Source organism: Triticum urartu, chromosome 1A, assembly GCF_056163025.1.
Source record: "Triticum urartu cultivar PI428250 chromosome 1A, HENAU_Tu73, whole genome shotgun sequence".
NCBI lineage: Eukaryota > Viridiplantae > Streptophyta > Magnoliopsida > Poales > Poaceae > Triticum > Triticum urartu.
Genome location: NC_141873.1, coordinates 475,190,301 through 475,262,389, shown reverse-complemented (window position 1 = coordinate 475,262,389; position 72,089 = coordinate 475,190,301).

Sequence of the window (72,089 nt, the reverse complement as noted above, 5' to 3'; positions counted from 1 at the left end):
ATTTCGAACTCTCATGGCAACTTTACTTGGGCTACAAGCAAAGCTGACTTGTCCGGCTCTGGACAAGATTTGCTCTCATTGTCTTCACTCGAAGACATAGGTTTTTGATTTAGGCATCACTCAAGTCATTCTGACTTGTTCTCCTGGACCCCACTTAACAGTACGGTGGTTCCTATGACTCAACAAAAATAAAAAGAACTACAAAAGATCTAAGTCTTCGAGTTCCATAGTCTTCATAACGTGTCTTCTGTTGTCATAGTTTTCAATGTGAATATCTTCATATACCACCTTTGTCTTCAATGTCTTCATACATTTTTAGGGGTCATCTCTGGTAGTAAAACCGAATCAATGAGGGACTTCTACCTGTGTTTTCCTGCCATTCTCACAAACACATTAGTCCCTCAACTAGGTTTGTCGTCAATACTCCAAAACCAACTAGGGGTGGCACTAGATGCACTTACAATCTCCCCCTTTTTGGTGATTGATGACAAACTAGTTGAAGTTTTCAACGGGGAATATAAAGTGTGAAGTATGTAAAGGAATTGTCTTCATAAGTTGCAAGAGCTCCCCCTGAAGATGTGCATATAAGTTAATTTGCTTTTGGAATGCAAATGCACATGGCAGGTTGTACTTGTGGAGATCAGCTTCAGCTTATGATGACAATCCACTATGCATGTGAAAGTATATGAAGATAATGACATGCATAATGGAAAATGGACGTCTGCAGAATGAGATGAGTGCGGAATTTATCGTCGCACGTGCGGAATTTTATCTTCGCAAACAGAGTGGTAAACAAGTAGCAGACGACCATCGAGTTTTAGTGTTTACAACTCAAAAGAACCAAATGAAGCAAAACAAGAGTTGCAAACACGAAGCAAAACAAGGCACCCGCCCATATTGACCCGCTTGAAGACTATAAACATCATATGCTTCTCCCCCTTTTGTCAGGAATGACCAAAAAGGTTTGAAGACAAAGAGTTTTCTACGCGTTTCCAGGCGCAGCAGGGTCGGTGGAGTTGTTTGGCGGTGCAGAGCTTTGAGGTGCTGAAGCGGGTGGTGGTGAAGTAGCATCATCATCGTCATCAATGATCCTCGCAGTGAGGGTGGCAGCAGATGAGGAATACTCAGAGTCTTCAAGTGACGGTGTATTGCGCATCACAGCCCTCCTAGGAGGTGTGGTGTCAAATTTGAAGCGCTCTGTGAAGCCATCCTCTTCAAGTTCAGCTTCAGTGCAGATCATTGAGAGGCCTTTCCAAGTGCGGCGACAGGTTTCGTGTGCGACGAATGCATTCTTGGTTGCCAGATTTCTGATGCGATTGACGTCTTTCATGATGCTTCTCATCTGCCTCTTGAGCCAGGCGTGATGCCTATCTTGCTTTTGGTGAAGAGCCACAAGAAGCTCTCGGTCATTGAGTGCACGAGCGCGCTTCTTGGGTCTTGGAGCGTTTGTGCTATCTGTGGCTTCAGTTGATGCTGGTGCACGTGTAGTGCCAGCCATCGGATAGACTCTGGATATGGCTTCAACACCTTCAACATTCTGCGTGAAGCTCTGGTGTTCGGCATTCTGAAGACTTATTGGTTGCTTGGCAGGCTCAGGGTATATTGCTTCAGCAGAGGTGTCCACATCTGGCAAGAAGATCCGATGGTTGCGGGCTGAGGGCTGATATGAAGTTGCAGAGTGAATCTTGATCAGCCTCATAACCCAAGGAGCATAAAACTTCAAACCAAAGAGATCTGAGCCGGATGCTGCAAGTTGGCGTATAAAGAGATCCTGTGCGTTGAAGCATTTGCCATGCAGAATACAGAAGATGAGAGTCTTCATTGCACCTTCAACCTTGGCATATGGAGAGTTCCCCTTAATGGGCCATAGAGTCCGCCTGACGATGTGATATATGGTTTTGGGCAGGTACTCTAAGTCTTCAACGAAGAACTCAGTTGGATAGGGTGCATCATGAGGCAATGGCTTCATCATTGAGAGCATCTGACTCATATTTGGCTCAGGACGCTGAAATATGCTCTCAATTGCTTCAGCATGGGGTTGGCAGCCTTCTTCAAAGAATTCGCCAGGAGTGGGAAGGCCGGTAAGCTCAATGATATCGAAAGCATTGGCTTCATGATGGACATTGCCGGTCATCCACTCCAGGATCCAAGTCTTCGGATCTCTGTTGTAGCCTTTGATATGCAGGGTGGCATAGAACTGGAGCAGAAGCTCTTCATTCCAGTGCTCTTCATCGGTGATAAACGGCAGCAGACCCACTTGCTTGAAGCAATCCAGTGCGTCTTCCAGGCTAGGCAGGCCAGCAACAGCTTCAACCTCAAGGCGCTTGTGAGGAAAGATGCGGCCTTGGTTGTACAGGATGCATGAATAATAGCTGCGCTGTTGATAGCTCCAGAACCTATCTGATACAATCCGTTCCCTTGAATAAGGGTTCTTGGAGCTGTTGAAAAACGTGTTGTCTGCCCTGAAGCTGTTGATGTTGAAGGAGCCAGGAGCTGATGCAGGACCTGGGAACCTTGGCAGTCGTGGGATCGGCTTCTGGACCTGGGGCCTGTACGCAACATGATAATTGAATTGGGGACCGGCAGCAGACTCAGGCACAGAAGATTCAGGAGCAGTAGCTTCAGTGTCTTCGGAAGCTGTTGTTGGAGAGGGCTCCACATTTGCTTCGGCGTTGTTTGTGGCAGCCTCAACATTTGCAGCCTCCACACATGTAGTGGGAGGGACGAACTCAGGCACGTTCTCCTGGAGAACTGCTTCTTGTTGGTGCGGGGGAGTTGGAGCTTGTGGTATTTCTGCATGCTCTTCGGCTGATGCAGCCGGAATGTCGTCAGCCTGAGCCCTTGGCCCTTTGCGAAGCCTACGGAATATAGGCGACGCCGGTGGAGTTGCAGTGGGCTGGGGCTCATTATCTTCCTCCTGTGGGCGATCTGCCCACGATGCATCTTGTGTGATTGGCGTCAATGGACGACCAATGCTGATCAGTTCGCTTGTCTCAAGCAGAGGAAGGGCTGCATCACCTTGGACATTGTCTTGGAGACCAATGTCTTCAGCAGCGTTGGGGTCGGCTGCTGGAATGTCTTCAGCGTGCGGAGTCTCTGTGAAAGCAGGCTCATGCACTGTTATCTGACGATCTGCGTCAGGATAGCGGACGGAGAGGGGTTCAACTATCAAGGGCTCTGTGGGAGCAGCCCGAGATTTCTTGGTCTTGCGCTTTTTGATGGTGGGGTCAGAAGGAGAGGCTTCAGAGTGTTTCCTCTTCCTAGCTTCAGCCTCTGCAGTCCATGTCTTCTTGAGCTCTGCGGCGGTTGATCGACTCTTTGGCTTCGAGCCAGTCGTTGCAGTGGGGAAGACACTCGGAGCAGTTTCTGACTTTGGCGCCTCTGGTTCAGGCACAGCAGGCTTCTTTTTCTTCTTCGCGGCCACCCTGGGGTCAATGCCGGGACGCCCAAGTGCCTTGCGCTTCTCGGCCTCATTGTAGGCCTGCACGCAGCGATCAGCCAGAGTCTTCATGCGCTCTCGCGAGCCTTGAGCTTCGGCACGCGTCTTCAGAAAGTTCTCTTTCAGCTCGTGCATCATGATCTTGAAGTTTTTCACTTCTTGCACGCTGAGCTTGGCCACGTGCTTCTTGAACCGAGCCTTTTCAAAATCAATTTTCTGCTTCAGTTCAACAATGCGCTGGGCTATTGCAAGTTCTGAAGCAATTGCGCCTTGAAAGGCAACGCTGAGGCCTATGGGCAGCTACAGATCGTTGAAGCTGATGTCCGGTGAGGCAAACCATTCATCAATGAAGTTGTGGATGATGGCGACATCAAACAGAGGTAGATTGTTGAAGATTTCAGCCTCCTCCTTGCTCTTGATGAGCTGCTCAAGAGCGTCATCTCCAAGATCTTCATCACTTGATAGATCAATGGTTTCGCAGCGCAGAATGGCAGCAGCTGTGAGCTCTTTGCCTGTGTGTGGCTGAGGCTTCTTGGCTTCTTGGGGCTTGGAGACTCGTGATAAGTCTTCAAACTGCACACTGGCTTCAGGAGGTGCAGTTGCCAATGGCTTCGCTCTTGAGATTTTGGGCGAAGCGGCTGGTTTTGAAGCTTTTGGCTTCTTTGTCTGCTTTGGCTTCGGCGCAGTAGGGGCGTCATCAGACTCAGTATCTGCTGGAGGGTCATTCACGGCCCCTTGGACTAGGATGCGGGTGATGAGGCCTGCAAGATTGGCATACGGCCCGATGATATTGGGATCGGCGTCGCGTGTGCCATCTGCCCTTGGTTCAGAGGGACCAGGGTTGAAGTCTAATCCCAGCTTCTTCTTGTTTTGCTTTGCAGAGTTCTGAGCAAATTGGAAGTTGCGCTTGAACAGATTGTCATCGCGACACCAGAGAAGTGATGACGGATGTGCTTCAGCTGGCTGTGGTCCTCTCACCATGCATGGATAGAAGCCTTGAGCAATGGCTTCGTCTCTGGACCTGGGTACGAGATTTTTGTATAGTACGTCTCCCCACGGTCTCTTGATGGCGCACTTTTCGGCATACTCCTGAGTGACGAAGCGGTATTGAAACCATTGCTCTGCCCAATATCTTCGAATCCATTGGATTCGTGTCTTGCACTGACCATAGCTTTCTTCAGGATCAGTTTTGTACATCTCTGCCAACTCATCAGGCAGATCTTTGGACGTTCCACCACGTCTCTGTCTGCCTCCCTTCCTTGCTGCTGTTTCTGAAGCCATGAATCTTAACTTGGAAGGCTTCAAGATGTTCAAAGGCTTCCTTTTGCTTGACCAACAAGAACTGGCTTCAGGAGAGTTGATGTGATACTGCAAGTACTCTGCAAATGAATGCAGACTATGAGAACCAAAGGATTCTCCCACGGACATGTACCTGTGACAGCATTAAGGTGCGAGGGAAGGGGAAGAGGTCATATGCATTCTCAGAAGATTTTGAAGATAAATCGGTTTAGAAGACATTGACCTCATCGTGCGAAGACATTCACTCATAGATAAGAAGTTGGTTCCAGATTTGTACGAACCCACAGATCAGTACAAGTGAGGAATCTAACTACTTCGTAATGCACAAGTGAATATTCTAGGCAGGTTATGAGATGCAGACTGAGAGAGATGTAACTTGTGAGAGCAGAAACTTCTTATGGCAGAAAGTGACTGAACTATAGGATCAGGAGAGGCTGTAAAAAGAGGTTTTATTTACCACACTTGGAATTGCTAGACGAAGTGGGAGTTGAGGCCGAGCAGTTCGATCCTCCGTGCCCTAACTTGGCGACAGAAGACACCTACGGCGATGGCGGAGAGACCGATGTCCGCTGTCGGCATGAAAACGGCGTCGGAGAGGTTGCGGCAGTGAAGCGCTTCGTCGCCGGCGTCGTCGAGAGCTAGCGGTGGCGCTAGGGTTCGTGCGAGGGTGGAAGAAGAGATAATGACCACAGTGAATCGTGTATTTATAGGGATAGAGGCGGCACTGCGCTATTACTCAGGTGCCCCTGGCGATTCGCATCTGAACAGCACGTGGCCATCATGCGGTATTTTGGGGGCAGTTCCACATCCCACGCACGCCTTGATTGTCGGGTATCGTTCCTACTTCTCCGGAGTTCTTGTGGATGAATGAGCATTGAAAACGGTTTTAAAGCTTGTCTCTGTGTCTTCTGCTGACAAGGATGTAGAGAAGACATTTGACAGTTTCAATAGAATGCATACGACTTGGAGAGATAGAGTTTGAGGTAGAAAGCATGGAGAGGTTAGGGTCCGATCACATTCACTTAGTTCAAAAGATTCAAACAAGAAGACATAGCTATAAGTGAATGCTGTAGAGGACAGAACACCAGTACATATATATATCTATATAATCAACGCAGTGAAGATAATCATGAAGACATATTGAGATTGAAGCCAAACCAAATGTGAAGACATTGCGAGGTAACGCCATGAGTGAAACACTTCAAAATGGAACGTTTGGTGGTGGCATTACCCACCGTATAGGAAGTATTAGACCCAGACACGACGCACAATTATCGTGGCGCTCCGAAGTCAAATTCCACATTAATGTATTCACACTTAGAATGTATGTCTTCATTGATTGAAGATATACGTTACTTCGTGTGTTGCACATCTAAATCATCAATATGCATAAGTGTTAGGATGTGTGCCTGATCACAGGACATTTGAGGATTCCAAGATATTTAGCTCACACCGTAACTTGCAAAACCTTTTCTCATCCAAGGGCTTGGTGAAGATATCTGCCAATTGCTCTTCAGTGTTGACGTGTATGATATCAATGTCTTCCTTCACAACATGATCTCTGAGAAAGTGATGGCGAATTTCAATGTGCTTAGTCTTCGAGTGCTGAACTGGGTTGTTGGCAATCTTGATGGCGCTTTCGTTGTTGCAGTAAAGTGGCACTTGCTTCAGATGAATGCCATAATCCTTGAGTGTTTGCTTCATCCACAGAAGCTGAGCGCAGCAAGATCCAGCAGCAATGTATTCAGATTCAGCAGTGGAGAGAGATACACAATTCTGCTTCTTTGAAGACCAACATACAAGTGATCGTCCCAGAAAGTGACATGTGCCTGATGTAGACTTGCGATCAACTTTGTCACCAGCATAATCAGCATCCGAAAATCCAACCAAATCAAACTCTGAGCCCTTTGGATACCATAATCCTAGAGTTGGGGTGTGAGCCAAATATCGAAGAATTCGCTTCACAGCTAAGTGATGCGACTCCTTTGGTGCCGCTTGAAATCGGGCACACATGCAAACACTAAGCATGATATCTGGCCTAGATGCACATAAATAAAGCAAAGACCCAATCATGGAGCGGTATACCTTTTGATCGAACTCTTTACCATTGTCGTCAGGACCTAGATGATGTTTGGCTGGCATTGGTGTTGTGAAGCCTTTGCAGTCTTGCATACCGAACTTCTTCAGGCAATCTTTGAGATACTTCTCTTGAGATATGAAGATGCCATTGCGCTGTTGTCGGATTTGAAGACCAAGAAAGAACTTGAGCTCCCCCATCATGGACATCTGATATTGCTCTTGCATCATATATCCAAACTCTTCACTGTACTTCTGATTGGTGCAGCCGAAGATAATGTCATCCACATATATTTGGCACACAAACAGTTCACCATTGTATGTCTTCGTGAAAAGAGTGGGATCCAGGGAACCAGGTATGAAGCCTTTGCTCTTCAGAAAGTACTTGAGTGTATCATACCAGGCCCTAGGAGCTTGTTTGAGGCCATACAGTGCCTTGTTGAGCTTGTATACCATATCAGGATGTTTTGGATTTTCAAAGCCAGGTGGTTGTGCAACATACACTTCTTCTTCAATCTTGCCATTGAGAAAGGCACTTTTCACATCCATTTGATATAGAAGTATGTTATGATGATTTGCATAGGCCAGCAGTATGCGTATGGCTTCAAGCCTAGCCACATGAGCAAATGTTTCATCGAAGTCAATGCCCTCTACTTGAGTATATCCTTGAGCAACGAGACGAGCTTTGTTTCTGACAACTTGACCATGCTCATCTTGCTTGTTGCGGTATATCCATTTGGTGCCTATTATGTTGTGCTTCCGTGGATCGGGACGCTTAACCAGTTCCCATACATTATTCAGCTCAAACTGTTGAAGCTCTTCTTGCATAGCTTGAATCCATTCAGGTTCCATGAAGGCTTCTTCAACTTTCTTGGGTTCTGATATTGAGACGAATGCAAAATGCCCACAGAAGTTTGCTAGCTGAGTTGCCCTTGAACGAGTGAGTGGACCAGGTGCATTGATGCTGTCAAGTATTCTGTCAATCTGCACTTCATTTGCAACACGAGGATGTATAGGGCGAAGACTTTGCTCTTGCTGATCTGCGTTGTTGTTTGGAGGAATGTCTTCATGCTGAGCATTGTCTTCATGTTGATCAGGTGCTGAGATGATGAGTTCTTCTTCAGGATGAGCTTCAGAGGGCATAATCTCTCCAGTTCCCATAAGCTTGATTGACTCACTAGCTGGGACTTCATCTAGCACATTTGGCAGTTGCTCTCTTTGTGAACCATTTGTTTCATCAAACCGCACATCCACTGTTTCGACCACTTTGTAATGGAAGAGATTGAAGACTCTGTAGGAGTGTGAATCCTTTCCATATCCAAGCATAAAGCCCTCATGTGCTTTTGGTGCAAACTTTGAGGTGTGATGTGGGTCCTTGATCCAGCACTTTGCGCCAAATACTCTGAAGTAACTGACATTTGGCTTCTTGCCAGTTAGGAGTTCATAAGATGTCTTGTTCAGAAGCTTGTGAAGATAAACACGATTGATTGTATGGCATGCAGTATCAATGGCTTCAGTCCAGAATTTTCTTGGAGTCTTGTATTCATCTAGCATTGTTCTGGCCATTTCAATGAGTGTTCTGTTCTTGCGTTCGACGACGCCATTCTGCTGTGGCGTGTATGGAGCTGAGAATTCATGTGTGATGCCCAAGGTATCAAGATATGTATCAAGGCCGGTGTTCTTGAATTCAATGCCATTGTCACTTCTAATGTGTTTTATGTTGGCGCCAAAATTGTTCATAGCTCAATTGGCGAAGCGTCTGAAGACATCCTGCACTTCAGTCTTGTAAAGGATTATGTGTACCCAAGTATATCTAGAGTAATCATCAACAATGACGAAGCCATAGAGGCAAGAAGTAGTAGTAAAAGTTGAGTAGTGAGTGGGACCGAAAAGATCCATGTGGAGCAGTTCGAAGGGTTGTGTAGTAGTCATGATTGTCTTCGAAGGATGTTTTGCCCTTGTCATCTTCCCTGCTTCACAGGCACCGCATAAATGATCTTTCTTGAACTTGACGCCCTCGATGCCTATGACATGCTTCTTCTTCGCGAGGGTGTGGAGGTTCCTCATGCCAGCATGCCCAAGCCTCCGATGCCAAAGCCAGCATTCTGAAGCTTTTGCAAGAAGGCATACCGCAAGTTGTGGTCCTGCTGAGAAATCTACCATGTACAGATCACCTTTCCGATACCCTTCAAACACTAGAGATTTGTCAGATTCCATTAGCACCAGGCAGCGATATTTTCCAAACATTACAATCATATTCAGATCGCAAAGCATTGAGACAGACATTAAGTTGAAGCCAAGGGATTCAACAAGCATGACTTTATCCATGTGTTGATCCTTTGAGATTGCAACTCTACCTAGACCCAATACCTTACTTTTACCAGTGTCAGCAAATGTGATGTGGCTCTTGTCGGATGGACGTAATGTTGAGTCCATAAGAAGGCTTCTTCTGCCAGTCATGTGATTTGTACACCCACTGTCAATAATCCATTCTGAAGATTTTGAAGTCGCTGGTGTCGTACCCTACAGTGCAGTTAGGGGGATAGGCTTCACGAAGAGAATTGTGAAGCATGAACATTTGACGAACCAGTGGGTTATGAAAACTTAGATCCAGATTAGGACTAATAGGGAGAGTAGCATGCGATTCAGGAGCAAAGTACATAATGATGCCATTCGGGCATTTTATCTTGCACCCTACAAGATTTTTAAGGTCCCCAGCAATAGCATTAGAAGATTTTGTTTTTCTGCTGGAGACCTTTCCGTGCAAAAGAGAGTCAAGCTTTCTTAACCACCCACATCTTCAAGGGTGGCTTAGAAGCAATAAGTCTAAGTGCAGCATCTGAGAACTTTGGCTTTGGAGCCCTAGCAAATAGTCTAGCAGGGGGACAATAGTAATCATAAGAATAGGCAGAATAGTTCTTATTCATATGAACATGGCGGTTTGATGAACCGTTCTCATTTTCATATGCCTGATTATGGTTTCCCTGCAAAACATTTGCGTTAGTGCGACTCTGGTGAGTCCTCTGTCTGTATGAAGCCTTTGGACCATATGAAGCCTTTGGTCTGAGGTTTGTCTTCTTCAAGTGAGGTGTCAAGAAGACATTCACAGGAAGATTTTCCAGACATGTTTTCGGAACCCAGATCTTCTTCAAAGGCGGTCCATTCCTGCAGTTAGTACCAATGTACCTGGCAAATACTTCACCATTCTGACTCTTAAACAGTTTGTAGTTTGCATCAAAGGATTCATCAATGATAATGGGGTTAGCACAAGTGAAGCCAGATAGATTGGATGGATCTGCTGAGGATTCCTTTGCAGCAACCCATGTGGTTTTGGGGTACTGCTCAGGTTTCCAGTAAGAGCCATCTGCATTAATTTTCCTCACGAACCCAACACCCTCTTTCCTAGGGTTTCGGTTCAGAATCTGCTTCTTAAGGACATCACATAGTGTCTGATGCCCTTTCAGACTTTTGTACATCCCTGTTTCAAGCAATGTCTTCAACCTAGCATTCTCATCAGCAATAGCAGTGGTATCCTCAGCAGAGGGGTTAGTTACCACGTCAACAGTTGAAGATATTGCAACAGCAGTAGCAGTGGAACATTCAGCAACAGAATTAGCATTATCACGCTCAATGCATTTAAGACATGGTGGTTCAAATCCTTCCTGAGCGGAACTGATCTGTTCGGCTCGAAGTGACTCATTTTCCTTTTGAAGATCTTCATGATCCGCTCTCAACTTCTCAAGATCTTGCTTCTTTTGAAGATAATCATAGGAAAGCTTTTCATGAGTAGTTGAGAGAGTCTCAAGACGATCTTCAAGTTCCTGATACTTAACGTGAAGATTTTTAATGTCTTCAATTAAGGATTCTGAACGAGTCATTTCAGCACCCAACAGATCATCGCTTCTGTCTAACAGTTTTTGAATATGTTCCATAGCTTTCTGTTGTTCAGTTGCAATTTTAGCAAGTGTTTTGTAGCTAGGTTTTGAATCACATTCAGAGTCATCGTCACTAGATGTTTCATAGCGAGTAGTGCGTGTGTTTACCTTGGCACCGCGTGCCATGAAGCAGTAGGTAGGAGTGGAGTCGTTCTTGTCATTTGCATCGGTGTCGGTGATGCAGTCATTGTCTTCAGTGTTGAAGATGGACTTGGCGACGTATGCTGTAGCCAGACTCGCAATGCCAGAATCAGACTCCTCCTCAGACTCCACCTCTGCCTCCTCAGATGCGGACTCCTCCTCTGAATCCATCTCCTTTCCAACAAACGCACGTGCCTTGCCAGATGAGCTCTTCTTGTGTGATGAAGACTTTGATGAAGACTTGGAAGAAGACTTTGAGTATTTCTTCTTCTTCTTGTCATCAGAATCATATTCCTTGCTCTTCTTCTTCCTTCTGTTCTCATTGTCCCACTGAGGACACTCAGAGATGAAGTGTCCAGTTTTCTTGCACTTGTGACATGTTTTCTTCTTGTAGTCATGAGCAGAAGCTTCATCATTCCTTGAGCTTGATCGTGAAGATTTTCTGAAGCCTTTCTTCTTGGTGAATTTTTGGAACTTCTTCACTAGCATTGCAAGTTCTCTTCCAATGTCTTCAGGATCATCAGAACTGCAGTCAGATTCTTCTTCAGATGAGGAGACAGCTTTTGCCTTCAAGGCGCGAGTTCGCCCATAGTTTGGACCGTAGATATCTCTTTTCTCAGAAAGCTGAAACTCGTGTGTGTTGAGCCTCTCAAGTATGTCAGACGGATCGAGTGTCTTGAAATCAGGACGTTCTTGAATCATCAGGGCCAGGATGTCAAACGAACTATCAAGTGATCTCAGCAGCGTTTTGACGATTTCATGTTTGGTGATTTCAGTGGCGCCGAGGGCTTGAAGCTCATTTGTGATGTCAGTGAGTCTATCAAATGTGTGCTGGACATTCTCATTGTCATTTCGCTTGAAGCGGTTGAAGAGATTGCGAAGGACACTGATTCGTTGATCTCTCTGGGTTGAAATGCCTTCATTGACCTTGGAGAGCCAGTCCCAGACCAGTTTGGATGTCTTCAAGGCACTCACACGGCCATACTGTCCTTTGGTCAGATGACCACAGATGATGTTCTTGGCAGTAGAGTCCAGTTGAATGAATTTCTTGACATCAGCAGCAGTGACACCTTCTCCAGCCTTGGGAACGCCGTTCTCGACGACATACCATAGGTCGACGTCAATGGCTTCAAGATGCATGCGCATCTTATTCTTCCAGTAGGGATATTCAGTTCCATCGAAGACGGGGCACGCAGCGGAGACTTTGATTATCCCTGCAGTCGACATAGCTAAAACTCCAGGTGGTTAAACCGAATCACACAGAACAAGGGAGCACCTCGCTCTGATACCAATTGAAAGTGCGTTATATCGACTAGAGGGGGGGGGTGAATAGGCGATTTTTATGAAAGTCTTCAAAACTTGGGAGTTATGAAGACAAACAGTGAAGATTGTGCCTATTACTATGCAGCGGAAGATAGATTACACTAGGCCAGCCATGGTCATGTATTCAATAGAGTGAAAGCACAGTGACAAACAGCTTCAGTGTAATAAGGATCAAGTAGGAAGAAGTTATGAAGCCAAACAGATCATGCATTCACGTTGTGAAGACAAATGATAAAGCAAACACGCAATGACTTCACAATGAGTAACAGCAAGAGAAGGAAGTGAAGATGAAACCAGTGACTCATTGAATACAATGATATGTTGGACCAGTTCCAGTTGCTGTGACAACTGTACGTCTGGTTGGAGCAGCTAGGTATTTAAACCTTAGGACACACAGTCCCGGACACCCAGTCCTGAACACACAGTTCAAGACACCAAGTCCTCACCGTAATCTCCTTGAGCTAAGGTCACTTAGTCCTCGCTCAATCACTCTGGTAAGTCTTCAAGGTAGACTCCCAAACCTTCACAGACTTCGTTCACTGGCAATCCACAATGTCTCTTGGATGCTCTGAACGCGACGCCTAACCGTCTGGAGGATTCACTGTCCTCAAGTGTAATAAGTCTTCAGATCACACAGACAAGAAGACTTAAGTGATGCCCAATTTACTCTGGCTCTGGGTGGTTAGGGCTTTTCTCCTCACCAGGAATTTTCTCTCAAAGGCTTCGAGGTGGGTTGCTCTCAAACGACAAAAGCCGTGCACTGAAATCTGAGCAGCCAACCGTTTATGGTTGTGGGGGTGGGCTATTTATAGCCAGTTGGCAACCCGACCTGATTTGTCCGAAATGACCCTGGGTCACTAAGGAACTGACACGTGTCTCAACGGTTAGATTTCGAACTCTCATGGCAACTTTACTTGGGCTACAAGCAAAGCTGACTTGTCCGGCTCTGGACAAGATTTGCTCTCATTGTCTTCACTCGAAGACATAGGTTTTTGATTTAGGCATCACTCAAGTCATTCTGACTTGTTCTCCTGGACCCCACTTAACAGTACGGTGGTTCCTACGACTCAACAAAAATAAAAAGAACTACAAAAGATCTAAGTCTTCGAGTTCCATAGTCTTCATAACGTGTCTTCTGTTGTCATAGTCTTCAATGTGAATATCTTCATATACCACCTTTGTCTTCAATGTCTTCATACATTTTTAGGGGTCATCTCTGGTAGTAAAACCGAATCAATGAGGGACTTCTACCTGTGTTTTCCTGCAATTCTCACAAACACATTAGTCCCTCAACTAGGTTTGTCGTCAATACTCCATAACCAACTAGGGGTGGCACTAGATGCACTTACAATGATGAAGAGAGCATTCTCATTGAATTGATTATCCGCGGCTTCTCGAGGAGTGAAGTTGCTTGGGTCATGCGGATAGAAACCTTCTTCAATGATTCTCCAAAGATTAGTATTCACATGATTTAAATGACGCTTAAAGTGATAAACCCAAGAATCAAAGTCCTCATTTTTCACAATCTTAGGGGGAGGACCGGCATGATTCAAATGAGTGGAAGGAATCGGTCCACCATAAACAAGTGGTGGTTCCACATGGGCAAAGATGCCGGTGCCATTTTGACCACTAGAAGAAGGAGCCTTTTCACTACCAGCTTCCCCCTTGTCGGAGTTAGCATCCGTCACCTTGTCGGTGGGATCACCCACTTTCAATGGTGCGGTGGATAGTTTAAGCCCTTCAATGAATTTAGTAAAGATGCTTTCAACCTCGGTCTCCATGGAGGTTTTCAATGTCTCCAAGGCCACATTGAATTCCTCACGAGAGATCTGGGTTCCCCCATCGCCCGTAGACGAGATCGGATTCACACTGGAGTGTTCCTCCACACCATCTACGGTATCAACCATACTCTTTGGATGGTAAAGTCCTTAGTAAAGAGACGAGGCTCTGATACCTATTGAAATAATCGATATGGTTGACTAGAGGGGGGGGGGGTGAATAGGCAACTAATAATTTTTAGCTTTTCTTTACCAAATTAAACTTTGCATCAAAGTAGGTTGTCTAGATGTGCAACTAGGTGAGCAACCTATATGATGCAACAACAATGAACACACAAGCAAGCAAGAGAAGTAACGCTAATAAGCTTGCATAAGTAAAGGTAAGAGATAACCAAGAGTGGACCCGGTGAAGACGAGGATGTGTTACCGAAGTTCCTTCCTTTTAACGGGAAGTATGTCTCCGTTACAGCGGTGTGGAGGCACAATGCTCCCTAAAAATCCACTAGGGCCACCGTATTCTCCTCACGCCCTCACACAATGTGAGATGTCGTGATTCCACTATTGGTGCCCTTGGAGGCGGCGACCGGACTTTTACAAACAAGGTTGGGCCTATCTCCAAAACTTAATCGGAGGCTCCCAACAACACCACGAAGCTTCATCACAATGAACTATGGCTCCGTGGTGACCTCAATCGTCTAGGGTGCTCAAACACCCAAGAGTAACAAGATCCGCTAGGGATTGGTGGGGGATTCAAATTTCTCTTGGTGGAAGTGTAGATCGGGGCCTCCTCAACCAATCCCGAGCAAATCAACAAGTTTGATTGGCTAGGGAGAGAGATCGGGCGAAAATGGAGCTTAGAGCATTAATGGAGCTTAGAGAAGGAAGAGATACTCAACTAAAGGAAGAAGACACCCCTTATATAGTAGAAGAACAAATCCAACCATTATCCACCAACTCAGCCTGCGCAACGCGGTACTACCGCAGGGGCATGCGGTACTACCGCAGGGCCCCGCAGTACTACCGCCCATGCAGCAGAGACCAGACCAGCCCAAAATGCACTAAGGCAGAGGGCGGCAGTACTACTGGTGTGGTACTACCACGCCCCCTTGCGGTACTACCGCAAGGCAGGGACTGTCCAGATATGGGAAGGCACGGATATAAAAAATTACATCCGTGGCTACTTCCGCTGAGTTGGAGTCGAAGCAAAAACCCGATACAGTAGTACCGTAAGCCAGCAGCGGTACTACTTCGCTAGGCGCGGATGAAAAAAATTTCATCCGCCCCTTGCTGCCGCATACTTGCGGAACTAAGCTAGATACCACGGTACTACCGTGCCCAGTGCGTGGTACTACCGTGATGGGTGTCACCCACTAGGGAGACGACGGCAACATCTGGACTCCGGTCACAGTACTACCGCTTGCTAGGAAGCGGTACTACCGTGGGCACTTGCGGTACTACCGCACCGGCGGACGGTACTACCGCAAGGGCCTGCGGTACCACCGCTCTAAGGAGCAGTACTACCGCACGCCCTAGTTCAGCAAGCACGAGCAATATTTGCATAGACAAGGAAAACATAGGATGCTCCAAAGGCTAGAAGAAAAGGAGGTACAAAGGAAGATGTGTACGTGATGAATCCACCCACCCTTTCCAACGCGGACCCCCTCTTAATAGTACGGCTTCCCTATGACTCAATACCACCAAAAATAAACGAAGAGAAACGCCGTCTTCCATAGCCTTCGAGGGGAACCAAATCATCTTGTGCCTTAGTCAATATATATCTGAAATATTCGATGCACATGATTAGTGCACAAAAGTATTATCATCAATCACCAAAAGCAACTAAGGGATAAAATGCCCTTACACCTTGACCCTCAATCCCGGTATCCTCATAACCAAGAGCATTGCAGAAAGCTCTCCACGGGACATGAAAGAACTCATCACAGCACATAAGGGAGAGGTGGCGTTCCTCATCAGAGCCAAAGTGGACTGTAGCACAGAACTGATGGACAAGCTGCACATCGAAATCACAATTCACGGTCATGAGCTTGAGCTTGACCAAATCAAACTCTTCACAGATCGCCAAAGCTTCTCCAAAGAAATCAGGGTGGTTCCTCCAATGATCGATGTCAATGGACCACATCAGGGTGAACTTGTTCTTGTGATGCTCGAACACTTCTGACACAATCCTCATCTGTAACTCATTCCGGAACTGAGGGTTGTTCCAACGGGGATTCGATGCAACGGTGTAGGGATCCTGGAAACGAAACTTTTGCCAGTTCGGCATCTTCCATTTGTGCATGGGCACAGCAACACGTTGCTTGGCAGCAGCAGACTTCTCCCGACGAGTGGCCTTGGTAGGAATCACCACCTCATGAGAGTCCTCGTTTTCATCCGAAGGTTTGCCCCTACAGGCCCTCTTCTTGGTGTTTTGAGGCTTCCCAGCAGCACGTGAACTAGAACCACCTACAGACGCACACAGAGAGCACACAGAAAGCCCAACAAAGATGAGAGGAATGTATACAAGATTAGAGGAATATGTCTCATGTAAGTGGGTAGAAGAGAAACAGTGTACATAGGTTCAGAGAAACCGGTTATTCCGGTTGGACCACTGGTAGTACTGCTCGCAAGGAGCGGTAGTATCACTGAGAGCGAATCCGCCGAGTGGAAGAACAGGAACCATCCGTTCTCGAATCTATATGCCATGTTCCTATCTCTACATACGCACGGGAAACAAAAGGAGGCTATACGGATCTCTCCCACCAACCATTTGGCCAAAAATGTGGGAATACAAGCAATGCCCTAGAGTTGGATTCAATATGAGGAACCCTAAGAAGGAGAAGAACAGGGCATTACCAGTATCCATGGAGGATATCAAAGAGGAGGCGGCCTCCACGGAGCGGATCCGATGAAGGGCCAACCAATCCGGAGGGCCTGAGGGTGCCCCAAGGCGAAGGATGAAGCAACCGGCGGCTAGGTTTAAGAGGAGGGACGAGCACGAAGGGGAAAAGAAAACCCCTTCTACCCGCTCCCCTGATATAAGCCCCAGATGTCAGCCGGTAGTACCGCTCCTAGGAGCGGTAGTACCGGTCCTGTAGCTACCTGGTGGTTGAGAGCGGTACTTCCGCTCCAGAAGCAGCGGTTGTCGGTGTCAAAACCGGCAGATCTCGGGTAGGGGGTCCCGAACTATGCGTCTAGGCCGGATGGTAACAGGAGACAGGGGACACTTTGTTTTAGCCAGGTTCGGGCCCTCTCGATGGAGGTAAAACCCTACTCCTGCTTGATTAATATTGATGATATGGATAGTACAAGAGTAGATCTACCACGAGATCGAGGAGGCTAAACCCTAGAAGCTAGCCTATGGTATGATTGTTGTGTGTGGAGTTGATTCTGTCCTATGGACTACAACCCTCCGGTTTATATAGACACCGGATAGGGTTAGGGTTACATAGAGTCGGTTACAATGGTAGGAGATCTTGAATATCCGCATCGCCAAGCTTGCCTTCCACACCAAGGAAAGTCCCATTCGGACACGGGACGAAGTCTTCAATCTTGTATCTTCATAGTCCTGGAGTCCGGCTAAAGGTATAGTCCGGCTACCCGAACACCCCCTAATCCAGGACTCCCTTAGTAGCCCCTGAACCAGGCTTCAATGACGACGAGTCCGATGCGCAAATTGTCTTCGGCATTGCAAGGCGGGTTCCTCTTCCTAGTTCTTCATAGAAGATTGTAAACACCAAGATTAGTGTCCGGCTCTGCAAAATAAATTTCCACATATGGCCATAGAGATAATAATATTAACACAAATCAAATCTGCTGACGTATTCTGCAGTGCGCCATCACACTACAGCCAAGCCCTTCGAATCGTTTTTACTTTTCCACCTCAGCATGTTTTGCGAGGCGGTTTCCTTGGCACGTCTTGTCAAAGCAGAGATCGCGTACCCTTTTTACGGGATTCTCATCAATACGGACGTGGGTAACCCAACCGCGCCATTTATCATGGCGCTCGGGAGGCAAGCGAGTTTTATTAGGCAGGTGGGAACGCATAACCGCATCCGCCTATATAAGGGGATAATGATCCACCCTTTTTACCTACGCCTTCTTCCTCCCTTGCCTACCCATCTCTCGCGCACCCGAGCTCCAGCGCCCAAGCCCGCACTTCCCACCTCAACCTTCTCCAGCAATGTCCGGAGCGGGAGGCAAATGGATGGTCTCCTCTGTTACGAAGGGTAAAATCAAGAAGCTAAGGAAGGCCGGGTATCTGTCCAAGGACATCGCGCACCGGCTTCCCGAGGAGGGGCAGCTTATCCCCACCCCAAGGCCCCATGAGAGGGTGGTATTTCTTCTCCACTTCCTCCGCGGACTGGGTTTTCCACTCCACCCGTTTGTCCGGTGGCTCATGTTCTACTACGGCTTGGATTTCCACGATATGGCTCCGAACTTCATCCTCAACATCTCGGCGTTTATCGTCGTGTGCGAGGCTTTTCTCCGCGTCCGCCCCCATTTCGGCCTCTGGCTCAAGACTTTCAATGTCAAACCCAAGGTGGTGAGCGGTAGCCAGGCGGAGTGCGGAGGCGCCATGGCGGGCAAGATGGCCAACGCCCTATGGTTCGAGGGATCTTTCGTGGAGACCCTAAAGGGATGGCAATCCGGGTGGTTCTACATCACCGAGCCATGCGATCCGGAATGGACTGCGACCCCCCGAGTTCCGATCCAGACCCCCCACGTGGCTTGTGTCCTGGAAAGAGACGGGCCTGTCGTGGGGTGACGAAAAAGAGGTGACCAGATTGCAAACATGCATCCGGTCCCTGGTGAACAAGCCAGTCCGGCTAGTTAATATAATCCAGGTTATGCTCGTCCGCCGGATCCTCCCGTGCCAACAACAGGATTTCAATCTGTGGGAGTTCGACCTGGCGCAGCATCAAACCCTCAGCAGGCTCTTCGACACAACGTACGAGGATGCCTGGAAGATGCTATTCAAGGGCGCCGAGGCTCCCGCATCCGCCTCTGAGGACCGCGGATACAGCTCGCAGCGTCACGCTAGCAAGGTATGCCATCTACACCTTTTACAGGATGTTAAGCTTTTTTCATAGTATGACTCGATGTGGGATCTAAACTCCCTTACCTTTGACAGGCTTGGCGGGCGATAGCCGAACCAATTAACTGTCCGGCTCCGTTGCCCGAAGACCCAGCCCTAACTTTACTGGTGAAGCTGCTGGCCCCGGCGCCTTATGTGGTGCCGGAGAAGAAGGCCAAGAAGAAGAAGACCACGGGGACTCGAAAGAGTGCCCGCAGCATGGTGGTGTCGGACTCGTCATCTGATGAGTCCGAGGCGCCCTCCTCCCGCGAGAACGAGGAGGAAGAAGAAAACTCTCCCTCTCCAGTGGAGGGAGGAGAGAAGAGGAAGGCCGCCCCAACGGGGGAGGCCGAGGGGTCTAGGAAAAGGAAGACCCCTCCGCCGGACTACGGCCCTGACGCCGAAGAGGGTGAAGAGGAGTGGCCGAACAGGGCCAAGCGTCCGACGAAATCGTATGTTCGGGTATCAGAGTAACTCATGATGTTCCTTTATTGCGCAGCTTTCCCTAATGTCGAATGTAATCATGCAGCCCGCCCCGGGCCGCACTCAACGAGTCGTCGAGCGGCTCCCTGGATTCATCGGACGTGAACTCTGTTCCGCCCGCTGTCTCCCCCCACACTGCGGATGACGCCGAAGTGGCGTCGCAACAAGCTCCGGGGCAGGAGGAGGTGGTCCTGGAGGAGCCACAAGGCAACCTCCCGGACCCCAGGAGTGAAGGGGACAAGACCCCCAGGGCTCCAAGTCCGGCTTTAAGCCGGACACCGTGCCGGAATCTTCAACAATTCCGGACCGCGGCAGGCGAACTCCTTCCAAGAGGAGCAAGCCTTCTAAGCCGGCAGCCTCCGTCCAACCGGAGGCGCCGGACAATCTGCTGGAGGTGCTTGAAGGTGCCTCCATCGACGAGGAGCACCGTACTATTATGAGTACGGTGATCCAGAAGGTTCAGTCCGCCAAGAGCGGGCTGAGTGAAGCTTGCGCTAGCCTCCTAACAGGCTTCGAGGTAAGTAAAAATATGTAAAAATATTACCGCATAGATAGTAGCCCCTGATGCTCTGTTTGGCGTTCGGAAAGAAAAGCCGAATAGAGGATCTATTAAATTTCGCAGGAGTCTAATAATGAAGAGTCAATATGCGTATGCAGGCTTCGCTGCTAGCCACCGCCGCACTGACTGCGAAGGTGGATGCCCTGAAATAGGGACTCGAGCGGTCCAAGCAAGAGCTGGCCTTGCCAAGCAGCAGCTCGAGGAGAAAGAAGGTAAGAAATACCTTATAAAAAGTGCCTATAGAGAGGCGTGATTGCAAAAAATGACAGGATTGAACTGCTTATTGTAGGGGACATGACTGAGGTGGTGACCCTCAAGCAGGCGCTGTCCGAGGCCAAAAAGAAAACGGCCGCGGAGCGCACCGAGCGAGAGAAACTTGGGTCCCAGGTCGGCGAGATGCAGCAAGAGCTTCAGGCTCTCATGAAAAAACATGAGAGTTTGGAGCTTGAGTCGAAGACCCAAGCGTCCGAGCTCGCGACGGCCCTTGAGACTACCAAGTCTGCCAAGGCCAAAGCCCAAAAGGCCCTCCGAGAGTTGGAGGATATGAAAAAGATAGCAGCGGGTAAGGCATTCTTTATGCAAAGCAGAAATATAAAAGTAAACTACTTGTTACTTACCCGAATCCGGAGTTCTCCAGGGGCATTCGCAGATCTTCCCCGCAGCGTATCCGATGCCGCCGCATTCTACCGAGCTGAAGAGGGCAACTCGACGGAGAAGGTGTTCTGGTCTCAGTATGCTGAGGCCAGACACCCTGTGCCCTTGAGCGACCAGCTGAAACAGCTGGTCGAACTCCACAAGGTGGCCGAACAAGCCATGAAGGGCTTCATAGTTCGGCTGTGGCCCGGAGAGGCCCTGCCTGGGAGCTATTTCGGGCTGGTGCGGCGGCTGGTGGAGGCCTGTCCAAGGCTCGAGGTCATCAAGCGCTCTGTCTGCATCGAAGGTGCCCGTAGGGCCCTTGCCCGTGTAAAGGTGCACTTGGGTAAGCTGGACGGTGAGAAGCTTGTGACGGACGGGCCGCCGCCGGGGAAGGAGCATCGCAAGCCGGAGAACTACTATAAGGATGTTCTTGTGGGTGCCCGCCTTGTGGCAGATGAGTGCACCAAGGATGTAATTTTTGAATGAATTCGCCCGTGTTTATCCTGTGCGCTGAAAACTTGTTCATATGCGCTAAGCAATGCTTATTGAATTTAAAATATTATTTTCTGTGCGGCCGTTTATCAAAAATTGAGAGATGGCCAGTCGTCGGCTTCTGCCCCCATGCCACTAGTGCTAGGGTGTTCGGTGATAAACCTGGGCGCTCTTTTTCCCATGGTTGGGTCCTTCGAGGGAGGCGCTCAGCACGACGAACCAGGCAATCGGACTATAATGCTTGAACACTCTCACTTAGCCATAGAACTTTATAGTTTTAAATTTCGGCGAAGCCCCTAGTTCGGAAGACCGAGTTCGGGGCGCTATCCACGCCTTGGCTGGGGTTATCCAGCTCCTCGCTCGAAGCGGCATAAGCCTTTAGGGACTCGAAAAACCTCTCGAACAGCGACCGGTCTCTCGCCTCATCATGACAGTCAGTTTTAGCTTTCTCCACTGAGGTGCTTAACCCAGCTCAACCGGGGCACAATCGCAGTGGTTCTCCTAGTGCTACCTTAGCCGATATAGCAGAACGTAAGGCACCAAAACATAGGAGCCGGGCAAACCCAACTATTGACCCAAATCATGATTCAGAGCCGATGCATATAGTGCTATGAGTTCGGGGTGCCGCACTTGTGAAAGTGTACGGACTTCTCACACCATATTTAAAGGGTACTGAAGCCCCTGGCATACTTGCCGTACCATCATGTACGGGTGCGACATGTCATTAATGAACATATATATGAAAAGAGTAATGCAAAAAATAGACAAAAAGCTAAGCACTATTTATGGAGAGGCTATTTATCAAAGCCGAACGATACAAATGGTGCGGTAAGCAAAAGATATTGGACTATTCAGTATGTCCTGACCAGGGGCAGGCCGCGGAATTATATATAAAGTAGGTATACCGCTCATAACAGAGACCACCTGGGAGTTCCATAATGCGGCATGGATTATCTGCCTCCCTGGATCTTGCATCGTTTGTGCAGCAATCAAATTGCCGAACAGGTCGTCCGAAGTATGGAGTCCTGAAAGTAAGAAAAAATTAAAAAAGAATCCGGCAGCCCCTGGTACGTTTTAAGCCGTATTTTGGGCGTGCCGTTATTGTGCCCCTTCCCCTGTGCCCATGGTATTTCAAGGGCGTAGTTATGTACGCGAGGTACTGGTTTCGCTAGGTCGCAAAAGCTGGGGTTGGGGCCGCATTGCTACGCTTGTTCAGAGTGTGCCAGGCGGTCCTGCTGTAGGTTACTCCGGGCGCGCTTGGCAGTGTCTGGCTTTTTAATGCCCGGACTGGAGAATTGCCTAAGAAGGCTACTTTGTACCTCCGCTGCGAGAGCCGCCGTATGCTCCTCCGTACGGAGGGAGCGTTCGGTGTTTTCGTTGACCGTGATTACTCCTCGAGGGCCTGGCATCTTGAGTTTGAGATATGCGTAGTGCGGCACCGCATTCAATTTTGCGAATGCGGTTCGTCCGAGCAGGGCGTGATAGCCACTGCGAAACGGGACTATATCGAAGATTAACTCTTCGCTTCGGAAATTATCCGGGGATCCGAAGACCACGTCAAGTGTTACTGAGCCTGTACAGTTGGCTTCTACACCTGGTATGACGCCTTTAAAGGTCGTTCTTGTGGGTTTGATCCTTGAGGGATCTATGCCCATTTTCCGCACTGTGTCCTGATAAAGCAGGTTCAGACTACTGCCGCCGTCCATGAGGACTCTTGTGAGGTGAAATCCGTCGATGATTGGGTCAAGAACCAATGCGGCGAAGCCGCCATGACGGATGCTAGTGGGATGGTCCCTTTGATCAAAAGTGATCGGGCAGGAGGACCATGGGTTGAACTTTGGGGCGACTGGCTCCATCGCGTATACGTCCCGTAGCGCACGCTTTCGCTCCCGCTTGGGAATGTGGGTTGCGTATATCATGTTCACCATCCCCACTTGTGGGGGAAAGCCCTTCTGTCCATTGTTGTTTGGCGGCTTGGGCTCCTCGTCGTCGCTGTGCAGCCCCTTGTCTCTGTTTTCGGCTCTTAACTTGCCTGCCTGCTTGAACACCCAACAATCCCTGTTAGTGTGATTGGCTGGCTTTTCGGGGGTGCCATGTATCTGGCACAAGCGATCGAGTATTCGGTCCAAACTGGACGGGCCCTGAGTATTATTTTTGAATGGCTTTTTCCGCTGACCGGATTTATAGCCTCTGAATCCGGCATTGACTGCCGTGTCTTCATTGCTGTCGCTGTTAACGCGGCGTTTTTGTTTGTTCCGACGTGTCCTGCCACTTTTGTCCTTGGTATCCGAATTACCAGGGTTCTTTGATAAGTTGTTACTGCGAGCTAGCCAGCTGTCTTCACCCGCGCAAAAGCGGGTCATGAGTGTCGTGAGGGCTGCCATGGATTTCGGCTTTTCCTGTCCCAGGTGCCGGGCAAGCCACTCGTCACGGATGTTATGCTTGAAGGCTGCTAGGGCCTCTGCGTCCGGACAGTCGACTATCTGGTTTTTCCTTGTTAGGAACCGTGTCCAGAATTGTCTGGCTGATTCTTCTGGCTGCTGAATTATGTGGCTTAAGTCGTCGGCATCCGGCGGTCGCACGTAAGTGCCCTGGAAGTTGTCGAGGAATGCGGCTTCCAGGTCCTCCCAAGAACTGATTGAGTCTCCTGGCAAGCTGTTAAGCCAATGCCGGGCCGGTCCTTTAAGTTTGAGCGGGAGGTACTTGATGGCGTGTAGATCATCGCCGCGTGCCATGTGGATGTGAAGGAGATAATCCTCAATGCATACCGCCGGGTCTGTGGTGCCATCGTATGATTCGATGTTTACGGGTTTAAAGCCCTCTGGGATTTTATGATCCATTACTTCATTCGTGAAGCATAGCGGGTGTGCGGCGCCTCTGTACTGGGCTATATCACGACGCAGCTCGGAAGAGCTATGTCTGTTGTGTTCGGCCCGGCCGGATTTGTTGTATCCGGCGTGAGGATCATTGTCACATGCCGTAGGGCGCCTGCGCGATCCGTAGATCGATCTTGTCTGTCTTGCCTTGTCCTCCAGTATGTCTCGCAGGTCGGGCGCATTTTCCCGTGCCTTAGTTGTGCGGCGTCGGGGCATGGCTTGGGTGGAGGGCTGAGAGGCCTCTCTGTCGCGGCCACGAGGTGGCCATTCTGCCATGTCATGCGCTGGTGATGTAGGTGCCTCCTCTGATCGGGGTAGTGACCTGCGCTTCGGGTAACTCTTGGAGGGGCGTTCGAGTTCATACTCTTCGGCCGCAAGGACTTCAGTCCATCTGTCAGCTAGCAAATCCTGGGCAGCTCTAAGCTGTTGCTGCTTTTTCTTGAGGCTGCTTGCCGTGGCTAAAAGCCTGCGTTTAAAACGCTCTTGTTCGGCGGGGTCTGATGGTATGACGAATTCGTCATCATCGAGGCTTGCCTCGTCTTCGGAGGGAGGCGTATAGTTATCATCCTCGACCTCTCGGTCTGCCGCTCTCTCATGAGGGATGGCTTCTCCATCTTCCTGTGCCGACTCTTGTTGGGGTGGGTGTTCTTCGGCGCTATCCGGGGTAGTATTATCTCCCGTGCCGGAATCACTGTTTTTGCTTTGGCGGGATTTAGAGCGGCACCGCTGACGCCGGCGCTTTGGCTGTTTCTTGGGGGCGTCATCCCCCATTGTTCCATCGACATCTCCGTCTTTTGGAGTATCCACCATGTATATGTCATATGACGAGGTGGCGTTCCAGCGCCCTACAGGTGCTGGTTCCTGTTCGTCTCCTATATCGTCGTCCATGCCGTCGATGTCTTCGGAGCCGAAGTCCAGTATGTCGGTTAAATCGTCGACAGTGGCTACAAAGTGGGTGGTGGGTGGGTTTTGAATTTCCTCACCGTCCGTATCCCACCCTTGCTGACCGTAGTTCGGCCAGGGCTCTCCTGATAAAGAGAGAGACTTAAGGGAATTCAGGATGTCACCAAAAGGCGAATGCTGAAAGATGTCCGCGGCGGTGAGCTCCATTACCGGCGCCCAATCGGATTCAATTGGCAGGGGTGCGGGGGGCTCGGAGTTCGGAGAGGAATCCGGCTCCTCGGAGTCTCGGGCCACGCGGAGTGCGGGGCTGGAGTTTGGCTCGATCGCCTCTGAGATAGCAGCCCCTGACACAGCGTCCAACCGCTGATCCTCGATCGGCGCAGTAGGTTCCGAATCAATGGTCGAAACCGATGCATGTGCGGCCTCCAAGGCGCTGTTCGGCGGCAGAGCTATATCATGCCCATCGAGACAGTGTGGCACGCTTGGCTGTGGCTCGAATCCGTCGAAGATCAAGTCCCCGCGGATGTCAGCCGTGTAGTTTAGGCTTCCAAACCTGACGAAGATCTGTCCGGGGAGAAAAGTCTCACCCTGGACCGCATCGTTGTTAATGATCGAAGGAGCCATCGGGCCTAAAGGCGACGACACAGAGGAACTCTCAATGAAAGCACCAATGTCGGTGTCAAAACCGGCAGATCTCGAGTAGGGGGTCCCGAACTGTGCGTCTAGGCCGGATGGTAACAGGAGACAGGGGACACTTTGTTTTACCCAGGTTCGGGCCCTCTCGATGGAGGCAAAACCCTACTCCTGCTTGATTAATATTGATGATATGGATAGTACAAGAGTAGATCTACCACGATATCAAGGAGGCTAAACCCTAGAAGCTAGCCTATGGTATGATTGTTGTGTGTGGAGTTGATTCTGTCCTATGGACTACAACCCTCCGGTTTATATAGACACCGGATAGGGTTAGGGTTACATAGAGTCGGTTACAATGGTAGGAGATCTTGAATATCCGCATCGCCAAGCTTGCCTTCCACGCCAAGGAAAGTCCCATCCGGACACGGGACGAAGTATTCAATCTTGTATCTTCATAGTCCTGGAGTCCGGCTGAAGGTATAGTCCGGCTACCCGAACACCCCCTAATCCAGGACTCCCTCAGCGGTAGTACCATGTCTAAGCACCGGTAGTACCAGTCAGAGATACTGGTACAGGTAGGAGCGGTAGAACCGCTCATGCAGGACCTGAAGTACCACTGAGACTGTACAACAGAAGGGAAGACCGGTAGAACCGGTCTGACCACCAGTTGTACTGCCAGGTTGCAACAGCCCAAGCACAAAAGGAGATCAAACTTATGTACATTTGGAAAAGATGGCTTGGGATGAGGAGGCTTAGGATGGAAAGAAGACACTGTAATATGATGAAGAAGACTCTCAAGAGTGCAAGAAGCAAACAAGAAAAACCACTCTTTAGAGAATTCAAACATCTAGGAGATAGAAAAGAGCTAGGCAAAAAGAGCCACACAACAAGGAAAAACACCTAAGCTCAAGGGCGGTGGCCGGAGCCACCTATGTTTGAGTTAAAAGGGTATGGCACCGCGAAGAATTATCCTTGGGCCCATGACCAAAAACTCGTCTTTGAATCACAAGTACCATCAACAATGGCTAATGTGAAAGAATTGATCAATTTATGCATAATGGGGGGAGAAAGAGTTCATTGAGAGAACAATACTCCCCCTATGTCCATGCCTACACCTAGAGCAAGACATCATGTTGAGTATGGTGGGGTGTGCAAAGGTTCAAGCAACATTGCTCGAACCAATGATATTTAGCTCATGCCTTAACTCGCGAAATCTTGCTTCATCCAAGGGCTTTGTGAAAATATCTGCAAGGTTATCATGTGTGTTGACGTAGTTGAGCTTGATCTCCCCTCGCCTAATGTGATCCCGGATGAAGTGATACCGAATCTCAGTATGCTTCATCTTGAAGTGTTGCACCGGGTTGAGAGAAATCTTGATGGCACTTTCATTATCACACCAAAGAGGCACTTTGTCACAAATGACACCGTAATCCTTTAAAGTTTGCCTCATCCAAAGAAGTTGTGCACAACAACTCCCGGCGGCCACATACTCCACTTTGGTGGACGAGAGAGACACACAACTTTGCTTCTTGGAAGCCCAACTTACTAAAGAGCAACCAAGAAATTGGCACCCTCCGGAAGTGGACTTCCTACCCACTTTGTCTCCCACCCAATCGGAGTCTGAATAGCCCATAAGCTTGAAGTTGGATCCTCTTGGGTACCATAAGCCAAAGTTTGGGGTATGAGCAAAATAGATGCGCTTGACCGCCACAAAGTGGCTTTCCTTAGGTGCGGCTTGAAACCGTGCACAAATTCCCACACTCAACATGATATCCGATCTAGATGCACAAAGGTAAAGCAAGGAGCCAATCATGGAGCGTTATACCTTTTGATCCACCGCTTTACCATTAGGATCTATGTCAAGTTGGCATTTGAGGGGCATTGGAGTGGAAGCCGGCTTGACATCACTTAGCTTGAATCTCTTGAGCATGTCTTGAGTATATTTGGCTTGGTTGATGAAGGTTCCTTCTCTTCTTTGCTTGATCTCGAACCCGAGAAAGAACTTCAACTCTCCCATCAAAGACTTCTTAAACTTTGAGGTCATGAGAGCGGCAGATTCCTCATTGAAAGTTTTGTTAGGGGAACCAAAGATAATATCATCAACATATAATTGGCACACAAACAACTCACCTTTGACCTTCTTAGTAAAAAGAGTGCGGTCAATTTTTCCCAACTTCAAATCCACGATCTTGCAACAACTCGGTAAGGTGGTTATACCACACGCGTGGGGCTTGTTTAAGGCCATAGAGTGCCTTATCGAGTTGATACACATGATCGGGGAAGTAGGGATCCTCGAACCCGGGGGGTTGCTTGACATACACCAACTCGTTAATAGGACCATTAATAAAAGCACTCTTTACATCCATTTGTTGCAACTTAAAATTATGATGAGAAGCATAAGCAATCAACAAACGAATGGATTCAAGGCGAGCAACGGGAGCGAAGGTTTCACCGTAGTCGATACCCTCGACTTGGGAGTAGCCTTGCGCTACCATTCTTGCCTTGTTGTGCACGATGGTCCCATGAGCATATTGCTTGTTCTTAAATATCCACTTGGTTCCAATGACATTGTGGTTCCCCGTTGGCCTTGGCACCAATCTCCACACCTTGTTGTACTCGAAGTTGTTGAGTTCTTCATGGATGGCATTGAGCCAATCCAGATCTTCGAGTGCCTCATAGACCTTCTGGGTTCAACACAAGAGACAAACGCGTGATGTTCACAATAGTTTGCCAATTGTCTACGAGTGCTTACCCCCTTTTGAATGCTTCCAAGCACATTCTTCATGAGATGGCTCTTAGTGGAGAGCTTGGATGCAATCTTGGCGGCACGATGCTCCAATTCCTCCTCGGGGGTGAGTTGAGGGGCGGTCACTTGATCATCTTGAGCGCCGTCTTGAGCTTGTTCTTGATCTTGAGGATGCTCTTGATCTTGAACTTGCTCGGAGGAGAGAACTTGACCTTGGGCATCACTTGTTGTTTCGACACCGTCTTGAGGTTGATTTTGCCATTGGTCTTGTTCATGAGGTTGAGGGCCTTCACTTTGTTCTTCGGAAGCATGTGGGCCTTGGGTTGGTGATGGCTCCACTTGAGTGGAGCATTATCCTTCTCCTTCGGCCACAAGGGGTTCCTCAATGGGTAGTATAAAACCAACTCCCATTTTTCTTATGGCTTGAGGAGGAATTTCATCACCTACATCACAAGTGCCACTTTGCTCCACTTGGGAGCCATTATTCTCATCAAACTCCATGTTACACGTCTCCTCAATAAGTCCCGTGGACTTATTGAGGACACGGTAAGCATGAGAGTTTGTAGCATAACCAATAAATATGTCCTCATAAGCTCTAGCCTCAAATTTAGACAAACAAACACCTTTCTTGAGAATGAAACACTTAAACGTGAACACCCGAAAGTACTTGAGGTTGGGCTTGTTACCGGTGAGTATCTCATATGGAGTTTTGTTCAAGCCTTTGCGGAGATAGAGTCGATTTGATGCATGTCATGCGGTGTTGATGGCTTCGGCCCAAAAGTTGTATGGAGACTTGAGCTCCGCCATCATGGTCCTTGCCGCATCCATCAACATCCGGTTCTTCCTTCCCGTAACACCATTTTGTTGAGGGGTGTATGGTGCTGAGTATTGATGCTTGATCCCCTCATCACTAAGAAACTCATCCAAGGTGCAGTTCTTGAACTCGGTGCCGTTGTCACTTCTTATCGTGAAGATCTTTGCATTGTGTTGACGTTGAGCTTCATTTGCAAATCAATGACGGTTTGTTGGGTCTCGCTCTTCTTCTTGAAGAAGTATACCCAAGTGTATCTTGAATAATCATCCACAATCACCAAGCAATACTTTATACCCCCAAGACTATCAAAGGATGGAGGCCCAAGGAGATCCAAGTGAAGGAGCTCCATAGGCCTCTTCGAGTAGATGATAGTCGTGGGAGGGTGAGCCTTTTCATGTAGCTTTCCTTCGATACAAGCACCGCAAGCACGATCTTTAGCAAAACTAACATTTGTAAGTCCACGGACATGGTCCCCCTTCAGAAGACTTTGCAAAGATCTCATATTGACATGGGCTAAACGGCGATGCCAAAGCCATCCCACATCAACTTTATCCATTAGGCATGTCGCGGTCTTAGTGGGTCGTGATGTCTACTAGACAACCTTCTTCTTGTAGACGTTATTGGGCCTCCAAGTGCAGAGGTTTGTAGAACAGTAGCAAATTTCCCTCAAGTGGATGACCTAAGGTTTATCAATCCGTGGGAGGCGTAGGATGAATATGGTCTCTCTCAAGAAACCCTGCAACCAAATAACAAAGAGTCTCTTGTGTCCCCAACACACCCAATACAATGGTAAATTATATAGGTGCACTAGTTCGGCGAAGATATGGTGATACAAGTGCAATATGGATAGTAGATAATGGTTTTTGTAATCTGAAAATATAAAAACAGCAAGGTAGCAAGTGGTAAAAGTGAGCGTAAACGGTATTGCAATGCTAGGAAACAAGGCCTAGGGTTCATACTTTCACTAGTGCAAGTTCTCTCAACAATAATAACATAATTGGATCATATAACTATCCCTCAACATGCAACAAAGAGTCACTCCAAAGTCACTAATAGCGGAGAACAAACGAAGAGATTATGGTAGGGTACGAAACCACCTCAAAGTTATCCTTTCTGATCGATCTATTCAAGAGTCCGTAGTAAAATAACACAAAGCTATTCTTTCTGTTCGATCTATCATAGAGTTCGTACTAGAATAACACCTTAAGACACAAATCAACCAAAACCCTAATGCTGCCTAGATACTCCAATGTCACCTCAAGTATCTGTGGGCATGATTATACGATATGCATCACACAATCTCAGATTCATCTATTCAACCAACACAAAGAACTTCAAAGAGTGCCCCAAAGTTTCTACCGGAGAATCAAGACGAAAACGTGTGCCAACCCCTATGCATAAGTTCTTGTAGCGACCAGACCTCAAATGGTCCAATCTCTGTGCTCAGGTGTCATCCCTGGATCAGTAATGCAGACACCACACAATACTTGAAGGATTTATAACAGAGTAGCAATCACACACTTATTACATCGAGTGTCTCCAAATGAGAACTTATTACAATAAATATGGCTTAAGGCCATCCAATAACGATAACAGCGGAAGGCTTGGAAGATAAGTGAGTCCATCAACTCCAACGGCATCACTAAGTATAGAACCACAACCTAAAAGGCACCTTACTCATCGTCTGAAAAGTCTGCAACATGAACGTTGCAGCCCGAAAACGGGTCAGCACATGGAATATGCTGGCAAAGTAACACATAGAGAGGAAAGAAAGAGTAAGACTATACTACATGCATATTTTGGCTGGTGGAAAGCTCTATGGTTACAGTTTTGTGTAAAGCCAATTTTTCCCTACTGCAAAGGAATACATTTTAGTTAACTATCATGGTAGTTGTTAAACATTGAGAATGGTTGACAGCATTCTCAATCCCAATTAAGCATCATCATTAAAACCCAACAAAAATTAATTAGAGTAACATGATGAGATTCACATGATAATCCAAGAACTAGATAATCAAGATGTCCACAACCGGGGACACGGCTAACCATGATTAGTTTATACACTCTGCAGAGGTTTGCGCACTTTCCCCCACAAGACTCGATCTCCTCTGTTGGGATTCTCGCACTACATGGTGTTTGAGAAACGGATGACTAAGACAAAGTCTTTCAGAAGCGCTAGCACCTTACGAACGGGTAGACCGTACCAACCTACATCCCCTACATCTGCTAGTCTACCACTGTAAGAGTTCGCACGACTTAGTCAACTATGCTAGAGCCCATAGTAGCTTGTGGCTGCACACGGAAGTTTCTAGTATGAATAATCTCATGATCCCTGTCGGTGTCAAAACCGACGGATCTCGGGTAGTGGGTCCCGAACTGTGCGTCTAGGCCGGATGGTAACAGGAGGCAGGGAACATGATGTTTTACCCAGGTTCGGGCCCTCTTGATGGAGGTAAAACCCTACGTCCTGCTTGATTAATATTGATGATATGGGTAGTACAAGAGTAGATCTACCACGAGATCAAGGAGGCTAAACCCTAGAAGCTAGCCTATGGTATGATTGTTGTATATGGAGTTGATTGCCTACGGACTACAACCCTCCGGTTTATATAGACACCGGATACGGTTAGGGTTACATAGAGTCGGTTACAATGGTAGGAGATCTTGAATATCCGCATCGCCAAGCTTGCCTTCCACGCCAAGGAAAGTCCCATCCGAACACGGGACGAAGTCTTCAATCTTGTATCTTCATAGTCCAGGAGTCCGGCTGAAGGTATAGTCCGGCTACCCGAACACCCCCTAATCCAGGACTCCCTCAGTAGCCCCTGAAACAGGCTTCAATGACGATGAATCCGGCGCGTAAATTGTCTTCGGCATTGCAAGGCAGGTTCCTCCTCCAAGTCCTTCATAGAAGATTGCAAACACCAAGAGTAGTGTCCGGCTCTGCAAAATAAGCTTCCACATATTGCCATAGAGAGAATAATATTAACACAAATCAAATCTGCTGACGTATTCCATAGTGCGTCATCACACTACAACCAAATCCTTTACTCGAATCATTTTCACTTTTCCACAGCGTGTTTTGCGAGGCAGTTTCCTTGGTGCGTCTTGTCAAAGCAGAGATCGTGTGCCCCCCTTTTACGGGATTCTCATCAATACGGACGTGGGTAACCCAATCGTGCCCGTTAGCATGTTTTCTTGATTAAAGGCGAGTCCCAAACGGTTACGGGGAGGGCTCCTGGTATTCAACCTCTTATAAAGAGACCAGGGCCTTACTCCTTTTCTCCAATCCCAAAACAAGTTTGCCCGTCGCCTCGAGTTCCAACACCCTAGGCTCCAGATTCCGGGCGCCTCAGACCTTCGACAATGTCCGGTTCCGACCTTCAAGGCCGATGGATGCCCTCCTCCGTCACGGAGGTGGACGTGCTAAAGTTGAGAGAGGCTAAGTTCTTGACCGCCGAAATTTCGCACAGGTTGCCTGCTCAAAGGCAGGCTATCCCCAGTCCCCAGCCCGGTGAGAGCGTAGTGTTCGTGTCTCACTTCCTTCGGGGGTTAGGCTTCCCGATGGACCCCTTTGTGAGGGGACTGCTGTTTTATTACGGGCTGGAATTTCACGACTTAGCTCCGGAGTCCATCCTCCATATCTCCTCGTTTATCGTTGTATGCGAAGCGTTCCTCCGTGTTACCCCTCACTTCGGATTATGGCTCAAGACTTTCAAAGTGGAGCCGAAGATGATCAAGGGCCGGCACGCAGAGTGCGGAGGCGCTGTTATAAGCAAAAATGCTGATGCTCCATGGCCCGAGGGCTCTTTTCAAGAGGAGCTAGGCTTGTGGCAACGAGAGTGGTTTTATAGCACCGCTTCTTGGAGCACCAAGTGGGTGGCGCTTCCTGCCTTTCGCTCGGGTCCCCCACCACGGCTAGCGTCATGTGTTAATAGAGGGTTAGATTGGGGTTTGCCCAAAGACGTGCCCTTGTTACAGGGCCGAATTAAGGATCTCTTGGAAGGAGACCTCAGCTTGGTCAAGGTGGCGCGGGTCATGCTGATTCGCAGAATATTGCCCGGCAAACGTCGCCCCCTTCGCCTGTGGGGGTTTAATCTAGAGGGACCGCGAGCTCTCCAGAACTTTATGGGCACAACGCCCGCGGAGATGTATAGACTGTTCTTCGGATCACAAGAGATGTGTCCGGATTTAACCGAGGACGCAGGCCTAAGCTGCAATCGCCCGGATACTCAAGTAAGCAACCTTGTGCCCGGACCTTCTATCCGTATAATTGTCATAAACTTGCCCCTAAAAGAGCCGTCCTTTTAGACAGGAGTGGATAGCGAAGGCAAAGCTGATCATGTGTTCGGCTCCCCTTCCTGAAACCAGGACGGATCCCGTGCTGGTCAGGATGCTGGAGATAATGCCTTTGGAGGGGGAGGACAAGGAAGCTATGGCCTCCTCGAAGGAGGCTGCTCCGAAGGGAGGAACCGACAATTCCTCTCCTAACGGGAAGAAGAGAGCCGCCTCTGACGACCCGGAAACTATGGCCTCGAAGCGGGGGAGAAAATCCTCGTCAGAGGGTCCGACACCGGGGAGTTCCTCAGCCGGACTACGCCCTCAAGGGGATCAGCCCTCCAGCGAGCCGTAAGTGGAGAAAAGATTTTCCTTTTGAGGGATGAGGGGAATCCTTGATTTATATCTGAGAAGATTAACCAAACCTTTACCTTGTAGCTCGGACCTCAGCCCTTCTCAGCAGAGCTCGTCTTCGGGGGATCTCCTTCCGGAGATGATGGAGAGCGGGACGCCTCCCCCTACCGTGCCGCCTAGCGAGGCGGGCGACCCTGAGGTGTCGTCGCGGAGGGTTTCTCCAAATCCGACAGGGGCGGAAGGTGGCTATGCGGCCCCCCGAGGTTCTCCGCGTCCGGCCTTCGAAAGAGGTCATGGGACGAGCCCGGCACCGTCTGGTGCTCGGCCGGAGGAGCTAAAGATTCTGCTGGGGCAAGCTTCTATCTCAGAGGAGCACCGTGCATTCATGGGCACGGTAATTGAAAGGATCTCATCCGCAGAGAGCGGATTGCATGAGGCCGTCAAAAATTTACTGACGGGTTTTGAGGTACATTAGATAATGTACACTTTTGTCAGTTGCGCATGAATAAGATGCGCCCTGTGTAGATAGTAGCCCCTGAGACTCTGCGCGTCGTCAAGAAATGACGGCACGCGGAGGATCATAATCCCAGGTCTAAGATGTCGCCTTTGAATGTAGGCGGCAGGGTGTCCCGAATCGAGCCGAACTGATGATTTTGCCGAACTAAAGCGGCAACTGGACGTGGCAGATGCCGACATCGCGCTTGTCAACAAGTGACTTGATGAGGCTCAAGGTATGTAATTCCTCGAGCGGCATCAGGTAAGAAGAGTTTTATGCCAGTGTCTTACGATGTGTGTGCTTGACGCAGATGGTGCGGCCGCCGTGGAGAGTCTTAGGGCAGAACTTGCCCGAGCTAAAGAACAAGCCAGAGAAAGTGATGCGGCTGCCAAGAAAGCCCTTGAAGAGCTGAGAGCTGAACAGGCTGCTCATTGCCGAAGCAAGGAAGAGATGGCCGAAAAGTTAAAGAGTGCTGCAGACCATTGCAGACTTCTTGAGAAAGAAGACCAGGCGAAACAGACGGACTTAGAGAAGGCCGTTGCCAATGCCAAGGATGCGCGCTCTGCGATGAGAGCTGCGAAGGAGGAGCTGCGTCAGGCCGAACAGATTGCGGCTGGAAAGCCCTTTATGCTGCGAAGGAAATTTTGCGATCCAAAGTTTGCTCCGCTGGACCGGATGTGGAGTGTGGAGGATACCTATATGAATTTGGCAGCGAGTGCTGCTGATGTGACCGAACACTTTCGAGATCAGAAAGATCGCGAACTGGAAAAGCTTTTCTGGTCACAGTTTCACAATCCAGAGCGTCCACTGGCAGTGGACGATCGTTTGGCTCAATGGGCCGAACTGAATAGGTTATCTGGACTCGCCATGAAGTACGTCATGGGTCATCTGTGGCCGGGGAGATCGGAGCCGAAGAGTTATTTCAGCTTGGTGCAGCAATTCCTTGACGCGGTGCCGCGTATTAATGCAATGAAGAGGTCAGCATGCATAGAGGGCGCAAGGATGGCTCTTGCCCGTGTCAAGACATACTGGGCAGAGATGGAGACCACCGTTGTTGCGTCCCGAGATTCGGACAAAAGCCGGGTACCCTCCGAGCACTATTTTCAGGAAGTCCTTGAAGGCGCTCGTGTAATAGAGACGCAGTGCTCGAAAGATGCTATGTTATGATAGCATATGTAATTATAAAGTAATATTTTGATAAACTGCAGTGGCCTTTTTTATACTTGTGCCTTCAAGTATTGGGAACACCTCCTGTGCGGCCATTTTAAGATATATATATACAAAATCTGAAATATGGCAGTCGTTGGCTTCAGCCCCCACGCACATAGTGCGGGGGTGCTCGCAGAAGACCCATTTTCACACTTAACCCAACGTCTTGGTCCTACAAAGGAGGTGATAGCGCAGCGGGCCAGGCAACCGGACTATAATGCTTTAACACTTTCACTTAGCCATAGGAGCTTGACAGTGAGACTATTTAGGTAGCCTCTTGGTGGCGACTGCGCTCGCCCGAGTTCGGGGCGCGTATGTGCCTGACCGGGAAGCGGCCCTTCGTTAAAGCGGAGGAATCCGATAGATTCCGATAGGTCATCGAGTGGCTGACCAGTCTCACACTACATCATGACAGTCAGTTTTCGGCTTTCTCTACTGAGGTGCTCGCCCGGCCGAACCGGGGCACAATCGCAGTAGTTCTCCTGGTGCTACCTTAGCCGATAGAGCGGAACGTAAGGTAGCCGAACTCAGGAGCCGGGCAACCCAACATTTGACCAAAGACATAATTCGGAGCTGATGCATATAATGCCAAAACTCGCGATGCCGAACACTCCCTAAGGTGTTCGGTCTTTATGAGTGCGGGCGAAACAACACTCTTTATTAAAAAAGCCCCTAGTGTCGAGGTACATGCAAAAATTCTGACGTGGCCACATGCCAAGACGCCAGCCTCCTCCTTTGGTTATATCAGAAAAAACCAGGGGATGTGTATCAACAAGAGACAGTAAAAAAGGTTTACGCAGGGTCTTAATCTAAAAAGAATCCTTTAGGACGGGTCCCTACTGCACGTTTGCGCCTGTGTCTCCGTTGTGCCGTATCCTAGACGGGCGCCGCACGACGTTCATCTGTAAAAGAGAGGAACTGAGTTGAAAACGGGTCGTGCCGAACAAAAGTTTAAAATAAACAAAGTATAAAGTAAAATATATAAAATTGAGCTTTATTGTCTCTTATTGTATATGCATGCAGCCCCTAGTGGGGGTATATGGCCACTAAGCCTACATCAATGATGATTTTGTCCCGAACTTGTCTATCCGCGTTCGTGGTCTTTAATGACCTATTTTGAAGTTTTTTGGCCGGTGAGGCCATTTTACTGTGGGGTTGTCAAAGCGGCCGCACAGTCCTCCACTTGGGGAGGCGCACTTTAGTGCTTCCCATTCAAAGAGATGATGCCTCATGGACCGGGCATCTTAAGCGTGAGAGATGCATAATGCGGTATTGCGTTAAAGCGGGCGAAAGCTTCGCGTCCCAGTAGTGCTTGATAGCGACTTGAGAACGGGACGATATGGAAGGTCAGCTTTTCGCGGCGGAAGTTATCGGCAGAGCTGAATATAACTTCGAGCCGGAGAAAACCCATACAATGGGTGTCCGGACCAGGTGTTACCCCTTGAAAGGAGGTTTTGCTGCGGCGGATTCTTGCTGGGTTTATCCCCATGTGATGGATTGTATCCTGATATATCAGGTTTAGTCCACTGCCGCCGTCCATAAGGACATTTGAAAACCGGAGTCCGCCAATTATTGGATCGATTATCAAGGCAGTCCAGCCTGCATTCTTGATATTTCTAGAATAATCTAGCTGATCGAAGATGATTGGTTTTGACAACCAGCGGCGGGACCCTTTGGGGATAGGCCGTGTGGTGCGTACCTTTATGGGCGCCGCACGTTTTGTTATGTGAAGTAAGTTCACTGTTTTTACTTCTTTTGGGAAGTTCTTTTGTTTCCTGGTGCTCTGCTTTTGTGGTTCGTCCTCGTCTTCTCTTGGTGTGTCGAGCCCCTTGTGTTCGGCATTGAGTCTGCCGGATTGTTTGAAAACCCAACAGTCTCTGTGGGTATGGTTAGCAGGCTTCCCGGGAGTACTGTGTATCTGACATATCCTGTCCAGGATTTTATTTAGGTTGGATGGATCGTCCCTGTTATCCTGGGGGGGCGATTTTTCCTGATTTTGTCGTGAGCCTTTGAATCCAGCATTGACTGCCATGCTCTTCGGACTTTTGTCCTTAGTCCAGCAACGGTTCTTGTTGCGTCGCGGTTTTCCGTTTCCATCCCTAGTTTCGGATGTACTTGGGTTGCTGGGGCTGCACCTTGCCAACCAGCTGTCCTCCCCTGCACAAAAACGGGTCATGAGGCTTGTTAGTGCGGCCATTGTTCTTGGCTTTTCTTGGCCGAGGTGTCTGGCGAGCCATTCGTCTCGGACGTTATGCCTGAAAGCTACTAAGGCTTCGGCATCCGGACAGTCGACTATCTGATTCTTTTTAGTGAGGAATCTATTCCAGAACTACCGAGCTGATTCTCCGGGTTGTTGAGTTATGTGACTAAGATCGTCTGCATCCGGAGGGCGGACATAGGTCCCTTGAAAGTTTGCTCGGAAAGCATCCTCGAGCTCTTCCCAGCTTCCAATTGTGTTTTCGGGAAGGCTTTTAAGCCACTGCCGGGCTGGCCCTTTAAGCTTAAGGGGTAAATATTTTATGGCGTGGAGATCATCTCCTCTAGCCATGTGTATGTGGAGGATATAATCCTCGATCCAAACTCCAGGGTCTGTTGTTCCATCATATGCCTCTATGTTTACGGGTTTGAATCCCTCTGGGAATTCATAGTCCAGGACCTCATCGGTGAAACATAGGGGGGGTGCGGCGCCCCTGTATTTGGGTGTGCCGGATTCTGATGATGGCTTCATAGCGTTGCTTACGAGAGCTTGCTTTCTTGGCCCATAAATGGACCTGACTGGGCCATGATGCAAATCCTTAAGTGGGTCGCATGCCGATTTAGGTGCGGCGCCGCTTGCCGCTTTATGGGGTCGTCTATCCGACCATGTGGCTTTCTCATTTTTTGAATGCGAGGGCTCTAGGGCCTCTTCATCGAATTCAGGCAGTAGCTTTCTTTTCGGATAGCTTTTAGTGCGGCGATTGTCGCCGTATTTATCTGTGGTATTGAGTACTTTGCTCCATCTAATCCGGAGTGCATCTTCCGCTGTTTTTAGCTTCCGCTTCTGCTTTTTTAGGCTGCGTGCAGTTGCAACGAGCCTCTCGTGGAGATTCTTCTGCTCCGTAGGTTTATTCGGCGTGAGGTCGTCCAGAATGTCGTTTTCACCGGAGGAGGGATGTTCGGTTTCTCTATCCGTGTTGCCCTGTTCGGACGGTTGCTCTAAGGCCTGCTCCTCGTCTACCGGCTCGTCCTGCTCTATGGCTGGGTTTTTGTCGAGGCGGGGCTTGGGTCGGCGTTTACGCCGACGCTTTGATTGCTTTTCGGGGGGTCGATCTCCCGTCCCATCCCCTTTTTCCTCGTTGTCGCTTCCTTTAGGGGTATCCACCATGTACACATTGTGAGATGAGGTGGCTGTCCAATGCCCTATGGGCGTTGGTTCGTCGGTATCTCCTGCATCGTCATCCATGCTGTCGATGTCTCCGGAGTCGAAGTTGAGCACGTCGTTTAAATTGTCGACAGTGGCTACCAAGTGGGTGGTGGGTGGGCTTTGAATTTCTTCATCGTCCGTATCCCATCCTCGCTGACCGCAGTTCGGCCAAGGCTCTCCTGATAAGGAGAGAGACTTGAGAGAGTTCAGGATACCGCCACAAGGCGAGTGCTGAAAGATGTCTGCGGCGGTGAACTCCATTATCGGCGCCCAATCGGATTCGATCGGCAGGGGCGCGGGGGGTTCGGAGTTCGGAAAGGAGTCCGGATCCTCGGAGTCACGGATCATGCAGACTGCGGGGCTAGTGTTTGGCTCAATCGCTTTCGGGATCGCAGCCCCCGAGGTGACGTCCAACCGCTCATCCTCGATTGGCGCAATAGGCTCCGAGTTAGGGGTCGGAACCGATGCGTGTGCGGCCTCCAGGACACTGTCCGGGGATAGAGCTAGATCATGCCCCTCGAGATAGTGCGGCGCACTTGGCCGTGGCTCAAGCCCGTCGAAGATCAAGTCTCTGCGGATGTCAGTCGTGTAGTTTAAGCTTCCAAACCTGACTTGATGGCCAGGGGCGTAGCTTTCGATCTGCTCTAGGTGGCCGAGCGAATTGGCCCGTAGAGCGAAGCCGCCGAAGAAGAAGATCTGTCCGGGGAGAAAAGTCTCACCTTGGACCGCATCGTTGTTGATGATCAAAGGAGCCATCGGGCCTAAAGGCGACGACACAGAGGAACTCTCAATGAAAGCACCAATGTCGGTGTCAAAACCGGCGGATCTCGGGTAGTGGGTCCCGAACTGTGCGTCTAGGCCGGATGGTAACAGGAGGCAGGGAACACGATGTTTTACCCAGGTTCGGGCCCTCTTGATGGAGGTAAAACCCTACGTCCTGCTTGATTAATATTGATGATATGGGTAGTACAAGAGTAGATCTACCACGAAACCAAGGAGGCTAAACCCTAGAAGCTAGCCTATGGTATGATTGTTGTATATGGAGTTGATTGCCTACGGACTACAACCCTCCGGTTTATATAGACACCGGATAGGGTTAGGGTTACATAGAGTCGGTTACAATGGTAGGAGATCTTGAATATCCGCATCGCCAAGCTTGCCTTCCACGCCAAGGAAAGTCCCATCCGGACACGGGACGAAGTCTTCAATCTTGTATCTTCATAGTCCAGGAGTCCGGCTGAAGGTATAGTCAGGCTACCCGAACACCCCCTAATCCAGGACTCCCTCAATCCCTTTGAGCCTGGGTGGCGGTCCAACAGAAAAACAACAGGCAATCGCTGGAATACCCAGGTGCCTCAATCCACCCAGATGTGTGTTTAAGTTGCCACCTTAGATAAACTATTAATTTAACAAACTCACATCTGTCATGGATTTCACTCACCCAATCCACGTCTACTAGCATAGCATGGCATAATAAGCAAACGTAGAAGTAACTCCCAAAGGTTTGATAATAACAGGTGATAGGTACTACCTCATCTACTTCCCAAACCCACAATTTCATTAGATCCTAATCATGCAATGTGTGAGGGTCGATCTAATGCAATAAAACTGGGTAGTAGGAGGTATGATCAAAGTGTTACTTGCCTTGCTGATGATCCGTGAAACCTAGCGATTCGAAGTAGCAAGCGGCACACTCCGGATACTCTATCGCAAACAAACAAGCATACAATAAGTACTCATCTAATGCACAGGTAAAACTCGAATAAGAGATCTAACCAGAACGTTCAACTTAAGAACTCCAGTTGGCAAGAGAATCAAATCGAACGAAGCAACAAAAGACAAACGGCAAAAGAAACAAGCTCCGTTTACTAATATGAATCTAGGTCAAACTTTACTGAGGCAAAAACTTGTTTGAGTTGGTTAAATGGAAAGAGGGTTTTGAGACGAAACTCCAGGCGCTTGAATCGCCTGATTCCGATAAACGAGCGAAAAGTTAAACTAAAATGAACATCGGATCAGGAATCACGATCAGAAAAATCGCGGATTAATTCGAGAAAAAGAAAAACGATGAACAGGTTAACGAATGAGCGTTCGCTAACTAGAACTAAACGATGAACGCGTTCTTTAAAACGAACGAACGAGCGAACGCTCGCTAAATAAATAAACCGGAGAAAAACTGATTTATTTAAAAAACGAAAACTAGGGTTTTCTAAAAAAACGAAGCTGTTTTTCTCAGAAAACCGGGCGGCGGCGGCGGCTACCTCGGCTCGGGCTTCGGCGGGGCTCTGGGCGGCGGCGGGTGGTGCGGGGCGGCGGCTCCTGGCGACGGCGGAGGGAGGCGGCGCGGGCGGCGGCGGGTGGTGCAGGGCGACGGGGCAGCGGCGGCAGGCGGCGCGGGCGGCGGCTGCAGCGTGCGGCAGCGCGGGCGGCGGCTTGCGGCGGCGCGGGCGGCGTGGGAAGGCGGCAGTGGTGGCACGGGGCTCTAGGGGGGCTCCGGCGGGGTTATAAAGGGGGGGCGACCAACTTGGGGAACGGGGCGGCCTCGGGAGGCGAGTCCTCCCCGAACACGTCGGCGGCGGCGAATGGGACTCCGGTCCCGATCTGGCTCGCGGGAGGCGGCGACGGCTGGGCACTCGGGCCAGTCGGGCGCGGGGTTTTTTTTAAACAATATCGCTGCAACTAAAAAATTCTAGAAAAAAATAAATAAAAATCTAAAAATGCCAAAACAAATTTTCTCCATCTAAGTAAAATATTTAGAACAAGATGAACATTTTATTGGCCCTAAATGCAATTTCTGAAAACGTGCAAATTTTCCTAAATTCAAATAAAATAGCAAATAAAACCAAAATAAAATCTTTATTAGATTTTTTATTAAATCCTCAACATTTCTTTATTTTGGAAAAGTCATTTTATTCCATCTCTCAAAATTTTATAATAGAAATAATTGAAGATAAAATAAATAAAATCAAATGATCCTATTTTCAAAATTTGAGAAAACTCAAATATGAAAATAACGAAATCCCCAACTCTCTCCGAGGGTCCTTGAGTTGCGTGAAATTTCTAGGATCAACCAAAATGCAAATAAATATGATATGAAATGATGATCTATTGTATAACATTCCAAATTGAAAATTTGGGATGTTACAGTTCACGAGGTCACGGAACTCGGAAGTTGATCACCAAAACATACATCAAGTGGATCACGTGATATCCCATTGTCACCACAGATAAGCACATGCAAGACATACATGAAGTGTTCTCAAATCCTTAAAGACTCAATCCGATAAGATAACTTCAAAGGGAAAACTCAATCCATTACAAGAGAGTAGAGGGGGAGAAACATCATAAGATCCAACAATAATAGCAAAGCTCGCGATACATCAAGATCGTGCCAACTCAAGAACACGAGAGAGAGAGATCAAACACATAGCTACTGGTACATACCCTCAGCCCCGAGGGTGAACTACTCCCTCCTCGTCATGGAGATCGCCGGGATGATGAAGATGGCCACTGGAGAGGGATCTCCCCCTCCGGCAGGGTGCCGAAACGGGTCAAGATTGGTTTTCGGTGGCTACAGAGGCTTCTGGCGGTGGAACTCCCGATCTATTATGCTCTCTGATGTTTTTAGGGTATATGGACATATATAGGCGAAAGAAGTCGGTCAGGGGAGCCACGAGGGGCACACGAGGGTGGGGGGCGTGCCCAGGGGGGTAGGGCGTGCCTCCCTGCCTCGTGGCCTCCTCGAAGCTTCCGTCACCTCTACTCCAAGTCTCATGGGTTGCTTCCGTTCCAAAAATAACTCTTTCGAAGGTTTCATTCCGTTTGGACTCCGCTTGATATTCCTTTTCTTCGAAACACTAAAATAGGCAAGAAAACAACAATTTGGGCTTGGCCTCCAGTTAATAGGTTAGTCCCAAAAATAATATAAAAGTGTATAATAAAGCCCATAAACATCCAAAACGGGTAATATAATAACATGGAACAATCAAAAATTATAGATACGTTGGAAACGTATCAAGCATCCCCAAGCTTAATTCCTGCTCGTCCTCGAGTAGGTAAATGATAAAAATAGATTTTTTGACGTGGAATGCTACCTAACATATTTATCCATATAATTCTCTTTATTGTGGCAAGAATATTCAGATCCATAAGATTCAAGACAAAAGTTTAATATTGACATAAAAATAATAATACTTCAAGCATACTAACAAAGTAATCATGTCTTCTCAAAATAACATGGCCAAAGAAAGCTATCCCTACAAAATCATATAGTTTGGCTATGCTCTATCTTCATCACACAAAAATATTTAAATCATGCACAACCCCGATGACAAGCCAAGCAATTGTTCCATACTTTTGATGTTCTCAAACTTTTTCAATCTTCACGCAATACATGAGCGTGAGCCATGGATATAGCTATAGGTGGAATAGAATGGTGGTTGTGGAGAAGACAAAAAGGAGGAAGATAGTCTCACATCAACTAGGCGTATCAATGGGCTATGGAGATGCCCATCCATAGATATCAATGTGAGTGAGTATGGATTGCCAGGAAACGGATGCACTAGAGCTATAAGTGTATGAATGCTCAGAAAGAAACTAAGTGGGTGTGCATCCAACTTGCTTGCTCACGAAGACCTAGGGCATTTTGAGGAAGCCCATCATTGGAATATACAAGCCAAGTTCTATAATGAAAGATTACCACTAGTATATGAAAGTGACAACATAGGAGACTCTCTATCATGAAGATCATGGTGCTACTTTGAAGCACAAGTGTGGTAAAAGGATAGTAGCATTGCCCCTTCTCTCTTTTTCTCTCATTTTTTGTTTTTTCGGGCCTTCTCTTTTTTATGGCCTCTTTTTTTCTTTTCTTTTCTTTTTTTCGTCTGGAGTCTCATCCCGACTTGTGGGGGAATCACTGTCTCCATCATTCTTTCCTCACATGGGACAATGCTATAATAATGATGACCATCACACTTTTATTTACTTACAACTCGAGAATTACAACTCGATAATTAGAACAAGATATGACTCTATACGAATGCCTCCGGCGGTGTACCGGGATGTGCAATGAATCAAGAGTAACATGTATGAAAGAATTATGATCGTTGGCTTTGCCACAAATACGATGTCAACTACATGATCATGCAAAGCAATATGACAGCGTGTCATAATAAACGGAACGGTAGAAAGTTGCATGGCAATATTATCTCGGAATGGCTATGGAAATGCCATAGTAGGTAGGTATGGTGGTTGTTTTGAGGAAGGTAAATGGTGGGTTTATGGTACCGGCGAAAGTTGCGCGGTACTAGAGAGGCTAGTAATGGTGGAAGGGTGAGAGTGCGTATAATCCATGGACTCAGCATTAGTCATAAAGAACTCACATACTTATTGCAAAAATCTATTAGTTATCGAAACAAAGTACTACACACATGCTCCTAGGGGGATAGATTGGTAGGAAAATGTTGGGGATCGTAGCAGAAATTTAAAATTTTCTACGCATCACCAAGATCAATCTGTGGAGTAATCTAGCAACGAGGGGAAGGAGAGTGCATCTACATACACTTGTAGATCGCTAAGCGGAAGCGTTGCAAGAACGCGGATGAAGGAGTCGTACTCGTAGCGATTCAGATTGTGGTTGATTCCAATCTAAGCGCCGAACCACGGCGCCTCCGCGTTCAACACACGTGCAGCCCGGTGACGTCTCCTACGCCTTGATGTAGCAAGGGGAAAAGGAGAGGTTGGGGAAGACTCCATCCAGCAGCAGCACGACGGCATGGTGGTGAAGGAGGAGCGTGGCAATCCTGCAGGGCTTCGCCAAGCACCGCGGGAGAAGAGGAGGACTTGGGAGAGGGGGAGGGCTGCGCCAGAACTTGGGTGCGGCTGCCCTCCCACCCCCCACATATATATAGGGGCAAGGGAGAGGGGGCCCGGCCCCCTCAGATCCAATCTGAGGAGGGGGCGGCGGCCAGGGGGGTTGCCTTGCCCCCCCCCCCAAGGCAAGGGGGGCGCCCCCCTTTAGGGTTCCCCAAACCCTAGGCGCATGGGCCCTAGGGGGGAGGCGCCCAGCCCACTAAGGGGCTGGTCCCTCTCCACACACAGCCCATAGGGCCCTCCGGGGCAGGTGGACCCTCCCGGTGGACCCCCGGAACCCCTCCAGTGGTCCCGGTACAATACCGGTAACCCCCCGAATTATTCCGGTGACCGTATGATGACTTCCCATATATAAATCTTTACTTACGGACCATTCCGGAACTCCTCATGATGTCCGAGATCTCATATGGGACTCCGAACAACATTCGGTGACCACGTACATACTTTCCCTATAACCCTAGCGTCATCGAACCTTAAGTGTGTAGACCCTACGGGTTCGGGAGTCATGCAGACATGGCCGAGACAACTCTCCGGTCAATAACCAATAGCGGGATCTGGATACCCATGTTGGCTCCCACATGCTCCACGATGATCTCATCGGATGAACCACGATGTCAAGGATTCAATCAATCCCATATACAATTCCCTTTGTCCATCGGTATGATACTTGCCCGAGATTCGATCGTTAGTATCCCGATACCTTGTTCAATCTCGTTACCGGCAAGTGTCTTTACTTGTTCCGTAACACATCATCCCGTGATCAACTCCTTGATCACATTGTGCACATTATGATGATGTCCTACCGAGTGGGCCCAGAGATACCTCTCCGTTTACACGGAGTGACAAATCCCAGTCTCGATTCGTGCCAACCCAACAGACACTTTCGGAGATACCTGTAGTGAACCTTTATAGCCACCCAGTTACGTTGTGACGTTTGGTACACCCAAAGCATTCCTACGGTATCTGGGAGTTGCACAATCTCATGGTCTAAGGAAATGATACTTGACATTATAAAAGCTTTAGCATACGAACTACACGATCTTTGTGCTAGGCTTAGGATTGGGTCTTGTCCATCACATCATTCTCCTAATGATGTGATCTCGTTATCAACAACATCCAATGTCCATGGTCAGGAAACCATAACCATCTATTGATCAACGAGCTAGTCAACTAGAGGCTTACTAGGGACATGGTGTTGTCTATGTATCCACACATGTATCTGAGTTTCCTATCAATACAATTCTAGCATGGATAATAAACGATTATCATGAACAATGAAATATAATATAATAATAACTAATTTATTATTGCCTCTAGGGCATATTTCCAATAGTCTCCCACTTGCACTAGAGTCAATAATCTAGTTCACATCGCCATGTGACCAACATCCAAATAGTTTACTAGAGTCTAGTTCACATCACTATGTGATTAACACTCAATGAGTTCTGGGTTTGATCATGTTATGCTTGTGAGAGAGGTTGTAGTCAACGGGTCTTGCCATATTCAGATCCCTATGTATTTCGCAAAACTTTATGTCATATCGTAGATGCTGCTACCACGTTCCACTTGGAGCTATTCCAAATTGTTGCTCCATTATACGTATCCGGTATCTCTACTCAGAGCTATCCGGATAGGTGTTAAGCTTGCATCGACGTAACTCTTTACGTCGAACTCTTTATCACCTCCATAACCGAGAAACATTTCCTTATTCCTCTAAGGATAATTTTGACCGCTATCTGGCGATCCAGTCCTAGATCACCTTTGTACCCTCTTGCCAGACATGTGGTAAGGCACACATCAGGTGTTGTACTCAGCATGGCATACCGTATAGGTCCTATGACAAGAGCATAGGGGACGACCTTCGTCCTTCCTCTTTCTTCTGCCATGGTCAATCTTTGAGTCTTACTCAACTTCACACCTTACAACTCAGGTAAGAACCCCTTCTTTGACTGATCTATTTTGAACTCCTTCAAAAACATGTCAAGGTGTGCGTTCTTTGAAAGTATCATTAGGCGTCTTGATCTATCTCTATAGATCTTGATGCCCAATATGTAAGCAGCTTTATCCAGGTCTTCCTTTGAAAAACACTCTTCAAACAACCGTTTATGCTTTCCAGAAATTCTACATTATTTCGAATCTACAATATGTCATCCACATATACTTATCAGAAATGTTGTAGTGCTCCCACTCACTTTCTTGTAAATACAAGTTTCTAGAAAACATTGTATAAAACCTAAAAGCTTTGATCACTCCATCAAAACATATATTCCGATTCCGAGATGCTTGCTCTAGTCCATAGAAGGATTGCCGGAGCCAGCATACCTTTTAGCATCCTTAGGATCGACAAAACCTTTTATTGTATCACATACAACTTTTCTTACGAAAACTTGGTAAGAAAACTTGTTTTGACATCCATCTGTAAGATTTCATAATCGAAAAATACAGCTAGTGCTAACATGATTTCGACGGACTTAAGCATCGCTATGGGTGAGAAATTCTCATCGTAGTCAACTCCTTGAACTTGTGAAAAGACTCTTTCCCATAAGTTGAGCTTCATAGACGGTAACATTACCGCCCATGTCCGTCATCTTCTTAAAGATCCATTTATCTCAATGGTTTGCCGATGATCGGGCAAGTCCACCAAAGTCCATACTTTGTTCTGATATATGGATCCTATCTCGGATTTCATGGCTTCTAACCATTTGTCGGAATACGGGCCCACCATCGCCTCTCCATAGCTCGTAGGTTCATTGTTGTCTAACAACATGATATCTAAGACATGATTACCGTACCACTTAGGAGTAGTACATATCCTAGTCGACCTACGAGGTTCAATAGCAACTTGATCCGAAGCTTCATGATCACTATCATTAACTTCCTATTCAATAGACGTAGGTGCCACAGAAAACATCTTTCTGTGTTGCATCACTCTCTGGTTGAAGTAAAGGTTCGACAACCTCATCAAGTTCTATCTTCCTCCCACTCAGTTCTTTCGAGAGAAACGCCTTCTCGAGAAAGGACCCGTTCTTAGCGACAAAAAATTTGCCCTCGGATCTGAGATAGAAGGTATACCCTACTGTCACCTTTGGGTATCCTATGAAGATGTGTTTGTCCACTTTGGGTTCGAGCTTCTCCGGCTAAAGCCTTAAGCATCGCAGCCCCAAACATTAAGAAACGACAACTTTGGTTTCTTGCCAAACCAATGTTCATACGACGTCGTCTCAACGGACTTAGATGGTGTCCTATCTAAAGTGAATGCAGCTATCTCTAACGCATAACCTCAAAATGAAAATGGTAGATTGATAAGAGACATCATAGATCGCACCATATCTCATAGTGTTCGATTATGACGTCCGGACACACCATTACCTTGTGGTGTTCCAGGTGGCTTCAACTATGAAACAATTCCACAATGTCTTAATGATTGCCAAACTCATAACTCAGAAAATCCCCTTTTGATCAGATCGTAGGAACATGATCTTTTTGTTATGATGATTCTTAACTTCACTCTGAAATCGCTTGAACTTTTCAAATGTTTCATACTTGTGCTTCATTAAGTAGATATACCTATATCTACCCAAATCGTTAGTGAAGATGAGAAAATAGCGATATCCACCGCACGCTTCAATTCTCATTTGATCACACACATCAGCATGCATGATTTCCAACAAGTCACTTGCCCGTTTCATTGTACCTGAAAACGGGGTCTTAGTCATCCTGCCCATGAGGCATGGCTCACATGTGTCAAGTGATTCAAAATCAAGTGACTCCAAACATCCATCGACATGGAGTTTATTCATGCATCTTACACCAATATGACCTAAGCGGCAGTGCCACGAGAAAGTGGTACTATCATTATTAACTCTACATCTTTTGGCGTGAACATGTGTATTACCACGACCGAGATTCAATGAACCATTCACATAGGGTGCATGACCATGAAATGTATCATTCATGTAAACAGAATAACCATTATTCTCTAATTTAAATGAATAACCATATTGCAATGAACATGATCTAATCATATTCATGCTCAACGTAGACACCTGATAACATTTATCTAGGTTCAATACTAATCTCGAAGGCAGATGGAGCGTGCGATGGTGATCTCATCAACTTTGGAAACACTTCCAACACACACCGTCACCTCGCCCTTAGCCAGTCTCTGTTTAGTCCGTAGCTTTTGCTTCAAGTCACCAATAATAGTAACTGAACCGGTATCCAATACCCAGGTGCTACCAGGAGTACTAGTGAGGTGCACATTAATAACACGTATATACTTTGTTGAGGTTGCCAGCCTTCTTATCTACCATGCATTTGGGGTAATTCCGCTACCAGTGCCCGTTCCCTTTACAATAGAAGCACTTAGTCTCGGGTTTAGGTTCAACTTTGGGTTCCTTCACTAGAGCGGCAACTGGTTTGCCATCCATGAAGTTTCCCTTCTAGCCCTTGCCCTTCTTGAAACAGTGGTCTTGTTAAACCATCAACACTTGATGCTCATTCTTGATTTCTACCTTTTGCGGTCTTAAGCACCGTGAACAACTCCGGGATCAACTCCATCCCTTGCATGTCATAGTTCATCACGAAGATCTAGTAGCTTAGTGATAGTGGCTAGAGAACTCTATCGATCACTATCTTATCTGGAAGTTTAACTCCCACTTGATTTAAGTGATTGTAGCACCCAGACATTCTGAGCACATGCTCACTAGCTGAGCTATTCTCCTCCATCTTGTGGGCAAAAGAACTTTTCAGAGGTCTCACACCTCTCAACACGGGCATGAGCCTGAAATCCCAATTTCAGCTCTTGGAACATCTCATATGTTCTATGGCGTTCAAAACGTCATTGGAATCCCGATTCTAAGCCGTAAAGTATGGTGCACTAAACTATCAAGTAGTCATCAGGATGTGTCTGTCAGGTGTTCACAACATCCACAGACGACGTTGTAGGGGTTTGCACATCGAGCGGTGCATCAAAGACGTAAGCCTTCTGTGTAGCAGTGAGGACACTCCTCGGACTAAAGACCTAGTCCACATCATTGCTTACATATCTTTGAACTTGGTCTTTCTCTAGGAACGTATTGAAACAGGGAGCTACAACATGAGCTATTCATCTACAACATATTTGCAAAGACAATTTATACTATGTTCATGATAATTGAGTTCATCTAATCAAATTATTTAATGAACTCCCACTCAGATAGACATCCCTCTAGTCATCTAAGTGAAACATGATCCGAATCGACTAGGCCGTGTCCGATCATCACGTGAGATGGACTATGAAGGAAATATGCCCTAGAGGCAATAATAAAGTTATTATTTATTTCCTTATATCATGATAAATGTTTATTATTCATGCTAGAATTGTATTAACCGGAAACATAATACATGTGTGAATACATAGACAAACAGAGTGTCACTAGTATGCCTCTACTTGACTAGCTCGTTAATCAAAGATGGTTATGTTTCCTAACCATAGACAAAGAGTTGTCATTTGATTAACGGGATCACATCATTAGTTGAATGATCTGATTGACATGACCCATTTCATTAGCTTAGCACCCAATCGTTTAGTATGTTGCTATTGCTTTCTTCATGACTTATACATGTTCCTATGACTATGAGATTATGCAACTCCCGTTTGCCGGAGGAACACTTTGTGTGCTACCAAACGTCACAACGTAACTGGGTGATTATAAAGGAGCTCTACAGGTGTCTCCAAAGGTAGATGTTGGGTTGGCATATTTCGATATTAGGATTTGTCACTCCGATTGTCGGAGAGGTATCTCTGGCCCCTCTCGGTAATGCACATCACATAAGCCTTGCAAGCATTACAACTAATGAGTTAGTTGCGAGATGATGTATTACGGAACGAGTAAAGAGACTTGCTAGTAACGAGATTGAACTAGGTATTGGATACCGACGATCGAACCTCGGGCAAGTAACATACCGATGACAAAGGGAACAACGTATGTTGTTATGCGGTCTGACCGAAAAAGATCTTCGTAGAATATGTAGGAGACAATATGGGCATCCAGGTCCCGCTATTGGTTATTGACCGGAGACATGTCTCGGTCATGTCTACATCATTCTCGAACCCGTAGGGTCCGCACACTTAAGGTTTCGATGACAGTTATATTATGAGTTTATGAGTTTTTTATGTACCGAAGGAGTTTGGAGTCCCGAATGAGATCGGGGACATGACGAGGAGTCTCGAAATGGTCGAGACGTAAAGATCGATATATTGGACGACTATATTCGGACATCGGAAAGGTTCCGAGTGATTCGGGTATTTTTCGGAGTACCGGGTAGTTACGGGAGAAGCAATGGGCCTTGATGGGCTTTAGTGGGAAGAGGAGAAAGGGCCTGCTGCGCCCCCCCTCCCCTCTAGTCCGAATTGGACTAGGGAAAAGGGGGCCGGCCACCTTTCCTTCTCCTCCACTTCCTTCTCCCTTCCTCCTCTCTTGGTGGACTCCTACTAGGACTTAGAGTCCTAGTAGGACTCCACATCCTGGCCGCACCAAGCCTTGGCCGGCCTCCTCCTCCTCCATCCTTTATATACAGGGGCAGGGGGCACCCCATAGACACACAAGTAGATCTTCGTGATCGTTCCTTAGCCGTGTGCAGTGCCCCCCTCCACTATATTCCACCTCGGTCATATTGTAGCGGTGCTTAGGCGAAGCCCTGCGACGGTAGAACATCAAGATCGTCACCACGCCGTCGTGCTGACGGAACTCCTCCCCGCCGCTTTGCTGGATCGGAGCCCGGGGATCGTCATCAAGCTGAACGTGTGCTAGAACTCGGAGGTGCCGTAGTTTCGGTGCTTGATCGGTCAGGCCGTGGAGACGTACGACTACATCAACCAAATGCTTCCGTTGTTGATCTACAAGGGTACGTAGATCACACTCTCCCCTTCTCGTTGCTATGCATCACCATGATCTTGCGTGTGCGTAGGAAATTTTTTGAAACTACTACGTTCCCCAACAGTGGCATCCGAGCCTAGGTTTTATATGTTGATGTTATATGCACGAGTAGAACACAAGTGAGTTGTGGGCGATATAAGTCATACTGCTTACCAGCATGTCATACTTTGGTTCGGCGGTATTGTTGGACGAAGCGGCCTGGACCAACATTACGCGTACGCTTACGCGAGACCGGTTCTCCCGACGTGCTTTGCACAGAGGTGGCTTGCGGGTGACAGTTCATCCAACTTTAGTTGAACCGAGTGTAGCTACGCCCGGTCCTTGCGAAGGTTAAAACAACACCAACTTGACAAACTATCGTTGTGGTTTTGATGCGTAGGTAAGATTGGTTCTTTCTTAAGCCCGTAGCAGCCACGTAAAACTTGCAACAACAAAGTAGAGGACGTCTAACTTGTTTTTGTAGGGCATGTTGTGATGTGATATGGTCAAGACATGATGCTAAATTTTATTGTATGAGATGATCATGTTTTGTAACTGAGTTATCGGCAACTGGCAGGAGCCATATGGTTCTCGCTTTATTGTATGCAATGCAATCGCGCTGTAATGCTTTACTTTATCACTAAGCGGTAGCGATAGTCGTGGAAGCATAAGATTGGCGAGACGACAACGATGCTACGATGGAGATCAAGGTGTCGCGCCGGTGACGATGGTGATCATGACGGTGCTTCGGAGATGGAGATCACAAGCACAAGATGATGATGGCCATATCATATCACTTATATTGATTGCATGTGATGTTTATCTTTTATGCATATTATCTTGCTTTGATTGACGGTAGCATTATAAGATGATCTCTCACTAATTATCAAGAAGTGTTCTCCCTGAGTATGCACCGTTGTGAAAGTTCTTTGTGCTGAGACACCACGTGATGATCGGGTGTGATAGGCTCTACGTTCAAATACAACGGGTGCAACACAGTTGCACACGCGGAATACTCAGGTTATACTTGACGAGCCAAGCATATACAGATATGGCCTCGGAACACGGAGACCGAAAGGTCGAGCGTGAATCATATAGTAGATATGATCAACATAATGATGTTCACCAATGAAACTACTCCATCTCACGTGATGATCGGACATGGTTTAGTTGATTTGGATCACGTGATCACTTAGAGGATTAGAGGGATGTCTATCTAAGTGGGAGTTCTTAAGTAATATGATTAATTGAACTTTAATTTATCATGAACTTAGTCCTGGTAGTATTAGCATATCTATGTTGTAGATCAATAGCTCGCGTTGTTGCTTTCATATGTTTATTTTGATATGTTCCTAGAGAAAAATTGTGTTGAAAGATGTTAGTAGCAATGATGCGGATTAGATCCGTGATCTGAGGTTTATCCTCATTGCTGCACAGAAGAATTATGTCCTTGATGCACCGCTAGGTGACAGACCTATTGCAGGAGCAGATGCAGACGTTATGAACGTATGGCTAGCTCAATATGATGACTACTTGATAGTTTAGTGCACCATGCTTAACGGCTTAGAATCGGGACTTCAAAGACGTTTTAAACGTCATGGACCATATGAGATGTTCCAGGAGTTGAAGTTAATATTTCAAGCAAATACCCGAGTTGAGAGATATGAAGTCTCCAACAAGTTCTATAGCTAAAAGATGGAGGAGAATCGCTCAACTAGTGAGCATGTGCTCAGATTGTCTGGGTACTACAATCGCTTGAATCAAGTAGAAGTTAATCTTCCAGATAAGATAGTGATTGACAGAATTCTCTAGTCACCATCACCAAGTTAGTAGAACTTCGTGATGAACTATAATATGCAAGGGATAACGGAAACAATTCCCAAGCTCTTCGTGATGCTGAAATCGACGAAGGTAGAAATCAAGAAAAACACCAAGTGTTGATGGTTAACAAGACCACTAGTTTCAAGAAAAGGGCAAAGGAAAAAGGGGAACTTCAAGAAGAACAGCAACCAAGTTGTTGCTCAAGTGAAGAAGCCCAAGTCTGGTCCTAAGCCTGAGACTAAGTGCTTCTACTGCAAAGGGACTGGTCACTGGAAGCGGAACTACCCCAAGTGATTGGCGGATAAGAAGGATGGCAAAGTGAACATAAGTATATTTGATATACATGTTATTGATGTGTACTTTACTAGTGTTTATAGCAACCCCTAAGTATTTGATACTAATTCAGTTGCTAAGATTAGTAACTCGAAACGGGAGTTGCAGAATAAACAGAGACTAGTTAAGGGTGAAGTGATGATGTGTGTTGGAAGTGGTTCCAAGATTGATATGATCATCATCGCACACTCCCTATAATTTCGGGATTAGTGTTGAACCTAAATAAGTGTTATTTGGTGTTTGTGTTGAGCATGAATATGATTTGATCATGTTTATTGTAATACGGTTATTCATTTAAGTAAAAGAATAAATTGTTGTTCTGTTTACATGAATAAAACCTTATATGGTTACACACCCAATGAAAATGGTCCATTGGATCTCAATCGTAGTGATACACATATTCATAATATTGAAACCAAAAGATGCAAAGTTAATAATGATAGTGCAACTTATTTGTGGCACTGCCGTTTAGGTCATATTGGTGTAAAGCGCATGATGAAACTCCATGTTGATGGGCTTTTGGAATCACTTGATTATGAATCACTTGATGCTTGCGAACCATGCCTCATGGGCAAGATGACTAAGACTCCGTTCTCCGGAGCGAGCAACCGACTTATTGGAAATAATACATACTGATGTATGCGGTCCGATGAGTGTTAAGGCTCACGGCAAGTATCGTTATTTTTTGAACTTCACAGATGATTTGAGCAGATATGGGTATATCTACTTGATGAAACATAAGTCTGAAACATTTGAAAAGTTCAAAGAATTTCAGAGTGAAGTGGAGAATCATCGTAACAAGAAAATAAAAGTTTCTACGATATGATCGCAGAGGTAAAATATTTGAGTTACGAGTTTGGCCTTCAGTTAAAACAATGTGAAATAGTTTCACTACTCACGCCGCCTGGAACACCACAGTGTAATGGTGTGTCCGAACATCGTAACCGTACTTTATTAGATATGGTGCAATATATGATGTCTCTTACCGATCTACCACTATCGTTTTGGGGTTATGCATTAGAGACAGCTGCATTCACGTTAAATAGGGCACCATCTAAATCCGTTGAGACAACACCGTGTGAACTATGGTTTGGCAAGAAACCTAAGCTGTCGTTTCTTAAAGTTTGGAGTTGCAATGCTTATGTGAAAAAGTTTCATCTCGATAAGCTCAAACTCAAATCGGAGAAATATGTCTTCATAGGATACCCAAAGGAGACAGTTGGGTACACCTTCTATCACAGATCCGAAGGCAAGACATTCGTTGCTAAGAATGGATCCTTTCCGGAGAAGGAGTTTCTCTCGAAAGAAGTGAGTGGGAGGAAAGTAGAAAACTTGATAAGGTAATTGTACCTTCTCCCTTATTGGAAAGTAGTTCATCACAAAAATCTGTTCTTGTGACTACTACACCAATTAGTGAGGAAGCTAATGATGATGATCATGTAACTTCAGATCAAGTTACTACCGAATCTCGTAGGTAAACCAGAGTAAGATCCGCACCAGAGTGGTACGGTAATCCTGTTCTAGAGGTCATGTTACTTGACCATGACGAACCTACGAACTATGAGGAAGCGATGATGAGCCCAGATTCCGCGAAATGGCTTGAGGCCATGAAATCTGAGATGAGATCCATGTATGAGAACAAAGTATGAACTTTGATTGACCTGCCCAATGATAGGCGAGCCATTGAGATTAAATGGATCTTCAAGAGGAAGACGGATGCTGATAGTAGTCTTACTATCTACAAAGCTAGAATTGTCGCAAAAAGGTTTTCGACAAGTTCAAGGTGTTGACTACGATGAGAGTTTCTCACTCGTATCTATGCTTAAGTCTGTCCGAATCATGTTAGCAATTGCCGCATTTTATGAAATCCGGCAAATGGATAAACAAAACTGCATTCCTTAATGGATTTATTAAAGAAGAGTGGTATATGATACAACCAGAAGGTTTTGTCAATCATAAAGGTGCTAACAAAATGTGCAAGCTCCAGCGATCCATCTATGGACTGGTGTAAGCATCTCGGAGTTGGAATATGCGCTTTGATGAATGGACTGGTGCAAGCATCTCGGAGTTGGAATATGCGCTTTGATGAGATGATCAAAGCATATAGTTTTATACAGACTTGCAGTGAAGCCTGTATTTACAAGAAAGTGAGTGGGAGCACTGCAGCATTTCTGATAAGTATATGTGAATGACATATTGTTGATCGGAAATAATGTAGAATTATTCTGCAAAGCATAAAGGAGTGTTTTGAAAGAAGTTTTTCAAAGAAAGACCTCGATGAAGCTACTTACATATTAAGCATCAAGATCTATAGAGATAGATCAAGACACTTGATAAGTTTTTTCAATGAGTACATACCTTGACAATATTTTGAAGTAGTTCAAAAATGGAACAGTCAAAGAAAGAGTTCTTGGCTGTGTTACAAGGTGTGAAATTGAGTAAGACTCAAAGCCCGACCATGACAGAAGATAGAAAGAGAATGAAAGTCATTCCCTATGCCTCAGCCATAGGTTCTATAAAGTATGCCATGCTGTGTACCAGATCTATTGTATACCCTACACTGATTTTGGCAAGGGAAGTAGAATAGTGATCTAGAAGTAGATCACTAGACAACGGTCAAAGTTATCCTTAGTGGAATAAGGATATGTTTCTCGATTATGGAGGTGACAAAAAGGTTCGCCATAAAGGGTTACGTCGATGCAAGTTTTGACACTGATCTGGATGACTCTAAGTCTCAATCTAGATACATGTTGAAAGTGGGAGCAATTAGTTAGAGTAGCTCCGTGCAGAGCATTGTTGACATAGAAATTTGCAAAATACTTACGGATCTGAATATGACAGACCCGTTGACTAAAATTATCTCACAAGCAAAACATGATCACACCTTAGTACTCTTTGGGTGTTAATCACATAGTGATGTGAACTAGATTACTGACTCTAGTAAACCCTTTGGGTGTTGATCACATATCGATGTGAACTATGGGTGTTAATCACATGGTGATGTGAACTATTGCTGTTAAATCACATGGTGATGTGAACTAGATTATTGACTCTAGTGCAAGTGGGAGACTGAAGGAAATATGCCCTAGAGGCAATAATAAAGTTATTATTTATTTCCTTATATCATGATAAATGTTTATTATTCATGCTAGAATTGTATTAACCGGAAACATAATACATGTGTGAATACATAGACAAACAAAGTGTCACTAGTATGCCTCTACTTGACTAGCTCATTAATCAAAGATGGTTATGTTTCCTAACCATAGACAAAGAGTTGTCATTTGATTAACGAGATCACATCATTAGTTGAATGATCTGATTGACATGACCCATTTCATTAGCTTAGCACCCGATCGTTTAGTATGTTGCTATTGCTTTCTTCATGACTTATACATGTTCCTATGACTATGAGATTATGCAACCCCCGTTTGCCGGAGGAACACCTTGTGTGCTACCAAACGTCACAACGTAACTGGGTGATTATAAAGGAGCTCTACAGGTGTCTCCAAAGGTAGATGTTGGGTTGGCATATTTCGAGATTAGGATTTGTCACTCCGATTGTCGGAGAGGTATCTCTGGGCCCTCTCGGTAATGCACATCACATAAGCCTTGCAAGCATTACAACTAATGAGTTAGTTGCGAGATGATGTATTACGGAACGAGTAAAGAGACTTGCTGGTAACGAGATTGAACTAGGTATTGGATACCGACGATCGAATCTCGGGCAAGTAACATACCGATGACAAAGGGAACAACGTATGTTGTTATGCGGTCTGACCGATAAAGATCTTCGTAGAATATGTAGGAGCCAATATGGGCATCCAGGTCCCGCTATTGGTTATTGACCGGAGACATGTCTCAGTCATGTCTACATCGTTCTCGAACCCATAGGGTCCGCACGCTTAAGGTTTCGATGACAGTTATATTATGAGTTTATGAGTTTTTGATGTACTGAAGGAGTTCGGAGTCCCGGATGAGATCGAGGACATGACGAGGAGTCTCGAAATGGTCGAACGTAAAGATTGATATATTGGACGACTATATTCGGACATCGGAAAGGTTTCGAGTGATTCGGGTATTTTTCGGAGTACCGGGTAGTTACGGGAGAAGCAATGGGCCTTGATGAGCTTTAGTGGGAAGAGGAGAAAGGGCCTGCTGCGCCCCCCTCACCTCTAGTCCGAATTGGACTAGGGAAAAGGGGGCTGGACACCTTTCCTTCTCCTCCACTTCCTTCTCCCTTCCTCCCCTCTTGGTGGACTCCTACTAGGACTTGGAGTCCTAGTAGGACTCCACATCCTGGCCGCACCAAGCCTTGGCCGGCCTCCTCCTCCTCCATCCTTTATATACAGGGGCAGGAGGCACCCCATAGACACACAAGTTGATCTTCGTGATCGTTCCTTAGCCGTGTGCGGTGCCCCCCTCCACTATATTCCACCTCGGTCATATTGTAGCGGTGCTTAGGCAAAGCCCTGCGACGGTAGAACATCAAGATCGTCACCACGTTGTCGTGCTGACGGAACTCCTCCCCGCCGCTTTGCTGGATCGGAGCCCGGGGATCGTCATCGAGCTGAACGTGTGCTAGAACTCGAAGGTGTCGTAGTTTCGGTGCTTGATCGGTCGGGCCGTGGAGACGTACGACTACATCAACCAAATGCTTCCGTTGTTGATCTACAAGGGTACGTAGATCACACTCTCCCCTTCTCGTTGCTATGCATCACCATGATCTTGCGTGTGCGTAGGAAATTTTTTGAAATTACTACGTTCCCCAACAGACTAGTCATCAACGGTGAACATCTCATGTTGATCGTATCTTCTATACGACTCATGTTCGACCTTTCGGGTCTTCCGTGTTCCGAGGCCATGTCTGTACATGCTAGGCTTGTCAAGTCAACCTAAGTGTTTCGCATGTGTCCCGAGGCCATGTTTGTACATGCTAGGTTCGTCAACACCCATTGTATTCGAACGTTAGAATCTATCACACCCGATCATCACGTGGTGCTTCAAAACGACGAACCTTCGCAATGGTGCACAGTTAGGGGGAACACTTTTCTTGAAATTTTAGTGAGGGATCATCTTATTTAAGCTACCGTCGTTCTAAGCAAATAAGATGTAAAACATGATAAACATCACATGCAATCAAATAGTGACATGATATGGCCAATATCATTTTGCTCCTTTTGATCTCCATCTTCGGGGCTCCATGATCATCGTTGTCACCGGCATGACACCATGATCTCCATCATCGTGTCTTCTTGAAGTTGTCTCATCATCCATTACTTCTACTACTATGGCTAACGCTTTAGCAATAAAGTAAAGTAATTACATGACGTTTATGTTGACACGCAGGTCATAAATAAATAAAGACAACTCCTATGGCTCCTGCCGGTTGTCATACTCATCGACATGCAAGTCGTGATTCCTATTACAAGAACATGATCAATCTCATACATCACATATATCATTCATCACATCCGTTTGGCCATATCACATCACAAGGCATATGCTGCAAAAACAAGTTAGACGTCCTCTAATTGTTGTTGCAAGTTTTTACGTGGCTGCTATAGGTTTCTAGCAAGAACTTTTCTTACCTACGCCAAAACCACAACGTGATATGCCAATTTCTATTTACCCTTCATAAGGACCCTTTTCATCGAATCCGATCTGACTTAAGTGGGAGAGACAGACATCCGCTAGCCACCTTATGCAACTAGTGCATGTCAGTCGGTGGAACCAGTCTCACGTAAGAGTACGTGTAAGGTCGGTCCGGGCCGCTTCATCCCACGATGCCGCTGAATCAAGATAAGACTAGTAACGACAAGTAAATTGACAATATCGATGCCCACAACTGCTTTGTGTTCTACTCGTGCATAGAAACTACGCATAGACCTAGCTCATGATGCCACTGTTGGCGATCGTAGTAGAAATTTAAAATTTTCTACGCATCACCAAGATCAATCTATGGAGTAATCTAGCAACGAGGGGAAGGAGAGTGCATCTACATACCCTTGTAGATCGCTAAGCGGAAGCGTTGCAAGAACGCGGATGAAGGAGTCGTACTCGTAGCGATTCAGATCGCGGTTGATTCCGATCTAAGCGCCGAACCATGGTGCCTCCGCGTTCAACACACGTGCAGCCCAGTGACGTCTCCTACGCCTTGATCCAGCAAGGGGAGAAGGAGAGGTTGGGGAAAGACCCCATCCAGCAGCAGCACGACGGCATGGTGGTGAAGGAGGAGCGTGGCAATCCTGTAGGGCTTCGCCAAGCACCGCGGGAGAAGAGGAGGACTTGGGAGAGGGGGAGGGCTGCGCCAGAACTTGGGTGCGGCTACCCTCCCACCCCCACATATATACAGGGGCAAGGGAGAGGGGGGCCGGATCCCTCAGATCCAATCTGAGGAGGGGGCGGCGGCCAGGGGGTTGCCTTGCCCCCCCCCCAAGGCAAGGGGGGCCCCCTTTAGGGTTCCCCAAACCCTAGGCGCATGGGCCCTAGGGGGGAGGCGCCCAGCCCACTAAGGGGCTGGTCCCTCTCCACACATAGCCCATAGGACCCTCTGGGGCAGGTGGACCCTCTCGGTGGACCCCCGGAACCCCTCCAGTGGTCCCGATACAATACCGGTAACCCCCCGAATTATTCCGGTGACCGTATGATGACTTCCCATATATAAATCTTTACCTCCAGACCATTCCGGAACTCCTCGTGACGTCCAAGATCTCATCCGGGACTCCGAACAACATTCGGTGACCACGTACATACTTTCCCTATAACCCTAGCGTCATCGAACCTTAAGTGTGTAGACCCTACGGGTTCGGGAGTCATGCAGACATGGCTGAGACAACTCTCCGGTCAATAACCAACAGCGGGATCTAGATACCCATGTTGGCTCCCACATGCTCCACGATGATCTCATCGGATGAACCACGATGTCAAGGATTCAATCAATCCCGTATACAATTCCCTTTGTCCATCGGTACGATACTTGCCCGAGATTCGATCGTCGGTATCCCGATACCTTGTTCAATCTCATTACCGGCAAGTCTCTTTACTCGTTCCATAACACATCATCCCATGATCAACTCCTTGATCACATTGTGCACATTATGATGATGTCCTACCGAGTGGGCCCAGAGATACCTCTCCGTTTACACGGAGTGACAAATCCCAGTCTCGATTCGTGCCAACCCAACAGACACTTTCGGAGATACCTGTAGTGAACCTTTATAGCCACCTAGTTACGTTGTGACGTTTGGTACACTCAAAGCATTCCTACGGTATCCGGGAGTTGCACAATCTCATGGTCTAAGGAAATGATACTTGACATTAGAAAAGCTTTAGCATATGAACTACACGATCTTTGTGCTAGGCTTAGGATTGGGTCTTGTCCATCACATCATTCTCCTAATGATGTGATCTCGTTATCAACGAGATCCAATGTCCATGGTCAGGAAACCGTAACCATCTATTGATCAACGAGCTAGTCAACTAGAGGCTTACTAGGGACATGGTGTTGTCTATGTATCCACACATGTATCTGAGTTTCCTATCAATACAATTCTAGCATGGATAATAAACGATTATCATGAACAATGAAATATAATATAATAATAACTAATTTATTATTGCCTCTAGGGCATATTTCCAACAGAAAAGACCATCGCTCGTCCCCGACCGCCACTTATAAGGAAGACAATCAATAAATAAATCATGCTCCGACTTCATCACATAACGGTTCACCATACGTGCATGCTACGGGAATCACAAACTTCAACACAAGTATTTCTCAAATTCACAACTACTCCACTAGCATGACTCTGATATCACCATCTTCATATCTCAAAACAATCATCATGTATCAAACTTCTCATAGTATTCAATGCACTTTATATGAAAGTTTTTATTATACCCATCTTGGATGCCCATCATATTAGGACTAGATTCATAACCAAAGAAAAGTACCATGCTTTTATAAAATATTCTCAAAATAATATAAGTGAAGCATGAGAGATCAACAATTTCTTCAAAATAAAACCACCGCCGTGCTCTAAAAAGATATAAGTGAAGATCAATGAGTAGTTGAATAATTATGCAACTATGTGAAGACTCTATAACATTTAATAATTTCAAATCTTGGTATTTTATTCAAACAGCAAATCAAAACAAAATAAAATAAAATGACGCTCCAAGCAAAACACATATCATGTGGCGAATAAAAATATAGCTCCAAGTAAAGTTACCGATGAACGAAGACGAAAGAGGGGATGCCATCCGGGGCATCCCCAAGCTTAGGATTTTGGTTGTACTTGAATATTACCTTGGGGTGGCTTGGGCATCCCCAAGCTTAGGCTCTTTCCACCCCTTATTCCATAGTCCATCGAATCTTTACCCAAAATTTGAAAACATCACAACACAAAACTTAACAGAAAACTCGTAAGCTCCGTTCGTATAAGAAAATAAATCACCACTTAGGTACTGTTGTGAACTCATTCCAAATTCATATTGGTGTAATATATACTGTATTCCAACTCATCTATGGTTCATACCCTCCGATACTACTCATAGATTCATCAAAATAAGCAAACAACACATAGAAAACAGAATCTATCAAAAAAGAACAGTCTGTAGTAATCTGGATCAAACGTATACTTCTGGAACCCCAAAAATTCTAAAATAAATTTCTGGACGTGGGGAATTTATCTATTAATCATCTGAAAAAATAATTAACTAAATATCACTCTTCAATAACAAATGGCAGCAAATCTCGTGAGCGCTAAAGTTTCTGTATTTTACAGCATGATCGCAAAAACTTTCCCCAAGTCTTCCCAAAGGTTCTACTTGGCACAAACACTGATTAAAACATAAAACCATATCTAAACAGAGGCTATATGAATTATTTATTACTTAACAGGAACAAAAAGCAAGGAACAAAAATAAAAATTGGGTTGCCTCCCAACAAGCGCTAACGTTTAACACCCCTAGCTAGGCATGATGATTTCAATGATGCTGACATAAAAGATAAGAATTCGAACATAAAGAGAGCATCATGAAGAATATAACAAGCACATTTAAGACTAACCCACTTTCTATGCATAGGGATTTTGTGAGCAAACAACTTATGGGAATAAGAATCAACTTGCATAGGAAGGCAAAACAAGCATAACTTTAAAACTTTAAGCACATAGAGAGGAAACTTGATATTATTGCAATTCCTACGAGCATATGTTCTTCCCTCATAATAATTTTCAGTAGCATAATGAATGAATTCAACAATATAACTATCACATAAAGCATTCTTTTCATGATCTTCAAGCATAGAAATTTTATTACTCTCCACATAAGAAAAATTCTTCTCGTTCGGAATAGTGGGAGTATCATAAGAAACTCGAATACTATAAATTGTTTCCACATTAAAGGAGTAATGTTCAGGAAAAGGGTAATCACAATCATGACAAGTTTTATAAATATAATCATCACTACTTTTTATAGCATAAGTGTCATCACAATAATCATCATAGGTAGCAACTTTGTTCTCATCATAATCAATTGAAACCTCTTCCAAGATAGTGGAATCATTACTAAATAAAAGTCATGACCTCTCCAAATCCACTTTCATAATTATCACAATAAGATTCAACATCCTCCAAAATAGTGGGATCATTACTTCCTAAAGTTGACACTCTTCCAAACCCACTTTCATCAATATAATCATCATAAGTAGGAGGCATGTTATCATCATAACAAATTTGCATATCAAAACTTGGGAGGCTAGAAATATCATCTTCATTAAACATAGCATCCCCAAGCTTGGGACAAACATTAATTACAGCAAATATATTCTCAAACATGTCATTCTCATCAAACATAGCATCCCCAAGCTTGGGCCATTTCATATCATAAGCATAATCACTCTCATCATTAATAGTATGGATAGCACCAATAGTATAACAATTATCATCATCACAATGAGTAATAGGGGCAACATCATTTGGGAGGGATACCTCTTTACCTTTACTTCTCCATCTTTTCTTTTTCTTCTTCACATTATGTGTGGGTTTAATCCTCTTTTCGGAGCTCCTTATTGATGAGATTGGTTGAATAGAAGGCTCATCCTCGTTACCTGATTCATCATAAGAAATAATAGGAGGATATTGGGAAGCCTCTCCCCTTTCATTAGTATTCTCTTCATCCTCTATTTCTTTTCTTTTCTTTATGTAACTGGCAATATAAGGGTTTTCAATGCAATTCACCGCACAATACATAAGAATTTCTTCTAGATCAATATCGAGGAATTTCTCAAGGTTATATTATGGAATATGCTTAGTTATACTTTTCATTTCTTCATAACCCAAAAGCAAACTAAGTTCATTATGATGTGCGAGGGAAATCAAATCATCACAATTTTTGGACACGATACGATCATGAAACAATTTGCATCAGAGATTTAAATGACCATGTTCATTGCAAAGTTCACAAGTATGGTGAAGAAATTTTAATTTTTCAGCACAAACATCTAGCCTCTCTTGCAACCACTTAGTTTCCAAATACTTATGCCTCTTGCAAAATCTATCTTCCCTATTTGGTGTGTACTTTCAAATTCTATGCACTCCACAAAATTTGACATGCTTATAAGAGACATTTTCATCATGACTAGTGCAATCATCATTAGCACTATGGGTATTCAAGGAGTTGATACTAACAACACTGCAATCATGCTCATCATTCAAAGATTTAGTGCCAAACATTTTAGAGACTTCTTCTTCTACCATTTGAGCACAATTTTCCTTTCCATAATTCTCACGAAAGATATTAAAAATATGAAGCGTATGAGGCAAACTCAATTCCATTTTTTTGTAGTTTTCTTTTATAACCTAAACTAGTGCTAAAATAAGAAACAAAAAGATTCGATTACAAGATCTAAAGATATACCTTCAAGCGCTAACCTCCCCGGCAACGGCGCCAGAAAAGAGCTTGATGTCTACTACACAACCTTCTTCTTGTAGACGTTGTTGGGCCTCCAAGTGCAGAGGTTTGTAGGACAGTAGCAAATTTCCCTCAAGTGGATGACCTAAGGTTTATCAATCCGTGGGAGGCGTAGGATGAAGATGGTCTCTATCAAGCAACCCTGCAACCAAATAACAAAGAATCTCTTGTGTCCCCAACACACCCAATACAATGGTAAATTGTATAGGTGCACTAGTTCGGCGAAGAGATCGTGGTAAAAGTGCAATATGGATAGTAGATAATGGTTTTTGTAATCTGAAAATATAAAAACAGCAAGGTAGCAAGTGGTAAAAGTGAGCGTAAACGGTATTGCAATGCTAGGAAACAAGGCCTAGGGTTCATACTTTCACTAGTGCAAGTTCTCTCAACAATAATAACATAATTGGATCATATAACTATCCCTCAACATGCAACAAAGAGTCACTCCAAAGTCACTAATAGCGGAGAACAGACGAAGAGATTATGGTAGGGTACGAAACCACCTCAAAGTTATCCTTTCTGATCAATCTATTCAAGAGTCCGTAGTAAAATAACATAAAGATATTCTTTCCGTTCGATCTATCATAGAGTTCATACTAGAATAACACCTTAAGTCATAAATCAACCAAAACCCTAATGTCACCTAGATACTCCAATGTCACCTCAAGTATCCGTGGGTATGATTATACAATATGCATCACACAGTCTCAGATTCATCTATTCAACCAACACAAAGAACTTCAGAGAGTGCCCCAAAATTTCTACCGAAGAGTCAAGACGAAAACGTGTGCCAAGCCCTATGCATAAGTTCACGAGGTCACGGAATTCGCAAGTTGATCACCAAAACATACATCAAGTGGATCACGTGATACCCATTGTCACCATAGATAAGCACATGCAAGACATGCATCAAGTGTTCTCAAATCCTTAAAGACTCAATCTGATAAGATAACTTCAAAGGCAAAACTCAATCCATTACAAGATAGTAGAGGGGGAGAAACATCATAAGGTCCAACTATAATAGCAAAGCTCGCGATACATCAAGATCGTGCCAACTCAAGAACACGAGAGAGAGAGAAAGAGAGAGAGGGAGAGAGAGAGAGATCAAACACATAGCTACTGGTACATACCCTCAGCCCCGAGGGTGAACTACTCCCTCCTCGTCATGGAGAGCGTCGGAATGATGAAGATGGCCACCGGAGAGGGATTCCCCCCTCCAGCAGGGTGCCGGAACAAGTCTAGATTGGTTTTCAGTGGCTACGGAGGCTTCTGGTGGCGGAACTCCCGATCTATTCTGCTATGTGATGTTTTTAGGGTATATGGACATATATAGGCGAAAGAAGTCGGTCATGGGAGCCACGAGGGCCCATGAGGGTGGGGGGCGCGCCCAAGGGGGTAGGGCGCGCCTCCCTGCCTCATGGCCTCCTCGAAGCTTCCCCGACGTCTACTCCAAGTCTCCTGGGTTGCTTCCATTTCAAAAATAACTCTTCCGAAGGTTTCATTCCGTTTGGACTCCGTTTGATATTCCTTTTCTTTGAAACACTGAAATAGGCAAGAAAACAACAATTTGGGCTGGGCCTCCGGTTAATAGGTTAGTCCCAAAAATAATATAAAAGTGTATAATAAAGCTCTTAAACATCCAAAACGGGTAATATAATAGCATGGAACAATCAAAAATTATAGATACGTTGGAGACGTATCAGGTCTCTCCGAAAAGTTAATCACATAGAGACCGTTCTCGACATGCCCAACAAAGGCTGCTTTAAGAGTCTTACTCCACAAGAGGGCCACGGTATCAACATCAAAGAAAGTGGCAAAGCCCATGAGTGCAAGTTGACGAACGGAGAGTAAATTGTATGCAAGGGGCTCAACAAGCATGACCTTCTCGATCGTGAGATCATGAGAAATGACAACCTTGCCAAGCCCAGTACCTTCAAGGATGAGGCATCACCCCACTCGACATTGGTGGACATAGATGGAATCTTGTGAACGTCCACCAGCAATTCCTTGCTTCCAGTCATATGATTAGTGGCTCCACTATCGAGCAACCATGGTCCCCCACCAGAAGCAAACACCTACAAGAGATCAATGCTTGGTTTTAGGTACCCATTTTGTAATGGGTCCTTTGGTGTTAGTAACAAGGGTCTTAGGAACCCAAATAGAACATTCAATGTACTCGTAAGGAGAACCAACAAATTTGGCATAAACATGTCCATCACTAGCACGGCACAACACATAAGAAGGGTTAAAGTCGTCGGCTTTGTTGGGAAGGGAAGTGTTTCCCTTCTTGGCACAACTACCCTTTACATTGTTCTTCTTCTTCTCCTTAGTAGTACCCTCTCCCTCCTTCACAAAGGTTTGCTTGAGAGGGGGAGGTCGTTTGGCCTTGTCATTCTTCTTCTTGTTCTTGGACTTGGGCGCGTACCCAATCCCTTCCTTGGCCACAACTTCCTTTTGATTTCTCAAAAGGTCGTTGAGGTTCTTCTCGCCTTGTATGCAAGACATAAGGCCTTTCTCAAGTTGCTCCTTCAACTTAGCATTCTCCTCAACAAGATGCACATGCTCACAACATGGGTTAGTAACAGTTGCATTATCAATTAAGACCATATGAGGAAATGTGGCTCTCTCCTTGGTTAGCTTTACTTGAAGTTGATCATGAGACTCTTTGAGGCTAGCATGAGAACCCTTCAAGACCTTGTGAGCCTTGTCAAGTAAGTCAAACTCCTCTTTGAGTCTAGCAAGATCAACCCCAAGCTTGGACTTCTCGGAGGTTAGCACATGAGAGACAACAAGAGCATGATCAAGATCTTTCTTTAATTTAGCGTGATCATCATTGTGTGACTCATCAAGAGCCAAACGAAGACCTCACTCTTCCTCAAGAGCATTGGAAAAATCCGAAATATCATCGGCATAGTCACGACTATGCCCCTCCATCTTAGAGATGGTATTTTCGTGAGCCTCGATCATGTCATTGGCTTCACCAAGTTGTTCCAACAGAGCAACAAAGTGCTTCTTGGATCTACCCTTGAGTTTACTCATAAAAGACTCAAACTCATTCTCCTCCACATTAGATCCCTCATGTTCATCAATGCAATCCGTCAAAGAAGGATTATTAATGATGGTAGTTTTGATGTTGGGGGTTACCTTGTTGGTGGCTTTAGCCATGAGGCACTTGGTGGTGATGCTCTCATTGGGTGAGTCGAAGAGAGACACCCGTGGAGTTGACGTAATGGCAACGGAGGCCATGGCAACCGACTCACCATCTTCATCATCATCATCATGCTCATTGTACTATTCTTGTACCACCACCCCTTGGGAGGAGTCTTCTTGGTGAAGTTTCTCTTGTTGTGGAAAGACTTGGCCTTGTTTTTTCGGATGAGCTTGCCACCATTGTCTTCCCTCTTCTCATAAGGACCTTCCGCAACAAAGTGGCTCACATTGCCACAATTATAGCAAGTCCTCACACGTTGCTTGACCTTCGCGCCACTTGAGTTGTTCTTATTGAAGTTGGGCCTTGTGTTCTTCCTGCTCCAAAATTGCCTTGAAGCGAGAGCCATGTGTTCATGATAGGCATACTTTGTATCTTCGGGGTTGCTCTCTTCTTCTTCCTCTTCGTCCTCTTCTTCCACACTAACCTTGGCCTTCAATGCAAGGATGTGCTTCTTTGCTCTTTGAGAACGTAGCACCGCATTGTCGGCGTCCTTGTCCAAGATGCTCATAGACACAAATTCATCCAACACTTCACTTGAGGACAAGGTGTGGAGGTTCGGCCTTTGACGAATGACGGAGGAAATGGCTTTGTGGTAAGGCATCATTGACTTGAGGAATTTGCGCTTGATCCAATTGTCATCTGTATCCTTGCTCCCATGATCTCGGAGTGAGACCGCGAGTTTGGTTATTCTTCGATAAAGCTCACGAGGTTCTTCATATTCTTTCATTGCAAACTCATCGGCTTCATCTTGCACCACTTCATAGTTGGAGCGTTGAATGCTTGTGCTTCCCCTGTAGAGGGAAACAACATGGTGCCATGCATCCTTGGCCATGGCGAAGGGCCGACGATGAGGAAGATCTTCAGGTGGAATTGCATCTTGGATGATAAAGAGAGCATTCTCATTGAATTGATTATCCGCGGCTTCTCTAGGAGTGAAGTTGCTTCGGTCATGCGGATAGAAACCTTCTTCAATGATTCTCCAAAGATTAGTATTCACATGATTTAAATGACGCTTAAAGCGATACACCCAAGAATCAAAGTCCTCATTTTTCACAATCTTAGGGGGAGGACCGGCATGATTCAAATGAGTGGAAGAAATCGGTCCACCATAAACAAGTGGAGGTTCCACATGGGCAAAGATGCCGGTGCCATTCTTACCACTAGAAGAAGGAGCCTTTTCACTAGTAGCTCCCCCTTGTCGGAGTTAGCATCCATCACCTTGTTAGTGGGATCACCCACTTTCAACGGTGCGAAGGATAATTTAAGCCCTTCTATGAATTTATTAAACATGCTTTCAACCTCGGTCGTCATGAAGGTTTTCAATGTGTCCAAAGCCACATTGAATTCCTCACGAGAGATCGTGGTTCCCCAATCGGCCGTAGACGAGACCGGATTCACACCAGAGTGCTCCTCCACACCGTCTACGGTGTCAACCATACTCTTCGGATGGCAAAGTCCTTAATAAAGAGACGAGGCTATGATACCACTTGAAAGGATCGATATAGTTGACTAGAGGGAGGGGGGGTGAATAGGCAACTAACAATTTTTAGCTTTTCTTTACCAATTTAAACTTTGCATCAAAGTAGGTTGTCTAGATATGCAACTAGGTGGACAACCTATATGATGCCACAACAACAAGCACACAAGCAAGCAAGGCAGAAAACACAAATAAGCTTGCACAAGTAAAGGGACAAGATAACTACGAGTGGAGCCGGTGAAGACGAGGGTGTGTTACCGAAGTTCCGTCCTTTTAAAGGGAAGTACGTCTCTGTTGGAGCGGTGTGGAGGCACAATGCTCCCCAAGAAGCCACTAGGGCCACTGTATTCTCCTCACGTCCTCACACAATGCGAGGTGCCATGATTCCACTATTGGTGCCCTTGAAGGCGGCAACCGTACCTTTACAAGCAAGGTTGAGGCTCTCTCCACAACTTAATTGGAGGCTCCCAACGAAACCCCGGAGCTTCACCACAATGGAATGTGGCTCCGAAGTGACCTCTTCTGTCTAGGGCACCCAAGCACCCAAGAGTAACAAAATCCACACAAGAAAGTATGGGGGAATCAAATATCCTTTGGTGGAAGTGTAGATCTAGGTCTCCTCCTTCAATCCCTAGCAAATCAACGAGTTTGAGTGGCTAGAGAGAGAGAGATCGGGCAAGAAAGCTTTAATGGCAGTAATGGAGGAGAGAGAGAGGCAAGAGGTAGGTGGGAGGTAGGAGGTAGGAGAAGCACCTCCTTAAATAGGCCCCCAAGATCCAACTGTTATGTGCAGAAACGCATAGGAGCGGAACTTCCGGTGGCGCACCCGATAGTACCGGTTTATCGGAACAACCGAAACTACCGCACAACCACCGCTCAATTACTGGGCCACATACAGAAAGTAAACCCCTCAGGACGGTAGTTGGAGCGGAGGTTGGACCGAAACTACCGCTGGGCCAGCAGTTCCTGGGTGGTGGGGTCAGAGGCGGTACTACCGCCCTGAACATCGGTAATACCGGTTTATCAATAAAAACCGGAACTACCGTTCCACCACCGGTCTACCACCGCACCTGGTATAGAAGGGAGTCACTCTTGAGCAGTACTAGGGGCGGTGGTAAGGCCGGAACTACCGGCCAGCGGTACAACCGCCAAGAGCAGGACTGAACAGAACATAGGATGGGGAACCTCTCTCTCCTCGAACAGAGGGTATATGGTGGGTGCAGAGAATGTGTACGTGAATGATTCACCCAATACCTTCCGATGAGGATTCCCTCTTAATAGTACGGATATCCTACGACCAAAGGAAATAAAAACGTCGGAAACTCCGTCTTCGATCTTTTCTGCATAGAGGAAAAACTTAACCGTCTTACGCCACACAAAGTGTACCTGAGAAAACTATGGTGCACGATTAGTCCACGTGTGTTGTCATCATCACCAAAACCCTAAGGCAAAAGATGCCCTTACAACATATGTATAGGAGTACATGGTCAACTTGGAGTACAAGACAAGCCGAACATATGCTAGTCTATCTCATGTTTCCTAACTAAATATAATACTCAACATCCCCCCCCCCCCCCCCCCCCCCCCGCAGTCACAACGGTAGAGACACAGACGGTGAGACTGGAGAGAAATCCGAAGGGAAGCCGATGGACACCCCCCACAGTCGTAACGGCCGATGCATCGCGAAGTCGTGGTTGGAGTGGAAACGGATGAGTTTGCTCAAGCAAAGCGGTAGCCCTTTGTGCCGTTTGTCGAGGTAGCCGAGAGCATAGGTGGTGTAGCTGTAGTCGAGGTAGCCGTGCGGAGAAGACTGTGGTCGGTGTCAAGTCTGGGTGGCCGGTGTCGAGGAAGGTGCCGTGGACCGGGAAGAAGAGCGGCGGCGACGGCTAGGTCAGAAGCGCGACGACGGTGCTCTAAGTAGGCGAGCAAGAACCCGACAGCATGACGAAGACCGGCGCGGACGGTGGCGTTCCTGCGCCAGGAGGCGGCGCAGTACATACTACTTGAATTCGACGCGCGTGGACGGCTGTGGATCGCGGGCCGCAACGCTATGGCCCGAAGGGGCGACACAATGACGGCGGGTAGGTCGGGGCGACGGTGGGGAAGACCTCAGGGCGGTTGCAGGGATCACGTGCTACGCTCGCTACGATCCGACGGGGCGACGCAGCGGCAGCGTGAGGGTCGATGCAGTGTCGGGGACGGCCTCGGTGCAACGGTTGACCGCGGGCCGCGGCACTACGGCCCGAAGGGGCGACGCAGTGGCAACGTGCGAGGTGGTGCAATCACAGGAACAACCTCAGGGCGGCGGCTGGGACCACATGTCGCGGCGCTACGGCCCGAAGTGGTGACGTAACGGTGACACAGATCGGTGCAGCCACGGGAGAACCATGGGGCGACGGCGCTGCGGCCCGATGGAGTGATGCATCGCCGCCCGTTGCTCGATCGGTGGAGGGGCGCGCTGAACTCGGGGACAGGGCGGTGACGGCCGGCGTAGGTCGACGAGCGGGCCAACGCGCGGACGACGGTCGTGAGGGGCCGCCTGTCGCGCGA